At 44.9% G+C, this 72,089-nt stretch overlaps 1 protein-coding gene across 1 annotated transcript; it reads left to right on the forward strand.

The window, feature by feature from the left end:
- Positions 1–2,847: 2,847 nt before the first annotated feature.
- Positions 2,848–60,513, forward strand: LOC136571726 (vomeronasal type-2 receptor 26-like). Its single transcript, XM_066589000.1, has 6 exons — positions 2,848–2,978; positions 5,607–5,898; positions 12,183–13,001; positions 34,216–34,431; positions 59,372–59,495; positions 59,606–60,513. The coding sequence occupies exons 1-6, from the start codon at positions 2,848–2,850 to the stop codon at positions 60,511–60,513; spliced, it is 2,490 nt and encodes an 829-aa protein (XP_066445097.1).
- The last annotated feature ends 11,576 nt before the right edge of the window (positions 60,514–72,089 follow it).

A 72,089-nucleotide genomic window follows, 5' to 3' on the forward strand; every position in this document is an offset into this window, starting at 1 on the left:
TTGCAATGACAGCCATTGCTGATGTAAACAGGCTCCTGTGCGATCATGTGACAAAGGTCATGTGTGGGGGAGGAGCCAAATACGGATGCCTGCCCCACTGTCAGTAGCTTAATGCCGGCTATGATGCATTTGTTATGGCAACGGAGACACTCAGAGATGTCAGACCTGTACTAGACAAACGCCCCAAACAAAGGTATACACAAATTAATAAATGACCAAACGATCCTTAGTAAAAATAGTATGTTGGACCAAAGTATACCCATGTTTTAATTATATGCAAACCAGCAGCCTACACTGATGGAACCAATAGGTGTAAAAAAGGGGTTGTGATGCTGTAAGGCGATAACGACATCGGGAAATTGTCTTGAAAATAAGAGTAGCAGTTGTTTAGCCAATAATCGCTCCTAAATATAATAAACGTAAGTATATAGAACAAAATTATGCCAGCAAATAGCAATATGTGCATTGAGGCCAGAAATAAGGTTTGAGAGGCCCCCAAGTGGCATTTTATGTATACAGGAGGATTAGATGTCAGCATTAATAGTAGATGGCAATAATGCTCAATTGCCCTTAACCCCAGAAAATATGTAGGCTGGAGACTAATGCAGACCTATGTGATAATAGAAGCAGTAACATTGGTAATAGGGGTAGCGGGTAAGACCAAAATATAAGACTATCAGTCACCTAGTAGAAATGAGAGTAGAACAATTATTCATAAGAAACATCCAAACAGAAGAACCTCATTGAGACCATTTGGAGAGACTGAATCCAACCGGAAGTTCCATTGAGATTCTTTTTGTAGGACTCTTCGGTTAGTGTCGCCTCTCCTTCCGAAAGTGCGTATGCACTCGACCCCTTGAAATTTGATGTTAAACATATCCTCAGCGTGTGATTAGCATGTGATTAGCCAATGGGGTGCTTTCCCCCCTTCTAATGTTGCCTACGTGCCCCAAGATGCGTCTGCGAAGTTCCTGAGTCTTGCCGACGTAGTTCTTGGGGCACGGGCAGGTGGCAACGTAGACAAGATGTGACGATCTACAGTTAATAAAGTCCCTTATCACATATGAGGAGCCTGTAGCAGCACAATGGAATCTTTCTCCTTTTTGGATAAAGGGACATGCTTCACAACCATTACATGGGAAGGTACCATTGGGTCGAGCTGACCCCAGCCATGTTCATCTACTCGGGTCTATATCAAGATGACTCTTAATGATATGGTCTCTCAAGTTCCTACCCCTTCGGAAGGTGAAAAGTGGTACATCCGGGATGATATCCTTGATATCTTGGTCCTCTTTCAAAATATGCTAGTATTTTTGCAGCAACTTTTGCATGAATGGCACTCCCTCATCGTAGGTGCCAATCACCCTTAGAGTGTTAATCGACGTTTTGGCTCGCGGTTTAAGTAAAATAGCTCGATCCTGTTTTTTTAGCAAAGTCGAAGGCTTGATCGACTATCTTGAAGGGGTATCCTCTATGGAGAAATCTCTCCTTTAATTTGGTGCCTTCATTCAGAAAAGTGGTTTCCGATGAGCAATTCCTTTGAAGCCTTAAAAATTGCCCTTTTGGGATCCCCCGGCGTAAGGGGAAAGGATGAAAGCTTTGCCAGGATAACAAGCTATTGGTGGCTGTCTTTTTCCTATAAAGAGTGGTGGATAGATATCCTTGAGATGTTTTTGCGACACATATGTCCAAGAAGGCCAGGGACTGTTCCTGTATTTCAGATGTTATCTTAAGGTTGATGTTCTTGATGTTCAAATGTTGAACAAAAGCCTGAAAGTCATCTATCGTTCCAGACCACAGGAGAAAATGTTGTCGATGTAACGGTGCCAAATTAATATTTTTTCCATCCACATGCTATTGCTCTCAGAAAAGACAAGATATTCCTCCCACCAGCCCAGGAACAAATTTGCGTAAGATGGGGCAACTGGACTCCCCATCGCGGTGCCCCTGAGCTGGTGGAAGATCTTGCCGTTGAAAACGAAATAGTTATGGGTGAGTATGAAATCAAGGAGGTCAAGTACAAATTAGTTGTGTCTGATGTACTCACAACCACGTTGTTTGAGAAAATGGTGTACCGCCCCCAGGCCAATGTCATGCAGTATCAAACTGTATAAAGCCTCGATATCAAGAGAGGCTAGATACACACCCTCTTCGACATGTATACCCTCCAAATGTCGTAAGACATCCGGAGTGTCCTGGACATGGGAAGGAAGTGACTGTACGAATGGCCGTAAGATCTTGTCTAAGTAAATGCCGCTATTTTGAGAGAGGTTATCCACCCCGGAGACAACGGGCCTCCCCTTAAGAGGATGGAGGCCCTTATGCACCTTGGGAAGGGAGTAGAAGGTGGCCACTTGTGGATGCACCGGAAGGAGAAAATCGTATTCCGTTTTGTCGATACAGAGATCGTGCAAAGCTTGGTCCGTGGGATCTTGGGATAGGGTCCTATATGTGATTTTGTCGTTAAGTATTCTATTACACATAGATATGTAGTCATCACGTGAGAGGATGACTATATTTCCCCCTTTATCCGCAGCCTTGATCACTATTTCACGGTTGTTCTCTAGACTTTTAAGGGCTCTCAGCTCCATAGGAGACAAATTTTTCTTTTTAGTTCGGAGGTCGGGACAGTTCTTAATTTCATTTTGAATGATCTTCTCAAAAATGTCCACATGCGGGGATTGTCCCTGGGGTGGAAATTTTGTACTATTAAGTTTGAGATCTGTAAAGGGTCTTTCTCCTCTCCCTCTAAAATTGTCTCGTTCAAGTTCTTCTAGTTCCCTTAATGCTGTCATCGCTAGACTCCAAGCCTAATTCCGTTGCCTTTTTGCGATCATTCATGTCAAAATGTTTTCTCCACCTCAATTTCCTCAAGAAGAGGGCCATGTCCTTCGTCCAGACAAACCTATCGAATTGGCATGTCGGGACGAAGGACAGGTCCCTCTCCAAGAGTCTGAGTTCACCTTCAGAAAGGATGTGTGAGGACAAATTGATGACCTGCAGTTTGTCTGAGGTGGCCATGGTTGAGTCAATGGTGTCACATATACCGGGTGTCAATGAAGTAGGAATATCAATGTTTGGATGTGTATGACTAGGATTCATAGGGGTTGCGCCGTTCCCTCATGAAGTAATGTCCGATTGGCTGTGCTAGGAAGCCTGTACCCCGATTTGTTTGGGGGCGGCCTCTTCCTCTGGCCCTGGGAGGGTGTCGTCCTTTGCCCTTCCCTAAAAAAAAACCCTGTTGAGTTCTTTTAGTGGATTCGCCTTCCAATTCTTCGCCCTCAGAGGAGCTGATTTCTGTATCTGATCTTATATATGAAATCTTGTATGCTCTACTCTCTCCATAATCCTGTAGGTTACGGGTGAACTGGGCGTGTTTTCTCTCTTTAATAAAGAGGGTATGTTTCTCTATGTTTTCCTGCAAAGATCTCTCTTTTGCGGGAAATTTAGGATCTGTGGCGAAAACCTTGGCTTTCTCTATTGCCTCTGTCAAGAGTCTAGAGTTTTTTTCATAGGTAAGTTTTTCTTCCTCTAGGAGTAAACCAATCAGACGTAAAGAGCTGTCTGTCACTTCTTTCTCCCACTTGGAGAGAAAGTCAGGGGTTTGACAGCGAGTGGGAGGAAGGAGTGGGGATCGGAGGCCTCTGGGGACAATGCCGTGTTCCAAATATTTTTGGAGGCCTTGGATCTCCCACCAGCTGGTCGTATATTCCCTGTATACTGATGTGAGATGTTTGAAGGTAGATTTAATAGAAGAAAATTTGACTGTGGGTGGAAGGTCTTATCCGAAAAAACGGAGTTGGCCTCCGAAAGCCATGAATTTGTATCAATATTGGTTGATAGAAAACCTGCCATAAGTAGCGTAAAAGTTGGTGTTGCTTTGCTCACCTTTTAGGATAGAGTAGGTAAGGGTGCACAGTCGGAAGGCCACTATATGGTTAATTTCGGACCATGTACCAAGGACTGTTGCACAACCTTTGCCTTTAGATTACGGCAGCCTTATATTAATTCATTGGTACGGGTCATTCTACCCAATTTTTGGTACGGGTCATCTTACCCATCTTGGAATGACAACTATTCCACTAGAAGGTTCCTGATGAGTCAGTTCTTGACAGAAACGCGTTGAACCAAACAACATTTGCGAACCAATCTATCCTGGCTGTCCGACTTTTTGGACAACAAGCATATGAGTCATCTACCTTATTTCTGGCATTGTACCGGAATTATAACCTTCATTGCTAAAAACTATGAGTCATTGACCTCAATTTTTGGTCACCAGCCCCTAATCACGATCGGCTGGCACTAATTCATTCCTACATTATATATAGGTGCCACCGCCCCCTTTGTTCGTGAGATAACACTTAAATTAGGGTGCTCTCATAGTGTTGTTGACCACTGGCTCTATGTTAAGCTTATTTTAGTTTTGTATGTCTATCTGTGTTAGTGACATTGTGTCAGTGAAGCATCTTGTATTTTTTAAGTATTGTGTATTAAAATTTACGTTTTAAGGAATACACACAGTGAATATTTCCAAGGTATATACTGTGAAGCACACACACACAACACATGAAAGCAAAAAGGGAGAAAGTAATAGAAAATACCAGTCTATAAAGCTGTTTCACACAGTCTTGGGGCGCAGAGTGAGTAGAAAGGTGGACAGTTCTTCATTTAGATGCATCTCCTGAGTCTGTGAGTGTGGGAAGATCCCCCTTTTGTTGTAATGTCTATGAGGATCCCACCTCCACCATCCTCTTCATGACTTCACTGAAGGTTAGCTGAATATGTGCACAGATCTTCCAGATGGAATCCCAATGTAACATTTCAGCCATATTTCCCTAGCAGGCCCTCAAAAAGGTAAGATATGGCCACCATGTTTTAACCTACAAGTGGATACCAAACATGATCTGCTACAGATGGTTAGCTTTGCAGGTATGTGATTCTGTGGGTTCTGGGTTTTGCACAATGACAGAAGTGAATGCAATGCACCAGTTGTACACTCATGGGTTTGAAAATATAACCACTATTGAGCTCGGACCTTCAAATAACCCATAAAGCCAGTTATATATTTGTTTTCTCTTTGGCCCATCTCACTTGAGGGAAATCGCAGTCAGCAAGTCTGGAGGATGCGTATCAGTGGGACAGGGAGACAATGGGATCTTCTGCAAATGTCTGATTTTATTACAAAAAAAGGCTTCTTGGCTGGTCCTAAAAAGAACAAATTGGATCAAAGGCTCCTCTGGTGTTGGTAGTAAAGACAGTTGGATGAATATTGATGAGCTCTGCTTGGCAGGAAAGATGCCAAACAATCTACCTAGATCCACTCAGCTTTCCCTAGACCAGAACGGTGGCAGATTGAAACATAATGAGTGACAATCTACCAGGAACATTTTATCACACAGTGTATCTTTACACACCATTATAGCTGCACAACCTTAACCATCTGATTTCCTGCAAATCTAGAATCCATAGTTGTCATGAAGGTTTTTCCACAATAGAACATAAAAATATCAAAATGGTAAAAATATCAGTAGGGTTAATACTTACTGATCAGATGGTCGCCAACACGACCTCCATTCATCTCCTACCACTTTATCTCATCTCCATAGACCCGTGCCTCAGTACTACAGGTATCTTCTGACTTTCCGTTTCGCTATTGAGGAAATTAACCGAGATCAGACAATTCTACCCAACATCTCTCTGGGATATCATGTATACGACTCGTGCTCCGACAGCAAGAAATCTGTGAGAAGTGTCCTACAGATTTTATCAGGACCCGGAAGGACCGTCCCCAATTATTGTTGTAAAGAGCAGAGGAACGTAGCCGGATTTATTGGAGACCTGGGTTCAGTATCTACGGTGTCCATGGCTCAAATACTGGCCATATACCGGTACTCACAGGTAGGTGGCATCCTCATGTCCTTAGCTCTGTCAGAAAAACATGTTTCTGGTTCTCATTGATCATTGAGACTCGGATCTTAGCTGCATAGGTCGGTATCACTGAAAGGATAATGATAAAATATGACTTTTAATAATTAGAATTAAAAATCAGGAACTGCTCATAGCTAATAGTGATGACATTAATATGAAGCAAAGCATAAACTCAAAAACACAAAACCAAAAACAACACAAAAGAAGGGAGGACGGGGGGAACGCACCTCTAATGGGTTTTCAAGCACAAAATGTAATAATTTGTTTAATACACACCGCGATCCTTAATATTGATCCTTGGCATCACAGTGATTGATCATGGAGGTGAGCGCACACTGTTTATTGGTAAACGCCACCGTGCAAATGCGACCTCCTCAGTGATGAACCATCAGATGCCGTATCAATAGTTTGTGTTAAATATCCTAAAGTGTAAGCTTTGGTTGTATTGTTGTTCTTAGGCCAATATCAATAGACCTTACACGCATCCGTTGTGGTACCCATCTAGTGACGTGATGAGCGATAAACTCTTTTTATAACAACCGTTATGTGTTGCAACCACGTTAATGGTATCATCAGGGGTCCTATATGTGGACGTAACATTTATAACCATAAGCACAAAATGCAATGAACTTCTAGGTCTAACCCCCGCATTCCTACACCCGATCTTAGCACCATTTAGTATTTCTCGTATATTTTGAGCTGCTGGGTGATTCCCTGTTACATCATTTACATCAGATTTGAGTTCTACGTATGCATTTTATGCTAGTTTTATAATTGTTACATCCACATTACTGTCACTGAACGGCCACTCCTAGTAGGATATGAGGTACCAAGGATCAATGAACCAAAAAAAAAACTGGTACTTTCTGATATAGGACCGCTGATAGTTTGGTTGAAACATGCGTAGGGTCAAATAATGGTTGTTACAAAAGACGAGTAAATTAATGGATGTTATAAAAAGAGTTTACCGCTCATCACGTCACTAGATGGGTACCACAACGGATGCTTGTAAGGTCTATTGATAGTGGCCTAAGAACAACAATACAACCAAAGCTTAAACTATGACATTTTACACAAACTATTGATAGACATCTGATCGTTTGTCACCTACTAGCTGATTACCCGGCGTTGCCCGTGTATTTCTTTTTATACTCACCGACTTCTCCTGTAATTTTTGTTGCCAATAGTTATTTCTTATACTGCTGAGGTAAAATGAAAGCTGCACTGTGAATGGTGCCTATGGGTAACACAGACTTCCTTTCAGACAGCTTTCATAAGAGTGGGTGCTGGACTCATTTCTGTGTGGTACTTAGTGGCTCAGTGCTAGTGGGAAGCTGTGTGGTAGTTGGAGCAGAGGAGGAGGTTGTCTGTGTAAGATATCGGAGGAGCAGGAGGTCTGTGTAATAGATTAGTATTTCAGGAGGAGGAGGTCGTCCATGTAATAGATTAGTGTATGATGAAGAGGAGGTTGTCTGTGTTAGATAAGACTGTGAAATAAAACCCATCTGCAATTCTGGCATTCCCACACCCCTACCCATATACATACTCACAGACAAGTGGTCGCTAGTAGTTTGATTATCCTTTCAGTGATACCTTGTTATTATAAGGATACCCATGACGTCTATACTGAGTATGCCATTTTCCAAATAAGGAAGTTGGAAAAATACCTTTGCAGCGCCACCTATTGGATGGCAGCATTCCTTCAAATTAATGTGACTTTTTCACAAGTCTTAACAATGATTGGGAATAGAAAACCAAGACAGGAAACCATCCACTGACAGCCATTGCTTTTCTGGTTTGGTTTCCTGTTCCCAATCATTAAGACTTGTTAAAAAGTTACATTGATTTGGGAAAATGAAACAAAAGGGGACCTTTTTGTACAAATGCACAATGTTATATTTGAAGGAAAAGAGAGCACTCAACACCAACACCAAAAGCTAATCCAACTGTGGAGCCTTGTGGAAGGCGCATCATGGTTTGGAGCAAATAGTGGAAGGCGCATCATGGTTTGGGGCTATGATAGAAGCAAAAGGTTTTTTCAGGCAGCACTCACTCAACATCCACAAAGGCAGGACCAAAATCCAATGCAACGCTACAGAATTGGGAACCCAGATCTCAATTCCACATAAACAGTATATAGTAGAAAGTGAAGTCCACGGCAGCATAAGTTGATGCATAAAATCTTTGTATTTTAGTCCCCCATGTAGATTGCGGCGATCTACATGGAGGAATAAAATACGTTTTTATGCATCAACTTAAACTGCTGTGGACCTCACTTTCTACTATAGTTTGGGGCTACAGTGGAGGAAGTATCATGATTTAGGGCTATGATGGAGGGGTTTCATGGTTTAGGTGGCTTTGGCATGTGATCACAGAGGAAACAATGATCAAACTGAAGGGTGATGCAACAGGACAAGGATCCAAAGTACACAAGTGATAACATAAAAAATGGTGGGAAAAAAATGTTTTAGAATGGCAAAATCAATCCTGTCCTTAATGTTATAGAGATGCTGGGACATCAACTGAAGAGGGATGCTCGCACAAGGCATCCCAGAAATAATGATAAGCTGTAAAACATTTTCAAGGATAAATGGCCCAACATTTCTCAATATTGTGTAAATCTTATTTGTAGCTACAGCCCATCGCAGAATAGACATATTTAAAACTGAATTTTATTCAAAATATTAAAAAATTCAGGCTGAAAACACATACAGAAGCTGAGTAGTACCCACACATGAAGCTTGGAAAGTGCAGAGCTGTAAACTTTGAGACATGCACATTACATAAATCTACATAGACAAACCCATGTTGGTATCCAAGATGAAGGAATCCCTATACAGTATACAGAACACAATGACCCATAAAGCAAGGATTGGTAAAAGGAAAGAGATCTGATTTAAGGCATGCCAACCAGTAAGTGGGTTACACTGTAAGGTTAGTACACTGAGAATGACAGGGCCAGGATTGTCTTACTGCCTTCATTCATTCAACACGGATCTAAAATATGATCCTTGGATTAAACAATAAGTTGATTTGTGATTTCGAAATGTAACCTAGAATAATTTTTACTTTACAGAGTGAGTTCATTCATGGTTTAGTACACGTTGGTTCATGGCTTGACACGTTTCACCATAACAACAGCTCATCAGGAACCTACAGAACCTATCCTCTCAATAGAGAAAAAGGCAATGAAAACTTCCCAGATTTTGGGAGGAATCAAATATAGGATCTATATGTAACAGGACCCAACCTAAGGGGTTGTCTGAATACTCAGTCCTAATAGGCAGTTAGATAGTGAGAGTTTTCTCAGGATTCGGGTAATAATATAGTCACACAGAGACTCGGTTAGGAAGTAAAGAGAAAGAAGAAATAACTGGGTTTTCAAATCAATCTCTGAGGGAGAGGTGGGATAATAAACTATCTTTGTTAGACCCCCATTTCTCAATGTCTGCTCTATATCAACCTTCACCTTGTAGTCAGTTTAACCACAAAAACTAGTCCCTTTGAGGAGTACTCGCACCCTAAAATAATTTCTAGGCTAGCTTAGAACAACCAGGTCACGTAGCTAAGGCTATTCCTGAACCTAGAGGGCCAGGACCAGGTTAGCTCAGCTAAATAGTAGATGGAAGCATAACACCTGGCTGTATGAAGCTTAAAGGGGTTGTCCCGCGCCGAAACGGGTTTTTTTCTTTTTTTCAAACCCCCCCCCCCCCCCCCCGTTCGGCGCGAGACAACCCCGATGCAGGGGTTCAAAAAGAACACCGGAGAGCGCTTACCTGAATCCCCGCGCTCCGGTGACTTCTTACTTACCTGATGAAGATGGCCGCGGGGATCTTCTCACTCGCTGGACCGCAGGGCTTCTGTGCGGTCCATTGCCGATTCCAGCCTCCTGATTGGCTGGAATCGGCACGTGACGGGGCGGAGCTACACGGAGCCGGCATCCTGCACGAGAGGCTCCATTGATAAAAGAAGAAGACCCGGACTGCGCAAGCGCGGCTAATTTGGCCATTAGACGCCGAAAATTAGTCGGCTCCATGGGAACGAGGACGCTAGCAACGGAGCAGGTAAGTGAATAACTTCTTATAACTTCTGTATGGCTCATAATTAATGCACAATGTACATTACAAAGTGCATTAATATGGCCATACAGAAGTGTATAGACCCACTTGCTGCCGCGGGACAACCCCTTTAAGTTCTTGTGTAGTGGCACAGCATATGCTTTCCTGGTCCCCTCCATAAATGTCATATTTGTTATGTCTAATGTTGATGCACTGTGCAAAAACTGTCAAGTCATCATGTTATATGTATTGCACAGCTGCAGCACATGATGGGTTAACTGTTTGCATGAGACGGATATGAATGTTCGGTAAAGGTAGCAATTTATGTCCTGTCACATGGTGTGTCTGAGATTATAAATGTGTGTGATTGAGAGCGGGAAAGTTAGTTCCGTTCAGGGTTCATCTTCCTAGTCTAGGAGAGGAAAGCACAGAGCCACATGGGGGTACCTTTAACCCTAATGTGGTGAAGATGGAAGAGGAGAGGTTTCCCATTGTGAAAGGACCATCAATGCTAGAGGAGTGAGCCCCAAAGGAGAGAGCGAGCATGAGCTGAACGTGAGTCTAATTGTCCAAGGCCCAGTGCAGAGGTACTCTGGTTATTTTTGAACTTCCTACGTGAACGTCCTGAAGTCTGGGATCACCACATAAAGCTGCAACTCTTCAATTGTTCACACATGAGCGTCCTGAAGTCTGGGACCGCTGTGTGGAGGTACACATCTTCAATTGTTAACACACAGGTGTCCTGAAGTCTGGGATCGACGTGTGGAGGTACTTCTACTCAAGTCTGTCTTAATGCTTGCACTTGGAATATTTATTTTTTTGCCTTGTACTGGTGGAAGTTCATTTTAAGTACAGTTTCGCCAAGCCCTGACCATTCCCATGGACCTGAGATACGTTATATCTGTCTGCGGCTCATTTATTCTCTGCCAAAGGTCAATCCAGTGTGTAACAGAACAGTAGCGTCACCCGTGACAACACCTCAATCACTGTTCACTATGTTTATTGGGCATCCCTTTCCAAGGAGTGTCCGGAAGAAGCGCAGCGCTGCCCTGGCTGAGGCTACATGCATCCCTCTGGAAGGGAGCATGGTAAGTGCCGTCATGACAAGCCAGCACCTTGTTGCTCAGCTCCTCAACGTATGCCCTCTTGCTGACTAGTTTAGATAGTACAGCGCAATCACCCTACCTATAAGCATCTAGATAAATAGGATTTCAAAATAATAAAAGATGAGATGTGACCTGTAGACCTGATGGTGGACTACAGGCAGGGGCATAACTATAGGGGATGCAGTTGCACCTGGGCCAAGGAGCATTAGGGGGCCATAAGGCCATATAAAAAGCCCAATACTATAAATAAAGCATTATAGTTGGGGGCCCTGTTACAGTTTTGCATTGGGGCCCAGGAGCTTCAAGTTACTCCTCTGACTGCAGGCATATAATTTGTTGAAGCAGGAATCCTATTTAAAGCTACTTACATTTGGTGTAAGTAATTGCTGCTAAAGGGGATCTACAGTTTATTACATTCAGGGGTTTACTTACATTTTCTCCCTGCACTGTGGATGATTACTTAATGTGTTCAGTGTAAGCCATGACTGATACAGCTGTATGTGTGTTAGTAGTCACATTGGGAAGAATTTTCTAAGCTGGCATGTCCTGCACCGGGCTTAGGAAAATGTTCCAGTGCGCACGGTGCGCTGAATACATGAGACACATGCTTCTTTAGGCACTCAGTGCATACTCCCATCCTCTGTGTGCCTTGACAGAAATGTATGCCTGTTCCCAACAGGCCCACATTTCTGGCATAATTTATGCCAGCGTCTGGCATAAGTTTCTTGGTACACCCTCCCAACAAGCCAGACCCTCTTTTCAAAGAAGGTTGTAGGGCTGACACAGAATGCTTAGAAGTCACAACATTTTTGTGCAAACGGCCCTTGCAGAAAATGTTCCCCATTGTGTCTGGCTATAATTGTAACTTAGATACAACCAGACCACATTTTATAATCAGTGCAGAAATGTATGGGCTTCATTTACTGTTTCTTCCATCTGTAGTTAGGGTCCAAGAGCGGAGGTTCTGCCCTATGTGTGGGCTAGGCTGCTATTTCATACCAGCAATCATTTCTATTTCTTTTGGTTTTCCATTAGATTCTAGGCTGTTTATTTGGCATTAATACTTGTTTTATATCATTACTCTTTATAGATCAGTTATGGGGCAACAAGTTCTGTTTTAAATGATCGACATCGCTACCCAACTTTTTACAGAACCAGTCAAAGTGCCCAGATCAGTTGTTTGGTGTTATCCAAGATAATGAAGTTCTTTAGATGGACATGGGTTGGGATTGTATCTTCAGACGATGACAGTGGTAATGAGGAGATTCAGATTTTGACACAATATCTAACCATGAATGAAATCTGTGTGGCCTACACCATAAAAGTAAAGCGTGTGAGCTTAAATGCTATACATGAGATAGAAAGAAAAAACATGGAGATCATCAGCAAGTCATCAGCCCAGGTTATCATACTCTGTGGGACGTATTCTGTATACCTTGCAGATTGGTTACACGCATTACGAATTGTGTTGCGGGATAAGACTCTGGTCTTCGGTCCTCCATTTGCTTTAATGGCAGCTATTATAGAACATCACAAAGAAGCATTAAATGGGAGTTTGGCTCTTGAACCTTTTCGGCTGCCTCTTCCAGATATGAGCAGCTTCTATGAAAGTTTCCAGACTGTAAATCATCCAGAAGACATGCTACTGGCTCATATTTGGCTGGTAAATGTCCACTGTCTATCAAGAGATTCCCGAATGAATGAATTACTTCAGTTTGCATACAAGAAACCTCTTCATAACTGTACTGGCACAGAAAGGGTCACAGACTTTTATAACTTCCAAGACCCTGGACTCTCCGACCGAGTCTATAAAGCAGTTTACATATTGGCTCAGGCTCTACATGATCTACACCTCACCAGGAACTGTCAATCTGCAGAGATAAATTATCTCCATAAGTACAGTCACCTGGTAAGTGCAAAATGCGAGTGCCCATAAACATCTTATGGTATAACTGATATGTATGCCCAACTGTACTGTGAATAGTTGATCGTTGGCACATACGCCGGCGTTGTGTACCTACTGCCATTATATTGCACTGCTAATGATGTTCTCCCACTCCTAACATTCACTTTATTCACAAGCTGTTTGCAGAGATATATGTACGATGTACATACTCCGTGATGGTAGTAATTGTACACAGTAAAGGCTCTCATACACATTAGTGTTTAGTCATCCAATCCACCTATTACAGCTGGGCCAGACAAATCTCTAATTTCTATGTGGGATGCTCAACTTCCTCTGACAGATGAGTTTGGAGAAAAAAAGTATCAGGGACCTTGATATCTGAGCCTCGTGTGGCACAGAGTGTAAGTTCTCACCTACAATTAGAAGGTTTCAAGTTCAATCCTTGTGTGGTTCAGGTGGCTGGCTCAAGGTTGACTCAGCCTTCCATCCTTCTGGGGTCTGTAAAATAAATAAATAATTACCTGAAAGTGCTGCAGAATACGTTGGTGCTATACAAATAGCAAGATTTTTTATTTTAATGCTTGATCCTTTAGTTCTCTTGAAGAAAGTTTGTATGGCTGTGACCAACCCCCCCTAAAGATGTAAACACCCAGCCAAGCCAAACAGAGCTGAGGGACACAATGATCATTCAGCCAACAGCTGTTGAAGGTGTGTGGGCACCTTTAATTTAACCCCTTGGTAACCAAGCCTACTTGTACCTTAATGACCAGGCAAATTTTTGGAAACCTAACATGTGTAACTGTAACATAGAATAACTCCGTAAAGGTTTTGCATCTCCAAGTGATTCTGACATTACTTTTTAGCCACATATTGTGCTTCACTTGGTCGTAAAAATAGACTGATATAACTTGTGTACATTTGTTAAAAGCAACACAATTGGGAAAATTGGGGAAAAATTGTCTTTTTTTTTTAATTGCAATATCTCAAATATGTGCAAACATACTGTCCAGATTTTTGATAAGATATATACTCCATGTGTTTACTTTATTCTGGAAGCGCATTTACAAAACTTTAGTTTATTTTTTTTTAGCATTTAAAGGTGAATATCCACTAGCGTTTTTCCACTCGCGAATTCGCTGCGTTGTTTTTTTTTCCAGATGTCAATGGGACTTTGTAATCTTAAAATCTCAATGCAATTGACGTTTTTGCTGCGTTACGATTTTAACATTAGAAAGTCCCATTGATATTTGAAAAAAAACAAAAACGCAGTGAATTAACACAGGAAAAAAATGCTAGTGGGTAGTCACCCTTAGAGACATACAGATTTAACATTCATTATTAAAAATTTGAGGAACATTTTGTTTTCCTGCACGAAGCCAAGTTTGCAAACGCTCAGAGGTGTCAGAATGATAGATACCCACACAAATGACCCTATTTTGAAAAATACACCCCTTAACGACCGCCAATATGCCTTTTGACGGCCTCCCAAGCTGGCTCTCTCCTAAACCCCCTGCCCCTCCCCTGAACCCCCTGCCACTCCCCTGCACCCCAAAGCAAAAAGTTTTAGTGCACCTGGAAATATAGAAAGCTGCCAAATCCATATTTTGTAAATAGAAACTACCAGGGACCCTTGTGATTGGTCCATGGAGACATGGATGGCTGTGATAGTCATATCACAGCCATAGATGGCATGTGTTTTGAGAATTATGCACAAGATTAGTGCTGTATAAAGATGAGCGAACACCAAAATGTTCGGGTTCGCGTTATTCGAAACGAACTTCCCGCGATGTTCGGGTGTTCGTTTCGAATAACGAACCCCATTGAAGTCAATGGGCGACCGGAACATTTTTGTATTTCGCCGCTGCTCGCTAAGGTTTTCATGTGTGAAAATCTTGGCAATTCAAGAAAATGATGGGAACGACACAGCAAGTTCTCCTCTGCCACAGCTGTAACAGCTGTGGCAGAGAAGAACGATGTTAGCCCATTGAATTCAATGGAGCCGTCAATACAGCCGACTCCACTGAATGCAATGGGCTGCCGGCGATCGCGGGATAAATTGTCGGAAAGGGGTTAAATATATAAGCCCTTTCCTGCAATTCATCCAGAAATGTGTAAAAATAAAAATATATATATACTCACCTGGTGCCGGCAGACGGAGTTCAGCGCGGCAGGCTGCAGTTCTCCTGAACTGCTCTGAACAGCTGTGAGTAGTATTCAGCAGCCGGGGATTTAAAATCCCCGCCTGCTGAATAAGATGCCTCTGAATGGTCACAGCCTGACCAATCAAAGGCCAGCCCTCACTCACACCCATTCATGAACTGCAGCCTGCCGCGCTGAACTCCGTCTGCCGCTACCAGGTGAGTATATATATATATTTTTTTTATTTTTACACATTTCTGGATGAAATGTATTATTTAACCCCTTTCCGACAATTCATCCCGCGATCGCCGGCAGCCCATTGCATTCAGTGGAGTCGGCTGTATTGCCGGTTCCATTGAATTCAATGGGCAAACATCGTTCTTCTCTGTCACAGCTGTTACAGCTGTGGCAGAGAAGAAGGATTTGTCTTCTATATGTTCTCAATGGGGTTGGCGCTGCTGCCGCCGGCCCCATTGAGCGCATATAGAAAAGATTTCTCAGGGAAGAAAGTTAAAGTAACCCGAACATCCGAACATCGTGTGGTGTTCGTTACGAATAACGAACATCCCGAACACCCTAATATTCGCCCGAGCATCAAGCTCGGACGAGTACGTTCGCTCATCTCTAGTGCTGTATGATGCTCTGCCCTCTCAGAGCGTTTTCTGGGAGGAGAGAACACGTTCTTCTTGCGCTGTGACGTGCCGTGCTAAGCTAACCCACGAGAAAAGGTTAGCAGAGGCAGGCGAGGGCCCCCGCCTCTACCTTGCCCAGCTTCTCGGAGGGGGTGCCCAGGCTTGGGGCAGTCACCTCATTCTCACACCACTGCATGGGAGAGGGGATCACAGAGAATCAGACGGTGGAGACGGGCAGGCCCCCGCCTCTACTTTGCCCAGCTTCTCGAAGGGGGTGTCTAGGCTTGGGGCGGCCGCCTCATCCTTGCACCGCAGTGTGGGAGAGGGGCTCGCAGGGGCTCACATGGCAGAGGTGGGCGAGGGCCACCGCCTCTACCTTGCCCGGCTTCTCAGAGGTTGTGTCTGGGCTTGCGGCGGTCACCTCATCCTCGCACCACTGCGTGCGAGAGGGGCTCACATGGGGGTCACACGGCGGAGACGGGCAGGCGCCCACATCCACCTTGCCCTGCTTCTAAGTGGGGATGCCCAGGCTTGGAGCGGTCGCCTCATCTTCGCACCGATTGCGTGGGAGAGGGGCTCACAAGGGGTCACATGGCAGATATGGGCAGGCGCCCACCTCAGCCTTGCCCGACTTCTCGGAGGAGGAGCCCAGGCTTGAAATGGCCACACGTTGGCCCCACGGCCAGACAAGCAGAGTGGGGACTTGGCAGGGAAGAGGGGGACTCAGTGGCTCTGCCCCAAGGGAGGCAGCGGTGGGGGAAGGCTGTGGTACATTGACTGAGTGCGTCCCCACTCCTTCTCAGCACTTTGAGAAAATGTGTCAAAGACCACAGCTCTTTCCCATTGGCCCCGACAAGGTGCTCGTTGTGACGTTTTGCGAGTCCTTACTTTACCGACGTCGGCTCTATCAGGGGAAACTGGCCTGCTCCTTCCGCTTTCTGGGAAACGCTGCTCGGCCCGGAGCGCCCAGGATTTTCCTCATTCCACGTTACCATCATTAGCGTTACCATCCCACTGCTTTGCCTTCTGAGAAGTTTGCTGCTAAGCATAAAGGCCAACGCTTTGCGGTTGGAACAGGAGACGGGGATGACAGTATGTCGCTTAATAGCCAGACCACCCTCATGTCTATATTTCAGTGCGGTTTGGAGGAGGAGGGGGAGGAGGAGAAGGAGGAGGGGTAAGAGCCTGCTGGCCACACTGCAGAGGGTACCCATGCTGCTTGCCTCTCATCTGTTCAGCACGTATGGGCTAGTGAGGACAGCGATGTGTTGCGTACTGGTACCCTGGCACACATGGCTGACTTCATGTTAGGCTGCCTTTCCCGTGACCCTCGCGTTAGACGCATTCTGGCCAAACATGGATTACTGGGTGTACACCCTTCTAGACCCACGTTATAAGGAGAACCTTTCCATTTTCATTCCTGAAGAGGAAAGGGGTACGAGAGTGATGCAATACCACAGGGCCCTGGTGGAAAAAGTGATGCTAAACTTCCCATCTGAAAGCACTAGTGGCAGAAGATGCAGTTCCGAGGGCCAAATAGCAGGGAGTAGCGGGAATCAGGCAACATGTCCAGCGCAGGCAGGGGAACACTCTCCAAGGCCTTTGCCAGTTTTATGTCTCCCCAGCAAGACTGTGTCACCACTCCCCAGTCAAGGCTGAGTCGGAGGGAGCAATGTAAAAAGATGATGAGGGAGTACATAGCCGATCGTACCACCATCCTCCATGATCCCTCTGCTCTATACAACTATTGGGTGTCAAAGCTGGACATGTGGCACAAACTTGCACTGTACTCCTTGGAGGTGCTGGCCTGCCCTGCCGCTAGTGTCTTGTCAGAGAGGGTGTTTAGTGCAGCTGGGGTATCATCAGGGATAAGCATACCCGCCTGTCAACTGCCAGCGCCGACATGCTTACACTCATAAAGATGAACAAAGGCTGGATTTCTCCAGACTTCTCTTCTCCACCGGTGGAAAGCAGTGGAACCTAAAGATTCTTTTAGCTGCAACAGGAGAAATATGCATCCTCTCTCTAACCCCCAAAAAAGGAAGAAGTAACTTGGTCTATCCCTTTCGGAACTTCCTCCTCCTCCTAAAACAGCATGTCGTGCTGAAACGCCAATTTTACGGGGGTTAAAACAAATGTTGTCAGAGGGCTGTCTCCAGGCTCTGTTGCAAATAAAGCGACAGCTACATTTAAAAAAAAATGTTTATGGCTTTTACCTGCTTTCAGGGTTAAGCAATTTTTCAGGGGTACACTTGTACTCTTGGTACACCGATTTTTCAGGCCCTCGCCTATACTCTTACCCAACAAATTTTTCTTACCCTCGCCTATACTCTTGGCAAACAAATTTTTTCAGGTGTTCGCTGATACTCATGGTACACCAATGTTTGAGGGGTTCGCCTATGCTCATGGTACACCAATGTTTGAGGGGTTCGCCTGTACACTTGCAAAAGAAATGTTTCAGGGGTCCGCCTATACACTTGCTACTAAGAGGTTTGGGGGGTCCGCCTATACACTTGCTACTAAGAGGTTTTGGGGGTCTGCCTATGCACTTGCTACTAAAAGGTTTGACGGGTTCGCCTATACTCTTGCAAGAGAAAATTTTCGGGGGTCCACCCATACACTTGCTGCTAAAAGGTTTGGGTGGTCCACCTATACACTTGCTACTAAAAGGTTTGAGGGGTTCTCCTATACTCTTGCAACAGAAAAGTTTCAGGGGTCCGCCTATTCACTTGCTACTAAGAAGTTTGGGGGGTCCACCTATACACTTGCTACAGAAAGGTTTGATGGTTTCGCCTATACACTTGCTACTAAAAGGTTAGAAGGGTCCGCCTATGCACTTGCTACAAAAAGGTTTGAGGGGTCCGGCTATACTCTTGCAACAGAAAAGTTTCAGGGGTCGGCCTATACACTTGCTACTAAGAGGTTTGGGGGGTCTGCCTGTACACTTGCTACAGAAAGGTTTAAGGGGTTCACCTGTACTCTTGCAACAGAAAATTTTCAGGACTTCACCTATACTTTTGCTACAGATATGTTTCTGGGGTTTACCTATACATTTGCAACAGAAAAGTTTCAGGGGTCCGTCTATACATTTGCTACTAAGAGGTTTGAGGGGTTCGCCTAAACACTTGCTACTAAAAGGTTTGGTGGGTTCTCCTATACACTTGCTACTAAAAGGTTGGATGGGTCCGCCTATACTCTTGCAATGGAAAAGTTTCAGTGGTCCGGCTATACACTTGCTACTAAGAGGTTTGGGGGGGTTCACCTATACACTTGCTACTAAAAGGTTTGAGGGGTTCGTCTATACTCTTGCAAAAAAAAAAAAATTCAGGGGTTCGCCTATACACTTGCTACTAAGAGCTTTGAGGGGTTCACCTGTACACTTGCAACAGAAAATTTTCAGGGGTTCACCTATACTCTTGTTACAGAAATGTTTCTGGGATTTGCCTATACATTTGCAACAGAAATGTTTCAGGGGTCTGCCTATGCATTTGCTACGAAGAGGTTTGGGGGGGTCTGCCTATACACTTACTACTAAGAGGTTTGGGGGGTCTGCCTATACACTTGCTACTAAAAGGTTTGATGGGTTTGGCTATACACTTGCAACAGAAAAGTTTCAGGGGTCCGCCTATACACTTGCTACTAAGAGGTTTGGGGGGGTCCGCCTATACACTTGCTACTAAAAGGTTTGAGGGGTTCGGCTATACTCTTGCAACAGAAAGGTTTCAGGGGTCCATCCATACATTTACTACTAAAAGGTTTGGGGGGTCCACCTATACACTTGCTACTAAAAGGTTGGAGGGGTCTGCCTATACACTTGCTACTAAGAGGTTTGGGGGGGTCCGCCTATACACTTGCTACTAAAAGGTTGAAGGGGTTCGCCTATACAATTTCTGCTAAAAGGTTTGAGGGGTTCGGCTATACTCTTGCAACAGAAAAGTTTTTCAGGGGTCTGCATATACACTTGCTACTAAGAGGTTTTGGGGGTCCGCCTGTGCACTTGTTACTAAAAGGTCTGAGCGGTTCGCCTATACCAGTGATGGCAAACTTTTTAGAGATCGAGTGCCCAAACTGCAACCTAAAACCTACTTATTTATTGCAAAGTGGCAACACATCAGGGGGCGGGGCTTATGACGACATATGATTTTTACCTCCATCGTTCTTAAAAGGACAGGACCGTTTGGAAATAGACCAGGTGCAGATTTTGACTTCTTTTGGATGCGGAAATGCTGTGGAATTTGCCACGGTAATTTCCGCTGAGGACATTCTGCAGCATTTTCACCTCGTGTAAACATATCCCATAGTGACCCCCCAGAGCGGCCCCAGTGGTAATAGTGACCCACCCCAGTGCAGCCCCAGTAGTAATAGTGACACCCCACAGCAGCCCCCAGTAGTAATGGTGACACCCCACAGCGGCCCCCAATAGTAATGTGAAACCCCACAGTGGCCCCCAGTAGTAATGGTGACACCCCACAGCGGCCCCCAATAGTAATGGTGACATCCCATAGCGGCCCCAGTAGTAATAGTGAGACCGAGACCTATATACTTACCCCCTCCTACTCTGCTCGGCGCTGCTGCTGGCGCCCATTCCGGGTGCACACTGTGATGACAGTGTGCTTCAGGACGCCTCAACCCCCTGCTCCCGCGGAACCTAAGAGAGACAGCAGGGGAGGGGTATCCCGGCTGCACATTGACGACACTGTGTGCGCCGGGATCAGCGCTGCTGAGTGAACGCTGGCAAGGGAGCTGCGGCCCCTGCCAGTAATCACTAACGTGGTGAGCGGCCGAAGGTGGCACGTGCCATCAGGGAGGGCTCTGCGTGCCGCCTCTGGCACACGTGCCATAGGTTCATCATCACTGGCCTATACTCTTGCAACAGAAAATTTTCAGGGGTCCATCTATACTCTTACAACAGAAAAGTTTCAGGGGTCTGGCTATACACTTGCTACTAAGAGGTTTAGGAGGTCTACCTATACACTTGCTATAGAATGGTTTGGGGGGTTCGTCTGTACACTTGCTGCTAAGAAGTTTGGGGGTCCGTGTATACACTTGCTACTAAAAGGTTTGAGGGATTCTCTTATACTCTTGCAACAGAAAAGTTTTCAGGGGTCCGCTTATACACTTGCTACTAAGAGGTTTGCGGGGGCCACCTATACACTTGCTACTAAAAGGTTTGAGGGGTTCGCCTATACACTTGCTACTAAAAGTTTGGTGGGGTCCGCCTATACACTTGCTACAGAAATGTTTCAGGGGTCCGGCTATACACTTGCTAATAAAAGGTTTGAGGGATTCGCCTATACTCTTGCAACAGAAAAGTTTCAGGGGTCCGCCTATACACTTGCTACTAAGAGGTTTGAGGGGTCCGCCTATACAATTGCTACTAAGAGGTTTGAGGGGGTCTGCCTATACAATTGCTACAGAAAGGTTTGAGGGGTTTGCCCCAACTGTGGGTGCACAAAGGTTTCCCATAGCTGTGTTCAGCTGTCTGGCATGAATACACAGAATGAGTAGGGCAAAGGTGTGGGCCGCGATTCTGGGTGGGATGAAACTCTGCCATGTGTGGTCACTCTGATTTCTTCATGTGTAATACTGTTTTTGAGCTTCATGGGCTCGCCTATGCTGTGGGTGCACAAAGACTTCCCATTGCAGAGTTTTACCTATTTGGCAAAAATACACTGACTGACTAGGGTAGGGTGCAGAGTGCAGATGGCTTTCCCATTGCGGTGTTTAACTATCTAACACCTACACAGAATGAATTGTGTGAGGACACATGGATTTCCCATAGCTATGTAACTCACGGCACCTTGCGTCACACAAGGTGGATGCTGGAACTGAGCCTGACCCAGGGCCCGCTCACGTGCTTCCCACACAAAGTATTGTGGCTCCTACCTCGGTCATGGTTTCTCGGGCTTATTATGCCACCTCCCCCTGCTGCTTGGGGTCTGGGGATCTGCGTTGGTCGGCATGTATTATCTCTCGTGCTACAAATTACCACAGTTATCCGAGATACTGGATTGGAGCATCCACAGGAAGCGTTAGTGATTTCATGAGACTTTCACAGGGTCACTGTATACCTGTGGTGGCTACTTTTGCGACACCTCCTGCTGCAAACCAATCTTTGGTGTTAGTATGTGCTGCTGCATTGTGGAGATGTGTAGAAGTACTGGCACCTGAGTCCCCTTTATGCCCACGTTAGCGGTTCCGGACAATTTTGTGACGGAGGTGGCACGGGATTGGAATGATGATCGTACGCAATTTATCATCAATTCTCAACAGCATTGTGGGCTATCGCCCGCACTTTCGAAGGGGATCGCTGCCTAGCCATGCCAACCCTCTGTAGTGTTAGTCTCCGGTTCCTCCTCATCCAGTACGCACTTATAAATAGACATGAGGGTGGTGTGGCTATGCAGCCAGCGTGTGGCATGAGGGCAGCTGAACGCTGCGCAGGGAAAATTTGTGTGTGCTGTGGAAGCAGGGTTGTGCGGGGGGTTGGGCAGCATGTAACCCAGGAGAAGAGGCAGCGGTGTCACCCGCAGACAGTGATTGTCCTTGGTTGCAGGTAGTGTGGTGCTTAGCTGAGGTGTGCCTTGTTAATGAGGGTTTGTCCGATGTAAATTCTTAGGGGGGTGACCGCCAGACTCTTGCCCCTATTGTGGCTTAGTGTGGGACCTGGGAGACTCAGATGCAGCCATGCATGCTGCCCCTGCCCTTCCCTATCCGTTTCTGTGGTGTTTCCATGACTTTCTGAGGTTTTCTGGTGTTTCACAAATCATCCCCTATGCGGAGCATCGGTCCCATACAAAAATGCTCGAGGCCCCGTTTGACTTCAATAGGGTTCGTTACTCGAAACGAGCTCTCGAGCATTACGGAAAGTTCGACTCGAGTACTGAGCACCCGAGCATTTTAGTGCTCGCTCATCTCTAGTCTTAACTGATTCAAGCTGGCTCTCCGGTATACCACTGGAACATCGGGTTACTGATATATGCGTTCTTGGATGTTGGGTGGCGGTGGGTCCCCTTGGGCAGGGTGTGTCTCATCTGGCACCTGGTAAGTCAATCTACCACCTCCTTTCTTTTTTTCTCTTATTGGATTTCTAAACTATGGAGCAGTATTTCAAGTTTTGTTTTGCCTCAAATTTTGGATTTTATGGCTGCGGTCAAGATCTAAAGAATTGAATGACACAAAAGTCCTAAGGTGAGGCAGACTGGTCAAAGTGCGGTGCAAGAAAAAGCATGTAGGCTTATTTATATTAGATATAGGGTGATTATGATGGCATCTCAGTGGTCCTGGGATAATTTGCTTTGTTCTTAAAGGGGTTGTCCCGAGGCAGCAAGTGGGTCTGTACACTTCTGCATGGCCATAATAATGCACTTTGTAATGTACATTGTGCATTAATTATGAGCCATGCAGAAGTTATAAAAAGTTTTATACTTACCTGTTCCGTTGCTGGCGTCCTCGTCTCCATGGTGCCGACTAATTTTCGCCCTCCGATGGCCAAATTAGCCGCGCTTGCGCAGTCCGGGTCTTCTGCAGTCTTCTATGGGGCTCCGTGTAGCTCCGTGTAGCTCCGCCCCGTCACGTGCCGATTCCAGCCAATCAGGAGGCTGGAATCGGCAATGGACCGCACAGAAGAGCTGCGGTCCACGGAGGAAGAGGCCATCTTCAGCGGTGAGTAGAGAAGTCACCGGAGCGCGGGGATTCAGGTAAGCGCTCCGGTGAGCTTTCTTTACCTCCCTGCATCGGGGTTGTCTCGCGCCGAACGGGGGGGGGGTTGAAAAAAAAAAAAACCCGTTTCGGCGCGGGACAACCCCTTTAAAGGGGTTGTCCCGCGGCGAAATGCAATTTTTTTTTTCAACCTAACCCCGCATTCTGCACCGTTAAAATCAATACCGTTTGTAATTTAAAAAAAAAAAATCGCTTACCTCCTTCCCAGTTCGCGCAGCATCTTCTTTTCTTCTTTTAAAGATGGCCGCCGGTACTTTCCCAATGATGCACCGCGGTTTTCTCCCATGGTGCACCGCGGGTCTTCTCCCATGGTGCACCATGGATTGTCTTCTCCTTCCTTGCGTTCCACTGCCAATACAGCCACCTAATTGGCTGATCGGCACCACGTGATGGAGGCGGAGCTACGATGACGACGTGCAGACCAGCTCTATGGCGCGAGCGTGCCGGAGCGGCCCCATTCACCAGGCAGAAGACCGCACAGCGCAAGCACGTCTAAAGAAGCCAGAAGACACAGAAATTAAACTGAGCCATGGAGACGGGAACGCCAGCACCGGAGGGGGTAAGTGTATAACTTCTGTATGGCCAATATTTAATGCACGATGTATATTACAAAGTGCATTAATATGGCCATACAGAAGTACTTAACCCCACTTGCTTTCGCAGGACAACCCCTTTAACAGGAGACAAACAGCAGATGGACTTTAGTGTGTAACACTGAACCACCATGTACCCAAACCTCATGTGGAATTTCAGCAGTTCTTGCTGCCTTGCCACTTTTCAGCTGTTTGCTAGCCTTGATGTCTCCTCCAAGGTGGGGATCTCATTAAGTTCTGTTTCCTCTGACTGTTTTGGGATGCAATGTATTGCTGAGTCCTGTACCATGTGTTGGTGCTGACCACTGATTTAGGATAGATGTCTTGTCTTCTAGAAGTGTTAGACCATGTACACCGTGCAAGGGACTTTGAATTCTGTGTAAAAAAACCTATATATCATCTTCAGAGCCTCATAAAACACTATGCATTCATCAATCTCTGTGAGGAGCTGATTTTTCTCTGCAAGATTGGTCCACAATTCTTTTTGGATAACTCACAGTCTATACTGAAGGTTACTACAAGTAATGGGAAGTGTTTGTGCACCCACAGCATATCCAAGCCCCTGGATCCCAAGAAAAGTATTACACATGAAGAAATCAGAGTGCCCAAACATGGCAGAGTTTCACCCCCGCCAAGGGCCTCGGCCCACATTTCTATCCTAGTCAGTCAGTGTATTTGTGTCAGACAGGAAAAACACCGCAATGGGAAGTCTTTGTGCACTCACAGCATAGGCAAGCCCAAGGAACTCAAGCATGGTATTACACTTGAGGAAATCAGCGTGCCCAAACATGGCAGAGTTTCACCCTGTTAAGAGCCTCTGCCTACATTTCTACCCTAGTCAGTCAGTGTGTTTGTGCCAGACAGGTAATACAACGCAATGGGAAGTCTTTGTGCACCCACAGCATAGGTGAGCCCAAGGAAATTAAAGATGATATTACGCCTAAAGAAATCACAGCACCCAAATATGGCAGAGTTTCCCCCTGCTAAGGGCCTCGGCCCATATTTCTACCCTAGTCAGTCAGTGTATTTGTGCCAGACAGGTAAAACACAGCAATGGGAAGTCTTTGTGCACTCACAGCATAGGCAAGCTCAAGGAACTCAAGCATAGTATTACACATGAGGAAATCAGAGTGCCCAAACATGGCAGAGTTTCACCCTGCTAAGAGCCTTGGCCTCGGCCCACATTTCTGCCATAGTCAGTCAGTGTGTTTCGGCCAGACAGGTAATACAACTCAATGGGAAGTCTATGTGCACCCACAGCATAGACGAGCCCCTGGAAACCAAGGAAAGTATTACATTATGAGAAATCAGAGCACCCAAACAAGGAAGTTTCACCCTGCCAAGGACCTCCACCTCGGCTCACACCCTCAGTAATCGTGGTCATAAAGCGGACTCGGATGCTAGTGTAGCTGTGACCGTCTCATTAATGCAGTAACGTTCCTTTTGTTTGGCCCAAACCAGTTCCTCAGATAACTGTGGTAACACAAGGGAAAATGCATGTTGCCCAGTGCTGATCCCCTGACCCCAAGTAAGAGGAGGAGGTGGCCTTTCAAGGCCAAGACACCATGACCAAGCTAGGACCCGCAATAGTCTGTGTGGAAAGTACGTGAGTAGACCCTGGGGCAGGCTTGGTCCTAGCTTCCACCTTGTGTGACCCAAGGTGCCACGAGTTACATAGCAATAGGAAATCCATGTGTCCACACACTATTCATTCTGTGTAGGTGTCAGATAGCTCAACACCGCAAGGGGAAGTCTTTGAGTTACTTGGGCTCGCCTATGCTGTCAGTCCACAATGATAGTATTATATAGGATGAAATCAGAGTGCCCAAACATGGCAGAGTTTCACCCCGCCAAGGACCTTGGACTCAGCCCACATTTCTGCCCTAGTCAGTCAGTGTATTTGTACCAAATAGGTAAAACACTGCAATGGGTAATCTTTGGGCATCCACAGTATAGGCAGACCCCTGTAACATTTCTGTAGTAAAAGTGTAGGCGGACACCAGTAACATTACAGTAGCAGAAGTATAGTCAGACCCCTGTAACATTCCTGTAGCAGAAGTATAGGCAGACCCCAGTAACATTCCTGTAGCAGAAGTATAGGCAGACCCCTGTAACATTCCTGTAGCAGAAGTATAGGCAGACCCCAGTAACATTCCTGTAGCAGAAGTATAGGCAGACCCCTGTAACATTTCTGTAATAAAAGTATAGGCAGACCCCAGTAACATACCTGTAGCAAAATTATAGGCAAACCCCTGTAACATTTCTGTAGCAAGAGTATGGGTGGACCCCAGTAACATTCCTGTAGCAGAAGTGTAGGTGGATCCGAGTAACATTCCTGCAGCAGAAGTGTAGGTCGACCCGAGTAACATTTCTGTAGTAAAAGTATAGGCGGACCCCAGTAACATTCCTGTAGCAGAAGTATAGGTAGACCCCTGTAACATTCCTGTGGCAGAAGTATAGGCAGACCCCTGTAACATTTCTGTAGCAAAAGTGTAGGAGGACCCCTGAAACATTGTTGTAGCAGAAGTATAGGCAGACCCCAGTAACATTCCTCTAGCAAAAGTATAGGCAGACCCCTGTAACATTTCTGTAATAAAAGTATAGGCAGACCCCAGTAACATACCTGTAGCAAAATTATAGGCAAACCCCTGTAACATTTCTGTAGCAAGAGTATGGGTGGACCCCAGTAACATTCCTGTAGCAGAAGTGTAGGTGGATCCGAGTAACATTCCTGCAGCAGAAGTGTAGGTCGACCCGAGTAACATTTCTGTAGTAAAAGTATAGGCGGACCCCAGTAACATTCCTGTAGCAGAAGTATAGGTAGACCCCTGTAACATTCCTGTGGCAGAAGTATAGGCAGACCCCTGTAACATTTCTGTAGCAAAAGTGTAGGAGGACCCCTGAAACATTGGTGTACCAAAACTATAGGCAGACCCCAGTAACATTTCGGTAGCAAAAGTATAGGCAGACCCCTGTAACATTTCTGTAGCAAGATTATAGTTGGACCCCAGTAACATTTCTGTAGTAAGAGTATAGGCAGACCCCATTAACATTTCTGTAGCAAGAGTATAAGCGAAACATTGGTGTACCAAGAGTGTAGGCGAACACCTGAAAAAATTTTGTTACCAAGAGTGTAGGCGAAGGCCGGAAAAATTAGTTAGATAACAGTATAGGCAAGGGCCAGAAAAATTGGTGTACTAAGAGTACAAGTGCACCCCTGAAAAATCGCTCAACCGCGAGGGCAGGTGAAACCCATAACTCGCTGTTGCGTAATTTGTAACAGAGCCTGGAGGTAGCCCTGTGAAAAAAAATAGGTTTCTGTTAAAGTATCAATACTTTTGAAACTTTTAAAAATTGTAAAAAAAATTATAAACAGAGCCTTTTGGGCCTCAGAAAAATTGGCAGTTCAGCGTAATGACATGCTGTTTTAGGAGGAGGAGTAGGAGGAGTAATAATATCCGAGAGTGATTGACAAAGCTTATACCCCCTTTTTTCTGGTGATAGAGAATGGTTTTTTCTCCTGTTGCAGTGAAAAGAATCATTAGGTTCCGCTGCTTTCCGCCAGTGAGAAGAGAAGTCTGGGGAAATCCAGCCTTTGTTCATCGTTTTGAGTGTAAGCATGTCGGCACTGGCAGTTGACAGGCGGGTACGCTTATCCGTGATGATTCCCCCAGCTGCAATAAACACGCTCTTTGACAAGACACTAGCGGCAGGGCAGGCAAGCACCTCCAGGGCGTACAGCGCAATTTCATGCCACATGTCCAGCTTTGACACCCAATAGTTGTATGGAGCTGAGGCATCACGGAGGACGGTGGTACGATTGTCTACGTAGTCCCTCACCATCTTTTTACAGTGCTCCCTCCAACTCAGCCTTGACTAGGGAGTTGTGACACAGTCTTGCTGGGGAGCCATAAAGCTGGCAAAGGCCTTGGAGAGTGTTCTCCAGCCTGCGCTCGACATGATGCCTGATCTCCGCGCCCCCGCTGCTACTTGGCACTCGGAACTGCATCTTCTGCAACTAGTACTGTTAGATGGGAAGTTTAGCATCACTTTTTCCACCAGGGCCCTGTGGTATTGCATCATTCACGTAGCCCTTTTCTCTTCGGGAATGAAAGTGGAAAGGTTCTCCTTAAACTGTGGGTCGAGAAGGGTGTACACCCAGTAATCCGTGTTGGCCAGAATGGTGAGGGTCATGGGAAAGGCAGCCTAACATGAAGTCAGCCATGTGTGCCAGAGTATCAGTACGCAACACATCGTTGTCCTCACTAGGAAGATGACTTTCGGGATCCTCCTCCTCCTGTTCTACTCTACGGCCCATACACGCTGAACAGATATGAGGCAAGCACTATGGGTACCCTCTGCAGTGTGCCCAGCTGTCTCTTCCTCCTCCTCCTCCTGCTCCTCCCTCTCCTCCAGAACATGCTGAGATATAGACATGAGGGTGGTCTGGCTATGAAGTGACATACTGTCACCCCCTGTGTCCTGTTCCAACTGCAAAGCGTCGACGTTTATGTTTTGGAGCAAACTTCTCAGCAGGCAAAGCAGCGGGATGGTAACACTAATGATTACCGCACTGCCGGTCACATCTGGGTAGACTCCTCAAAGTTTCCAAGGACCAGGCAGATATCTGCCATCCATGCCCACTCCTCAGTAAAGAATTGCAGAGGATGACTACCACTCCACCACCCATGTTACGGCTGGTTTTCCCCTATTGCTCTACGCTGCTTGTACATTTTGGCCAACATGTGCAGCATAGAATTCCAGCAAGTGGGCACGTCACACAGCAGTCGGGGCTCTGACAGATGAAACCGATGTTGCAGGGTCCTCAGGGTTGCAGCGTCCCTGGTAGACTTGCGGAAATGTGCGCAGACGCGGCACACCTTGCTGAGCAGTTCAGACAAGTGGGGGTAGTTTTTCAGAAACCGCTGAACCACCAGATTGAAGACGTGGGCCAGGCATGGCACGTGTGTGAGGCTGCCGACCTGCAGAGCCGCCACCAGGTTTCGGCCGTTGTCTCACACGACCATGCCCGGTTGGAGGCTCAGCAGCGAAGGCCAAAGGTCGGCCTGCTCTGTCTGAATCTGCAACTGCTTGGGGGCCGTGTGCCTCTTGTCACCTAAGTTGATTAGTTTCAGCATGGCTTGATGGCGCTTGCCCACCGCTGTGCTGCCGCGCGCTACCGACTGTTGGCGACGTGCTCACACTTCTTAATTGAGAGGTAGAGGTGGCAGAGGAGGAAAAGGGGGAGGGTTTGGAGGAAGTGGCAAAAAACGCAGCAGACACCAGCACCGAGGTAGGACCCGCTATTCTGGGTGTGGGTAGGAGGTGAGCAGTCCCAGGCTCTGATTCAGTTCCAGCCTCCACCAAATCCACCCAATGTGCCGTCAGGGAGATATAGTGGCCCTGCCCGCCAGTCCTTGTCCACGTGTCCATGGTTAAGTGGACCTTCCCAGTAACCATGTTGGTGAGGGCACAATTTATGTTGTGGGAGACGTGCTGGTGTAGGGCTGGGACGGCACACCAGGAAAAATAGTGGCGACTGGGGACCGAGTAGCGGGGGACCACTGCCGCCATCATGTTTTTGAAAGCCTCCGTTTCCACAAGCCTGTACGACAGCATCTCCAGGCTAATTAATTTGGCTATATGCACGTTTAAAGCTTGTGCGTGAGGGTGGGTGGCACCGTGTTTGCGCTTTCGCTGCAATGCTTCTGTTAGCGACAGCTAAGCGCTGCACTGAGAGACATTGCTGGATGGAGTGGAGGACAGTGGAGATAAGGGTATGGGTGCAGGCCCGGAGGCGCTCGTGCCTGTGTCCTGGGAGGGGGATTGGATCAGTGTGGCAAGCTGGGGCACAGGGGAAGAGGCAGTGATGTGACCCGTAGATGGTTAATGGCCTTCGTACAAGTCCCAGGGGTGCTGGGGGGTGGTGAGGCTGGTACTGGTGGCTTCCTGGCTGATCTTCGTGCGACACAGGTTGCACACCCCTGTTCGTCAGTCGTCCGCGCTCTCACTAAAAAACATCCACACCTTTGAACACCTAGCCCTCTGCATGGAGGCTTGGCGCGAGGGGGTGCTTTGGGAAACAGTTGGGGGATTCTTCATTCTGGCCGTGCCTCTACCCCTGGCCACTCCACTGCGTCTTCCAACCTGTCCTGATGCTGCACTTGCCTCCCCCTCTGAAGCCCTGTCCTTGGTATGCTTAACAAACCAGGTGGGGTCAGTCACCTCATCGTCCAGCTGCTCTTCCTCTGAATCCTATGTGTGCTCCTCCCTTGGACTTACTGCCCTTACTACTACCTCACTGATAGACAACTGTGTCGTCATCCACAAAAAGCTCTTGAGACAGTTGCTGGAGATCCCCAGCCTCATCACCCGGACTCCGGGAACTTTTCAAAGGTTGGGCATCCGTCACGACAAACTCCTCAGGTGTGAGAGGAAACATTTTTTCCCACTCATGGCAGGGACCCAAGAACAGTTCCTGGGAGTCTGCCTGCTCATCAGAATATGTCATTTTCATGGAGTGAGGAGGCTGGAAGGAAGGAGGAGCAGCAGCCAGAGGATTCAGAGTTGCAGTCCCTAGGCCAGGAGTAGTAGACTGCGTAGAAGACTGGGTGGTCGATACATTGCTGGAAGCATTTCCTGCATTCCACGACAGGACCTGCTCACACTGCTCTGTTTGCAATAAAGGTCTGCCACGCGGACCCGCAAATTGTGATATGAAGCTGGACAGCCCAGAATCTTGCCTCTCTCCTAATCCCGCAGCAGCCGGCAGTGAATCACCACGACCATAAACTCGGCCTGTACCCACACCTTTACTTGGACGTCCACATCCGCATCCACGTCCACATCTTCGACCCTTACCCCTATTCCTCATCATGGCGGATTAAGAATATAGCAGGGGCCAAATAAATTACCCCACTGTAAAGCACTGACAACTGTGGCTTAATTCACCGCACACAGAGACTTGTAGATAGCAGGGGCTCTATGCTGTGACTAGGAAAAAGTAACCCGCTGTCTTGCGCTGATACCTTGGGGTAATTTACTGCTCGCAGGGACTTGTAGATTATAGAGGCTGTGTGGAGTGGGAGAAGACTCTAAAGCCAGTGGATAGTGCTGGTAACTGCGGCTATTTCAACCCCACCAAGGAAAAGGTATTGTGGAACACTCTGCACAGCGGCAGAGCTGAAATATTTTGTAGTGGCCCAGGAAATATTACAGTACTGTTTAGCGGTGAGACCTCTGTCTAATGCACTGCAGACACAGAACGGTATAAATGAAGTCACTTGCAGTAGGCTAGGAGATGTTAGAGTGCTGTTTCACGGTGAGAGCTGGTTGTATGGCACTGCAGCCTGAGAGCGCTATTACTGAAAGGCTGGGAACTGGCCTAGATGCGTAATACACTCCCTACTACTCCCAGCAAGCCACAAGTATAATGCACACGGTCAGATGTAGCTCTAAGAAGGAGCTTTGGGGTATTTGGCATGGAGGATCAGGACTGTATAGTGTATAACTTTCCCTATAAAAGTGGCTGTGCCCCAACACTCTGTGTTGCTCTGTGTGCTCCCAGCCAGCCACAACAGTAATGCACACTATGAAGCATGAGTAGCCCAAAGAAGGACTGTTGGGGTTCTTGAAGACTGGATCCTACTTTAACACTTTCCCTATGTCAGCAGCAGCACTTTCTCTAACCTCTGCCAGCATGCGTCTGAGGCGAGTCGCGGGCGGGACCGCTTTAAGTACTCGCGGTCACTTGATCTCGCCAGCCACTCACTACTGTGGGGTGGGATAGGGCGGGCAAATCACAACAGGAAGTGGTAATGGCTACCTCACATGTCTATTAGCTAGAAAATGGTGCTAAACATGCGGGGAAGGAAATGCAATTGGCTCAAGTACCGCGTGGTGCTCGTCTCGAATAACGAGCATCTCGAGCACCCTAATGCTCGAACGAGCATCAAGCTCGGACCAGTGTGTTCACTCATCTTTAATTATAAACTCTAATAATAAACTTGTCATCTGCATGGAATCTTTATATATGATATAGAGACACAAATTAGGAAGAGCGCCTTGCACTTGGGTAAAATAATAGATAGTGAATCCACTCCACTTACCCGGTGTTGGGCGGAACAGCAAAAAAAAATTTTTTGTGTCCCGCCTACACCTGGAATCCAAGTAAGCCTTCAATAGGTATCTTTAGTCAGGATCCTCCGTATCATCCAAAAAATATATGTGTGTCTGATATCCTACACAATATAAACTTTTTTGGAGAGCAGCAGCTCTAAAGAAAACCCCAATTCTCTGACAGAAAAAATGGGGATAGTACAGTATAGAAAAAAAGGAAAAAACCTTTATCCAGCTGCGCTCTGTCGCAGGACCTCAAGAACATATAGGGAATAAGCTTCCACAATAGTAAGGCAAGTTAAATCCCATAAAAATAGAACAGAATAATAACAGGTTTATAGTACCTCTACTATCGGGTAAGCAACGCGTTTCTGCGTCATCTGACGCCTTTGTCAAGCATATAATCCTTATACCCAATCATATATATATATATATATATATATATACAAAACATACCCTAATCAAAGATCCATATGGGGGACATCTGATTCCATCCCTTAACCACGCTAAACGCCATCAAAGCGTGTATGGGTGAAGGGCGGAAGCTAAAGTGGTTCCGCTTTCATCATCCAACGGATGCTGAAGCGCACCTGCATTCCACATAGATAGCCTTCCATGCAATGTAAAAAAGATCCACGTAATGCGTCATCACGCTGTAGGGGAGGACGCATCGTGGATGAAGTAATCACGCTCCTGAAAGGAGCGCGCGGGGCTTGTCAATGCTCTGTGTAAATAACAACGTGCCGCGTCATCACGCTCTGCTCGGAGGTCCGCAGTGACTTAATTTCACTATATATATTTTTTTATTAGAATAATCTATTGATCACCCTTTGCATGGGAACCAGGAGTTGCCATTTGGGAGATAGGGTTTGTAGGTATGGTATTAAGTTAATGTATCACCAGCTGTTGAAAGAGATAATTGACATATAATGTGGGCAATTCCCAAACATCTGTAACGTATGGGAATAGATCCAGGGTGTTTTACAGACTGACATGCATCGTGTGCTCCATCTATGATCAATTAACTAAACTGTCAGTCTATAGCGTGCATTGACACGCTCCGTGCGTTCCATCTGAAGCGTGACTAATTAAGTCACTGCGGACCTCCGAGCAGAGCGTGATGACGCGGCACGTTGTTATTTACACAGAGCATTGACAAGCCCCGCGCGCTCCTTTCAGGAGCGTGATTACCTCATCCGCAATGCGTCTCCCCTACAGCGTGATGATGCATTACGTGGATCTTTTTTACATTGCATGGAAGGCTATCTATGTGGAACGCAGGTGCGCTTCAGCATCCATTGGATGATGAAAGCGGAACCACTTTAGCTTCCGCCCTTCACCCATACACGCTTTGATGGCGTTTAGCGTGGTTAAGGGATGGAATCAGATGTCCCCCATATGGATCTTTGATTAGGGTATGTTTTGTATATATATATATGAGATTGGGTATAAGGATTATATGCTTGATAAAGGCGTCAGATGACGCAGAAACGCGTTGCTTACCCGATAGTAGAGGTACTATAAACCTGTTACTATTCTGTTTTATTTTTATGGGAGTAAACTTGGCTCATTATTACCGGCCGTTGTGGAAGCTTATTCCCTATATGCTCTTGAGGTCCTGCGACAGAGCACAGCTGGATAAAGGTTTTTCCCTTTTTTTCTATACTATATATGATATAGACAGTTCACAGCTTCTTCACTGCTTGTCATATCACACTATGTCATAGGGTACTCTCACACATGAACGTAACATCGACTCTTTGCGCTTCTTCAGAAGAAACAATATCCCCTCAGACCCACATCCAAGGCCACTCACACAAGGAACCAATATCCAGCTCTGCACTGACAAGGCACAAACACTCCAAAACAGCCTGTCTGCAGAAAGGCATCTTTCCTATCTGGAGAAGTGTCTTCTTTGGCTTGTATCCTTATATTCAACACAAATAGACATTACACATATGTGAAGGGATTCCTGGAAATAACCAGATACATTTCCCTCCTTCATTCTTCCAGCTTCACCGATACCTGGGAAGTCAGAAAGATAATACTGGAAATCTGCTATTCCACGACAATGGAGATTTCATCTCCCAATATTCCATCGTGAATTGGCTGAGTTCACAGAATGGATCGAAGCTCGTAAAATATATTGGTTCTACAACAACAAAACAAAATGATGCTGCATTTAATATCAAAGCGGATCAGATCTTGTGGAAGAACAGGGTCAGCGAGGTGAGACTATGGTAATCTGGGCAAGAAATGTAGGATCGCTAGTGAAAAGAGAGAGGAGGGAAGTTGGACTGGAAGACTGAGCTAATAAATCCTGAAAAATCCTCTGGTCCTGGACTTGTGGTCGCAGTTATAGGTCACTTACTAGAATGATATAATCAGCCATCTTCCGGGTCAACCACAAAACATTTCTCTTGACTCACCATATGGTGCTATATGATGGAGGCTAAAATGAACCCATTGTGTCAGACAGCAGTATATATTATATTAGAGTAGAGGTGCAAAGTATCTCTGACTAGTTAGTGAGGAGATCCAACACACCAGAACTGAGTATACGGTTCCTGAGATCTAGTATATAGGAGAGCTACTGTGCTAAAGAGTAAAATTTGGAAATTGAAGTAAGAATGATCCTTACAGCTTATCTCCCCTTATCTACCCCTTTTCATTTCTCTTTGAGGGGTAGAAATGTTTGGAGTCACATCAGAATCACCAAGAAATATTGTGGAATATCATTCACAAGTCTTTAGGAAGTAGTTTATTCACGATGGTCCCATAGCAATAACAATTTAAGCACATGTACAAATATATGTGTGTTTTTAGTTTCGTCAGATTTTGTCCATAATTGTGACTTAATTAACTATGAGATGACATTTTATTAGTAATCAATGTGGAGATCTAGGGGTATGCAAAGGGCTCACTTACTTTTTTCTTGCATCCATAAATGTATGCAGCTGTGAGGGGTCAGCGTTAATGTTAGAATCAGATGGAGGCACAAGGACATCAACATAAAGTACAAGTGGCTGGTTAAAACCTGTGAATAATGCAAAAGTGGAGTATGTTGTGGTAGGAAATAGTCTCTCTTACACGCATAGTGGCATAGAATGTTTAGGCAGGAATCATCAGCCAGGTTTGGCATACTTAATTGAGAGACTGTAAATTTAGTTTATGGTGCCCTTCTAGAGACTGTAATTATTACATTTGTAAAGAGAAAAAAGTCTGGAATTGTGTTAGCAAAATATGACTGTTCTCAGCAAGAGAAACCAAGTAATCTTGTAGATGTGAGACCTTTTAATGGCTAACAAAAATACATGATGTTATAGCAAGCTTTAAAATTTACATAGGGTTCCTTCTCAGGCTTAATGGAACAGATCCGAAGAGGCATAAATATTTATACACATACACATGAAAGTGCACAGACATGGTGTGATTAATTTGCACTTAAGTCAATACCAGAACAGGATGAGTAGATGAGTGAATACTTAATTAGTCCACTAATAAGGATGTGAAAGTTTTATGCTATCTGTCACATAGCAGACCAGAGGAGCCTCTGTCCTCGATCATTCTAACAGTATTGAAAGCTTGAAGTCATTAGAATACTGTCTAATTTACACTCAGCTTTCCCAGGCTTATGCACACATGCAAAGCGAAAGCTCAAATCATCCACCTATTCCATTCTAACGCACTCCACATCTCTACAATGCTCATACAAATACACGCTGCCACCACCAGTTTTGATATCTGTAAACTGAAACACGATCTATGAATTATGAACATAATCTATGAAGTTATGATTCATTTTTAAAATGCACAAGGCTAACTTCTAAATAGCAGATTTAATCTAGAAAAGGTCTATCAGTGCAACATTACTGATATGTACAAGGATATACAAAAAAGGTTGTAACATGGGAGCATAAGGAAATGCAGTATGAATACACAACAAGACAGATTTTTAAAATAAGAATGGACAAAATAAAAGAAAGATACCAAATTTGAATATTGGTCCAATGTTCCAATATGTGTGGAGTCACTGAAGCAAATGGGACAGCCTTAGCCAAAGAGTATCTCTGTACGATCTGACAATTTGGAGCCTGTGGGATCCCACATTATAAAGAATCTCTCAGAAAACTCATTTCCCCGCCCCCTCTGATGTCATTCAGAAGGGTTGGGGTAGAGTCCTGTATCCCTGGTGGAAAAATTATAATTCCCCATTTTCAGTAATACAGTATCTGCAGGCAGATCTCCGATCATGAATTTGGTCCTGGCATATTTTTAGTCATGATCTTACAAATGTTTTGAGGCCACAAGTAGTTGGGTTCACTTCCATATTTTTCCAGATACGCGGTTCTGGGTGTTCTGGGCCTCGGACCTCTATGTGTGTAGATGCTTTTTGTTTGGCTGGCCAGCCCAATTCTGAAAATATAATTCATATCCTGTCGGACCTTCATACAGCCAAATATCCTTTATTAAAAGATTTCCTTCTGATGTGAAGTTGTCACCACTTTGGCTGTGGGAATGGAGGAAGGTGTCACTCCACACCAGCATGGGGTCAATTTAGCATCTCCTTGTCATTAGCCAGTTTATGGCCACCAGGACAAGGGGTTTCCTGTCCTCTGGTACATCAAAGGCTTGACAAATGCAAGAGAGGAAGGGAAGATTAGAACATTGAATTCATTCAGCTTTCCTATGTGAGGATATATATATATATATATATATATATATATATATATATATATATATATATATATATTGCCAAATGTTTTTTTATGCTTTATACCTATATGCAAGTTTTATTCAATTCCAAATGAGAAAAAACTTATATGTCGCCTTAAATCAGATATTCCAAGAGGCCTTGCCAGGCGAAGACAAAAACGTATCTTGAACAAAATGTATTTTAAACACAGCAAAGAAGAATCGGACAAAGGCCGCGTGTACTTGGCCGTTTTCCCAGAAGCCCATATCAAGATTTTCTGGATTTTCACGGTCCCAGGCCGGAAATCCGGACTTCCCATATATGGAGAATGCATGCTTAAGCCGCTTTCTTAGAATTGAGTGGGTGATTCTTTGCACTGGAGTTAATTAAATACGTGATTTTCTGTACATAAGCCAGAGGCGCCAGTATCAAGATAATGACTGTTATATGATTTTCACTGTCTCAGGCCGGAAATCCGGACTTCCCGTATATGGTTATTAGCCCATGACCCCTTGCTGGGGATGGGACAAAGGGTATAAGATCTCATGTAATCTGTAATAAAGCACGACGTCGGCACAGCTGAGAGCCATGTCCCGTGTGAGAAACTATACCAGACCTCTGTGTGGTGTCTATTCTTACCGCCTGCAGCGGGGCAAGTGGGGTGGGCCCGATTGGTGCTGTACTTAGAATAAAATATTACCCTGATAAATGGCGCCCGAACGTGCGGCGACAAAACCGGAGCTTACAGCGCAATTCACCCGGATCCACGCCACTGAGAAGCCGTCCTGCTGCAAACCGAGCCTGATCAACTCACTTAGAACTCCAGGTAAGGCCAGCATATATTTATGTTGTGTTTTACTGCGAGTCTTGCAGCAGGAGGGACTATCTGTGGTTTGTGACCGGACGGGTTGGGTTAAGAGTTCTACACGGTAACTCGTGTGGGCTCCGGGTTTGCCGTCATGGACCACTGACCGTGATATGCGCACCAATGGCTCACCCAGAAACTAGTCTGTAGTCTATTTGTACTTTGAAGTTTTAACGTTTTAATAATAGTGGAGATTGTTGTATCTGCAGAAGTTTTTTTTCTCTCTTTATTTTCATTTAATCTCACAAGAGAAGGGACCCTCAGTTTAGTTTAGTTAGTTGTTAATGGTTTAGCAGAGAGGGATGCATTTTGTGAGACAGGCTTCATAAGAGAAGGGACTCTCGGTCGGTTTGCCTTATATATGGGGCTAGCGATTTGATTTCAGAGAGATGCATTTTATGGGGCTGGTTCCATAAGGAGAAGGGACCCTCGGTTGTCTTGCCAGTATATAAGGGCCTGACAATTTGAAAATTAAGAGGGATGCATTCTATGGAGCGTGTTATTATTATTATTGTTGTTGTTGTTCTAATATGCGTAAGATCTTATTAAAGAAGATAGAGCCCCTCAAGGGCTGCCGCCGTGTGGATAAATTTGTAAAATGTAAGAAAACTCTAATGAAAATGTGTGACACCGACCCGCACGGCAGATTACAAAATGGTGTCTGGGAGGGAGGTCTTTAGGACCGAGAGGTGCCTTGGAAGATCAAGGTTTGCTAGAAAATACTGGAGGGGGAGGAAGAGAGAGAGACAGTCAGAGAAAGTTACGTATATACACATTATTTGTTTAAGAAAGTATCCGTAAGTGAAATGTTGAAAAGTACAGTAAGTGATCAAGAGGGCGTCAGGAGAGTGTCTATTGAAGGTTATATTGGCAGTTAGGTAGGGGAGAGAAATAAGGGGAGCAGGCAAAGTCGATAAGAAAGTTACAATGCATGTGATTTGTTGGCAAAGAAAGAAAGAAAATGTGTATAATACAAGATAGATAATAGATATGGATATATATGTGTGTATATGTATATACTGTATGTGCAAATAGTGCAAATAGTTAACTGAGCTTGCTTTTAGGGGAGAAGGCTTGTTGACATGTAGCTGCGAGTCTGTGTAAGCTTTTCAAGGTCAAAAGATAACGAAGCGAGAGAAAGAATGCAATAATAACCCTGGATAATATCTCTGCTTGCGTAAATGGAATGGAGGCTTGAAATGAATTTAATTAGTTATACTGTCTTAGTAGGCAGGAAATATAGCAATTTCTAATGTATATTCTTACTTATACAGGGGTTGAAAATGAATGTTGCAAGGTCCCAGCATATGTGTTAATTATGAGTTCAAAATGCAGGCAATAGTTTAAGCTAAAACTTATTCAGTCTGTGTTTCATATTCGCGGAGAGATAACAGGGTCACAGAAACTAAAATACTTTAGCGTTTAATACAGCATATAATAGCTTCAGTAGATAAGAAATATAGAATATTTCAGTCACTCAGCAAAACTTTTTTCACATAATTTGTCATAAATAGCGTTCATTCACAATCTCATCTCAATAGAATCATGTACTTTATAACATTATAGCACTCACCTCGGTGTTTTTCAGCTGATGTATGTATGTTTGTCAAACTTTTTTTGTCTGTGCATCTGTATGTACTGGGACACCTTCATAGGGGGTGACGGAGCAGACTTGAGAGCATGGATGGATGAGAGTTAGTGACCCGTGTTGAAGCTGCGGTGAGTGTGGAATGTGTGATGCAGGTAATGACTGGGGATAAAAGTCCTCCCCATGCATGGGACTTTGCTTGGTTGAGATGTGGACGTGTAGACTGTTAAGCTGAAATTAAGCTGAGAAGACGGACGCAATGTGCCAATATCGAAGGGGTTGATAGGGATTTTTCCATGTTACGTTAATATGCTGTGGGGTTCCAAATCAGAGGTGGTTATGGCGGCCACCGTGAGAAAGCAATAGACACAGGCATCACGGTCGTGTCTTAGAGCAATCTGAGTTTATTTCGTACATTGACTTATTCTTATACAAAAAATAGTAGGCGTATCAGAGGTTGAACTGCTTTACAGAGGTCGACCTGTTTTTCTGGTAAGTGATTTTGTCTTCTCTATAAACAATGCTTTATTTGTTTGTTTGTAGACATCGTGTCTGGTACCCTGATTATCATCACACTCTACATTCTAATTGCATGCCCTACCTAGACAGCAGTACAAAGCATTCCATACAACCTTTTGATCAGTGTAACGAGATAATCAAGATCTTTGGAGACATGATGGACACTTAAGATTACACCTCTACATAATGTAATTAAGTACTAGGCTAAATGTACAAGCATTTAGCAGACCTTTTCATAGGACACAGAATAGAGTGTACAATTTTAGGCCTACAGCCTCCGGAAACGTATATTACAGATGGATGAAATGTATACATATATAAGTTTTCATGTTCATAACCCTCACAGTCCCCCATTTTGAAACAGTCCATCTTGAAAAGAGCCTTTGTAGTGGTACTATCAAGGGTGCTAAGCCACCCCCGCCGGTCTTTCTATCCTCTTCGCCGGATCCCCACTGTTGTTGCTCTTTTACGTATGACTGTTTTAACGATATCGTAGAGGGAGCGATTCCAGATAATTTGCTTGTCTCCGTATCCCACAGAATGTCCATAAATTGCAAACACTCAAAAGAATGAACAAAAGAAACAGTATTAGTAAAGGGTGAAACATAAAATCCATCATCTTTCCTGCAATAGGTGACCATTCAGTAAAAATATCATACCAGTTATACTCTGTGTCCCTGGATCTTAGTACCTAGGCTGACTAGCTTATCTCCTACCCATACATTTTTCTAATTCCATAAGGGAGAGGTTAGTAACATCCAAATGCTTTTAAAGGTATTCAGTATCTATCATTAGTCTTACAATTCTACCCAAGGATACTGTCAGAGTTGACATAGGGATAGCATCTGGGTACCACTAGTACCTTAATGTTGCTTCAGCATCTGGCAAAAAGGTGTAAGTTTCTGTAAATCTATGTATCACCGATATGTTCTGTATACATCCAGACAATGGAGTGGTGAGATTATACATATTGGGGGCCAACTTCTGTCAGCATATAGATGAAGCAGGTAACACCGTCCAATCACATATGCTGATTGAAGGCTGCTGGAAACATGGCTCATATGCGGCTGTACTCCGTCCGCATGCTAGGCCATCCAGTGTTTCTTCACAGTTCTCTATACCATGGGTTTTATTTTCACTATCAATCATCGTACCTGTGAACTTGGGCAACCAATATTGTAAAGCATATAGAGGCGGTCCGAACACCACAGGTAGTACTACAGACTTACACATCAGGCTTGTGTCCTTTACATCATAAAATCATTTCCCCAGTGCTATACTCATCAGAGCATTCTACACCATCAGCCCCGGGCCGTATCCAGGATGCTACTGGAATTACATTATTGAGAATATTTCTCCACAATTTTTCATTATTTGTCATCACATCTGACCGCTTTATCCCTCTCGTGAATCATATATACATATTGCAGGCTACATTGTGTATAGTTCATGAATTTACTCATATTTACAAACAAATCCTTTTAAACCGCAAAACCAGATTAAAAAGCGTTAATACATCCTTATCATATCCTAATGCAAGACATCGGGGGAGGAACAAGGAAGGCATGCATTGTGCCTGAACATTTATCAATTTAGAAACATCCTGTCCTACCCCAGCCATTTTATTCTTCATCACCTCTAAATCTATAGAGTTCAGAACCCCTACACCTGTACCAATTCCCCCTAATAGGGTATCATACCATTTTCGTTTTCCTCTGGTGCAGGGTTTCATTGCCTGAAGAGAAATATTATAATGCAATATGGTTTTCTGGCTCTTTGTGGATGATAAGGGGTGTCAAATGCCTGGGAGTTACCCAGGGCAGACATGAAGTGTTGCATTATTTCACCTGTGAAATGTGTACCTCTATCTGACTCGATTACCTCTGGTACCCCGTATCTGCAGATTACCTTATTCATGAGCTTCTTTTCGGTTACCTGCTCATTTACTTTTGTAACAGGGTACGCCTCCAACCTGAAAAACATCAACAACAAGCACATATTCATACTTCCCAACACGTGGGAGCTGAATGTCGTCAATTTGCAATCCCTGAAATGGGTAGAGTGGTCCTGGCAAGTGCCTTTGTGGTCAATTTACTTCTACCCTGTTGCTTACGGCATAGCTCATGCAAAACTGGACAAATGATGTAGCAGCTACTGAGAACCCAGGGGGCAACCCTTTCTCTCTCAAGCGTAGGTAACATAGCTGCCTTCGATAGGTGAGTCTTTCCATGGATCAGCTGGGCCATCATGGGGTACAGGGATCGTGGTAGGCAAGTTACTGACTGTTTGCCATACGCCACCCTGTTCTACTGCTCCCATATTAGTCCATTTATCTTTTTCTTCTTTGCTGGCTTGTGACTGTAATGTCTTTAGTACATCAATGTTCAAATTTTTATCAAAGTCCAAATCATAGTCTCTGACTTGTGCGGTCAGTATCTTCTTTTCTTCTTTCTTCCACGGCTTGAGGGCCGCTGTCTGCGCTGAAGTCTGCTAGGGCGTTGCCTTTTGCTTCTGCACTGTTGGCTTTAGTATGAGCTTTCACCTTCAGGATTGCTACTTTGTCTGGTAGGAGTAGGGCTTTCATAAGGTTCTGTACTGCTACACCATTCTCAATGGGTTGTCCTACAGAAGTTTAAAAATGTCTGGCCTTCCATATTGGGCCGTAACCATGATCTATGCCGAATACATACCAGGAGTCAGTGTAAATGGTTACCTTCTGTCACTCTACACGCCTCAGTGAGGGCCTTCAGTTCCGCTTCTTGTATCGAGACATGCGGAGGCATTCTGCTTTTAGAGATCTTGTTGTGTGAACATCTGGTGTGGAGTCGTCAATCACCCTGGTACCATCTATAAAATACAACTCAAAATATGTATTAACAAGGGGTGTCAATAACTCTTTAAAACTTAAACTTTTCTTGTTGCATCAATGCTAGACAATCATGCTGATATTCTATTCTAAATAGATCACGTTCTTATTTGCAAAAATTTTTAAAAATAGCTGATCTGTAATACATAGATCACCTATGCATCCCCCTCCCCCATTTGATCACCTATGCCTCCCCCTCCCCCATTTGAAACAGGATACTCGATTGGAAGAAGAGTAGCCGGGTTCACCATTGAAAAGAAATATTAAAGGGGGGGCATGAGCAAAGCACATTGCAACCTTATTTGACGAGCTAGAGACAGGTGTTTAGGTTGTACTTGAGTGAGTATACTCTGGATGTCATGAGGGGTGAGAACCACTAGGGGGTAGTCCAGGACCAACTCAGAAGATTTGTCAACCATTGCTTGTACTGCTGCCACCGCACAGACACAGGAGGGGGCTCCTCGGGCTACCGGAGTAATACCCAAGTGACCGTGGACGTCCTCCATGTTTTTGCGTCAATACTGCTGTCGCATGAAAGGCCAGGGACGGCAGTATGAGACAAGTCCCAAAAAGGTGCGAAGCTTTGGCAGCAGAAGAAGATACAGAAATGGCTTGAACTGCAGCCCTGCGTCGTTCTGTGAGATGTCTGCCTTCTTGAGCTAGACAACAACCTTTTGTTTACAAAGCTGTAATTTTTCCTTTTTAAGCCTTGCAGCCATTTTCTGCTAAAAAAAAAAATTTTAGAAGAGAAATAGATGCAGATTGACATGTTTCAGATCCTCAACACAAAGCTGGAAAGTCATTAACATTTTGCAACAGCACAGTCCCCTCAGGCGGAGTCCAAGCCTGCAGGACAGTTACATAAATGCCCTTTTGTCTGAAAAAGGGCCGGAGATTCAGACTGTCTCCACTCTGGTTTATTATCTATGACCTTAGGGATTCCAATAGACCTTCTACAAAGGCCATACTAAGTACATGTTTACCCATCTCTTCTATGCCCCTATATCCCAGATCTGACAAACGTTGTTGAAGGGGGGGCATAGAATTGTTTTACACTTTCTTCCTTCTCTTTGTGTGATATTAGAAAGAGACAAGGAGGATTCTCTCAATTTTTTTTTCTTTTCCCCCAATGTTTCAGACAAATTAAAAATATTTTACCACTTCTCAATTCTCTATGTTTAATTTTATCCCAATCTGTGCCACAATAGTCTTTTACATAATTTTAGATTATCGTTCCCACTGCCTTCCCTGTTTTACATCTGCTCCTATTCCACCCTCCGCTCCCTGCATCTCTTTCTTGTCCTCATGCTTCCACTCACTAGCCTAGGATCTAGTGAGCATAGGCATAACCGGTTTGCACCGAGGAGCTCCGCAAGCAGGGCAGCTCTCTCTCCAATCCGGGTTCTGTTGTCCACAATGCCAGCAGGTCCATCCCTCCAGTCCAATGTTTGACCTTGGAGTGGATGACTTGGCATAGGGTGGGGAGGAGACGGTTGGAATTGAGATGAAGGAGGGGGTGAAGATGGAAGAGGGAACTAACCCGACAATGAGAGAACATCTTTGAATTCTTTTCTCATTTCATTTTCAGCTACTGAACAGTATATATATATATAATACAACATACTTCCTGTATAGCCAAATATAACCAATTCTTAATTCAGATTTCTTTGCAAAGACAAGTAGGTCTTCTAAAGCCCAGTACTCCCCACCCTTTGAAATTTATCTTATCTTCTATAGAACACAGAAACTTGTCCAGACAGATAGCTGTATAACTGGTTCCACTGCCTGTGACTATCTTCCTGGGCTGTCTATTTAAGATTAACCCAGAATGTAATACACTTGCCCCCACCTTACAAAAACTGCAAATTCACACTCACTAAGGGGGGTTTTATTCATTCCTATACGGACTGATAATATGTGAAGTAGAAATTGGGATTGTATTTACTGTACACCAGACTTCCAATAATGAGCGAATTATGTATAGATAAGAAAAACTCTTAGTACCGCGGTTTTTACACAATTTGCTCAGAATAGGCTACCCAATGACAAACACAATACAACTTATGCCCATTTCTACCCACATACTGATATTCACCACACTGCGACCATTCAGCGGCCAATATATTATAGGGGGCTTTATTCCACCCTGGCATAATTAACAATTCATCGGATACTTCTTTGTTCTTAGCTACCGACATTTTCATACTATTGCAAATTTTCTTAAACAGCGACATTTTCACACTATGCCAGATTATCACAAGAAATTCTTCAACTATCAGTTTATCAAAATTTTCCTTTAAAACAAACTAGTGTATTACTCTCTGCGTAATCCGGTTCACAGCGCCATTTATGTATTACTGGAAGGAGTAAGACTTAGTTCAAATTACGCTTTATAGAGAGTTAGACACTATAAAAGGTTCATACTGTAGTTGATTGGGACCCTAATAAGTGGGATGGGGACCAATATTCACACCTTATCCTCTTTACCAGCAGTATGGACAATGGCTGGCGGTTTATGTACACCAAGAGGCTTATTGTTTTTATTCTTTCACACACATAAAACAATTGTTTGTTTCACTATTTTCTTATGCAGTTTTCCATACCTTATCCTCTTTACCAGCACTATGGCCAATGGCTGGCGGTTTATGTACACCAAGAGGCTTATTATTATTATTATTATTATTTTCTTTATGCACTCTTCAAATAAAATACTGTTGTTCATTGAAGATGAATTACACTTTAAATAGAACTTTTGTTATTAATTTGACTAAAGTACTTATCAGGTGTTTCAAGTACACAATTATCTCATATTAATATCTTAATTCAATAATATTCAAATTAACACAACCCAATATTTTTGAATTCCACATATTCCACGAATCTGTATATACATATATACACTGTGGTAATCCTGGGCTATTATCTCACACAACTAGTCTCAGGAATAAAATTAGATAATTAGATGCCCCTCCTTTGGTCACTCCATTTGTTCAAGTGGGAGACTTAACATGGAGTCTAAGAGTGACCTTCACTCTATACATTACCACAATATACATATATATACACCAACATCCACTTAAAATGGAGACACACTTCTCACCTAGGCTGGACTGTGTGTAGGGTGGAGCAAGACCTGTTCCTATTGTTCTTCCCTCCCATCTCCTTACATCACCTAGCTCCACCCCCTGTGGTCTGGCTCAGCATTTGGTCATTTTTGCTTCATTTCGTTTCTGGTTACCGGACAGTATACACCATATAACACAGTCTAACTCTCATACAGGTCCTTCCATTTATACACACACATAAAGACAAAAACATTTGCATGTCAGTTACTAAAGTGTCAGTACTTTTTTAAGTGTCAGTACTTCCTCACTTGTCTAAAAGTGTCGGTACTTCCCAACCCTGCTTATTTCCCCCCGTCTCAACTACTTCTCTTATACCTATAAGAGGATCCCATCAGGGATTTTATCCCCTGAAAATTTTAGGCTTCCCTGGTACAATTTATACCATGCCTTTCAGAGATCGGCAAGCGGGTTTCATATTCTGTACTTCCTCACCCTGCATATTCTGTACACTGACCATGCAAAGTAACAAATAAAGACAATAACAGTTAAACACCCGCACAGCATATTCAGCCCACCATATGAATTCTTAAAAAGCTTGAAGATTTATAAGAGGCATGCACTTCTTACCCCTCGGACAGGAAAGGAGCAGCCAGGAAGCACGGATAGATTGTGGCAAGATAAAACCTTACCTTACTGCGCAGTTTTTGTCAATCCGTGGTTCCGAGTGGCTCCTTATCCCATCTGGGTCCGGGGGGGGTTCGAGGTGTAGGTGGTCCTCTTGTTCCATCAAGCCCCGCGTTCGGGCGCCAATTACTGATAGGGATTTTTCCATGTTACGTTAATATGCTGTGGGGTTCCAAATCAGAGGTGGTTATGGCGGCCACCGTGAGAAAGCAATAGACACAGGCATCACGGTCGTGTCTTAGAGCAATCTGAGTTTATTTCGTACATTGACTTATTCTTATACAAAAAATAGTAGGCGTATCAGAGGTTGAACTGCTTTACAGAGGTCGACCTGTTTTTCTGGTAAGTGATTTTGTCTTCTCTATAAACAATGCTTTATTTGTTTGTTTGTAGACATCGTGTCTGGTACCCTGATTATCATCACACTCTACATTCTAATTGCATGCCCTACCTAGACAGCAGTACAAAGCATTCCATACAACCTTTTGATCAGTGTAACGAGATAATCAAGATCTTTGGAGACATGATGGACACTTAAGATTACACCTCTACATAATGTAATTAAGTACTAGGCTAAATGTACAAGCATTTAGCAGACCTTTTCATAGGACACAGAATAGAGTGTACAATTTTAGGCCTACAGCCTCCGGAAACGTATATTACAGATGGATGAAATGTATACATATATAAGTTTTCATGTTCATAACCCTCACAGGGTGGAGCTAGATGATGTAATAGTACGTAGTAATGTTTCATCCCTCTTCTCGACAAGGGAGGGGGTGAGGATTTTGAGCAGCTAGTAAAAGTTTTTTGTTTTGTTTTTTTTCTCCTGTCCTCAAATTTTGATAAGACTGCAGGCAGGAACAGACTAATAATGAATTCACTTAAAGGGATCTCACATTTCAAATATTAGTAGGTGTTTGTAGATTATTCTGCCCCGATGTAACTCATGTTTCTGTTATTGGTGCTGACATTTTACAGGCCTTATCTGCATCCATCAAATCTTTTTACAATGTTGTAATAACTTAAACCCGGCTACTATTCTTCCAATTGAGTACCCTGGTTTAAAGGGGGGGAGGAGAAGGCATAGGTGATCTAGGTATTGCAAGTCAGCCATTTTAGGTATTGCAAGTCAGCCATTTTAGGTATGGCAAGTCAGCCATTTTAGGTATTGCAAATCAGCCATTTTTAAATTTTTTTTGCAAGTCATTTTTACATTTTTTAAATTTTTTGCAACAAGATTCTGATCTTTTTCAAATAGAATACCAGCCTGATTGTCTAGCAGTGATGCAACAAGAAAATTTAAGTTTTAAAAAAGTTACTGAAAGCCCTTGTTAATAATGCATATTTTGAGTTGTTTTTTATAGATGGTACCAGGGTGATTGACAACTCCACACTGGATATGCAGTGGTCACACAACAAGATGTCCTAAAAGCAGAATGTCTCCGCATGTCGCAGTACAAGAAGCGGATCTAAAGGCCCTCACTGAGGCGTGTAGAGTGGCAAAAGGTAAGACGGCAAACATTTACACTGACTCCCGGTATGCATTTGGCATAGCTCATGATTAAGGCCCAACATGGAAGGCCAGACAGTTTTTTACCACAGCAGGACAGCCAATTAAGAATGTTGCAGCGGTGCAGAGTCTCATGGAGGTCCTACTTCTACCTGACAAAGTGGAAAGCTCACACCAATTCCTACACCGGAGAAACAAGAGGCAATGCCATCACAGACCAAACAGCAAAAGCAGCGGCTCTCAAGCCGTGGAAGAAAGAAGAAAAGAAGAATTTGACAAAAACTTGGACTTTGATATGAATTTACAGTTACAAGCCAGCAAAGAAGAAAAGGAAAAATGGACTAAAAAGGGACGGCATATGGTGAACAGTCAACAGAACTTGCTTACCATAGTCCCTGTGCCCCATGATGGCCCAGCTGACGCACGGAAAGACGCACCTCTCAAAGCAGCAATGATGTCGATGCTTGAACGACGACGGGTGGCTCCTTGGTTTTCTGTAGCTGCTGCATCATTTGTCCAATTTTGCATGATCTTTGCCGTAAGCAACAGGGCAGAAGTAAAATTTGCCACATAACACTTGCCTAGACCACTCTACCCATTTCAGGGATTGCAAATTGGCTACACTCAGCTCCCACTTGTTGGGAAGCATGAATATGTGCTTGTTGTTGTTGATGTCTTTTCAGGTTGGAGACCTACTCTGTTACCAAAGTAAATAAGCAGGTAACCGCACGGAAGCTCATGAATGAGGTAATCCGCAGATACGGGGTACCAGAAGTGATTGAGTCAAACAAAGGTACATACTTCACAGGTGAAATAATGCAACACATCATGTCTGTTTTGGGTATATTCCAGGCTTTTCACACACCCTACCGTCCGCAGAGTAGTGGGAAAGTAGATACAAAAGACAATGAAGAAAATGGGCAAATCTTGAATTGAGTGTCTCCCATTAGTTTTTCTTTTTCTCAGGAGGGTACATGCCTCAGTATCAGAGTTTGGTGAATGATTTTCTTGTTAATGTTGTCATAGGCCTCTCCAAGGAATTGTCAATAATGTATTCTGTAGTCTCTGCTTTTCTCCAAGGTCCTACAGATGAGTGTCACAATCTAAAACCAGGTGACAGGGTCTATGTGAAAAAGTTTGAGCGAGAAACCCGGTTTAAAAGTCCTTACCAGATGTTGTTCACCACCCCAACTGCAGTCAAGCTCGAAGGAAAGCCCACTTGGATCCACACTTCGCACTGAAAGAACTCATGATCCCGCATATCCTTTACATGCTATAATGTGGTACAATTCCTCTAACACACACCTTTGACTACTGTACACTAGCCCCCTGTTTCAGAACAAATTAATATAATCAAATGTGCAATATGAAGCCTACACTGAGGGTGAGAATCCAACACCGCATCGTGCTAAGAGAGACGCTCCAGGTGACAGGTTTGATCCACGTGTATACATAGATGCAATAGGAGTGCCAAGGGGGGTGCCAGATGAATTTAATTCTAGAGATCAGGTTAAAGCAGGTTTTGATTCCTTATTTGCTTTTGTCACTGTTAATAATAATGTAGATTGGATGAATTATATCTATTACAATCAGCAGAGGTTTGTAAACTACACCAGAGATGCTTCACAAGGGTTAGCTGACCAGTTAGGGCCCACTGCATCCATGGCCATAGAGTGGCCGTGGATATGATTTTAGCAGGAAGAGGTGGGGTATGTAATTTCTTGTTTGTGTATTATCCCTTTAATGTGACCAAAATTTCCCTTGTTTGAAAAAAATGAAGAGCCAGTTCCGATAATGCCAACCACGTACGTTACCAGAAGAATGGAGAAATGTATCAGTACTGCGCCTGCCCAGGTCTCATAAGATGGACTGTCAGTGGAATTCCCATTTGCCTAGGGAAAGTGCAGAAGACCTTAGGTTCCGGCGAGGGCACACCCTGCGGGGTGTTAACTCGTACAGATAGAGGGTATGGATGCCCGGAAATAAGCCCAGGGAATCCATGGCCTCCTTCTGAGGTGAGGTAGGGATCCCTCCCTCTTAGGAGTAGCGACTTACGGGCAGTGGAGAAACCCTGACGCAAAGGAGAGACGACCGAGGAAGAGTGCAAAGTCTGATGCTTGATCACCATATTAAGTTTTTTAGGGGGGTTTGTGAGGATATATATATATATATATATATATATATATATATATATATATATATATATATATATTGCCAAATGTTTTTTTATGCTTTATACCTATATGCAAGTGTTATTCAATTCCAAATGAGAAAAAACTTATATGTCGCCTTACATCAGATATTCCAAGAGGCCTTGCCAGGCGAAGACAAAAACGTATCTTGAACAAAATGTATTTTAAACACAGCAAAGAAGAATCGGACGAAGGCCGCGTGTACTTGGCCGTTTTCCCAGAAGCCCATATCAAGATTTTCTGAACTTTCACGGTCCCAGGCCGGAAATCCGGACTTCCCATATATGGAGAATGCATGCTTAAGCCGCTTTCTTAGAATTGAGTGGGTGATTCTTTGCACTGGAGTTAATTAAATACGTGATTTTCTGTACATAAGCCAGAGGCGCCAGTATCAAGATAATGACTGTTATATGATTTTCACTGTCTCAGGCCGGAAATCCGGACTTCCCGTATATGGTTATTAGCCCATCACCCCTTGCTGGGGATGGGACAAAGGGTATAAGATCTCATGTAATCTGTAATAAAGCACGACGTCGGCACAGCTGAGAGCCATGTCCCGTGTGAGAAACTATACCAGACCTCTGTGTGGTGTCTATTCTTACCGCCGGCAGCGGGGCAAGTGGGGTGGGCCCGATTGGTGCTGTACTTAGAATAAAATATTACCCTGATACCTACAGCCTGACAAACTACAAACAAAAAATGGAATCCGAGATAGGCCCAAGGCAAAATGTGTGACATCCTAAAGTCTCCACACCACAGTCTCTAAATTAGTGTTATGGGGTCACCAGGCCGGCATGTTATCTCTACTATAGATTTCTCATATTCTACTATCATGCATGTAGACACTTGTAATGTTTATTCCTGTCTGGAGAGGGTCAAAGATGGTTAGAAATAGAGAGCGAGCACCAAAATGCTCGGGTGCTCGTTGCTCGAGTCGAGCTTTCTGTGATGCTCGAGTGTTCGTTTCAAGTAACGAACCCCATTGAAGTCAATGGGTAACTCGAGCATTTTTCGTATATCGCCAATGCTCGCTAAGGTTTTCATTTATGCAAACCTTCAAAACCTACGAAAGTGATGGAAACGACACAGATACGGATAAGGCAGGCGAGGGGCAACATGCAGGGCTGCATCTCAGGTTCCCAGGTCTCACTATTAAGCCACAATAGCGGCAAGAGTGCCCCCCGCCCAACAATTTTTACTTCGGACAAACCCTCATTAGCAAGGCACACCTTAGCTAAGCACCACACTACCTCCAACCAAGCAAAATCACTGCCTGTGGGACACACCGCTGCCTATTCTCCTGGGTTACATGCTGACCACCCAGCCCTAGACATTTTTTTTTTTTTTTAAGTGCCAGGCAGGTACAACTCTGCTATGGCAAGTCTCTGTGCACCCGCAGCATGGGTGACAAGCAGGAACACACAGATGGTACAGAAAGAAATCCCATTGCAGTGCCCCGGATAGCTGTGGTTACGTGAGAGGAAATACATATTGGCTGCTCCCCACACGCTATGCCCTAGTCAGTCTGGGTTGTTTTTCGGGCCAGATAGGTAGAACAATGCGATGGGAAGACTCAGTGCACCCATAGTATACACAGACCCCTGTAATATTCCTGTAGCAAAGGCATAAGCTGAACCCAGTAACAGTTATGTGGCAGAAGTCTAGGGAGACCCCAGTAACATTTCTGTAGTAACAGTATAGACAGACCCCAGTAACATTTCATTAGTAGAAGTATAGGCAGACCCCTGTAACATTTCTGTAGCAGCAGTATTGGCAGACCCCTGTAACATTTGTGTAGCAGCAGTATATGCAGACCCCTGTAACATTTTTGTAGCAGCAGTATAGGCAGACCCCAGTACCATTTCTGTAGAAGTAAAGGCAGACCCCAGTAACATGTCTGTCGCCGCTGTATAAGCAGACCCCTGTAACATTTATGTAGCAGAAGCATAGGCAGACCCCAGTACCATTTTTGTAGCAGAAGTATACGCAGACCCCAGTAACATTTCTGTAGTAACAGTATAGGCAGATCCCAGTAACATTTCTGTAGCAGAAATATAGGCAGACCCCTGTAACATTAACGTGGCAGCAGTATTGGCAGACCCCAGTAACATCCTTGTGGCAGCAGTATAGGCAAACCCCTGTAAAATTAACGTGGCAGCAGTATAGGCAGTCCCTAGTAACATCCTTGTGGCAGCAGTATAGGAAGACCCCTGTAACTTTCTTGTAGCACAAGTATAGGCAGGCAGACCCCAGCAAAATTTCTGTAGTAATAGCATTGGCCAACCTCTGAAACATTGGGATACCATGAGCGTAGGCGAAGGCCGGAAAAATTAGTTGGATAAGAGTGTAGGCTTGGGCCCCAAAAATTAGTGAACCAAGAGTACAAGTGTACCTATGAAAAATTTATCAACCGAGAGGGCAGGTGAAACCCATAAACATTTTTTTAAATATACAGCTCACTGTTGCTTAATTTGTAACAGAGCCTGTAGGCAGCCCTGTTGAAAAAAATGGTTCATGTTACAGTCTCAATACTTTTGAAACTTAGAAAAATTGTAAAAACACTGGTAGATGTAGATGAGCCTTTTGGGCCGCAGAAAAATTGGCCGTTCAGTCATGTTGTTTCTGGAGGAGGAGTAGCAGGAGGAGGACTAATGTCAGAGACACATTGACAAAGCTAAATGCCCCGTTTTACCGGTAACAGAGAATAGTGCTTTTATCTGCAGTTGCAGTGAAAAGAATCTTTAGCTTCCGCTGCTCTCCGCCGGTGGAGAAGAGAAGTCTGGGGAAATCCAGGCTTTGTTCATCTTTATGAGTGTAAGCATGTGAGCACTGGCAGTTGACAGGCGGGTACGCTTGTCCGTGATGATTCCCCCAGCTACACTAAACACCCTCTTTGACAAGACGCTAGCGGCAGGGCAAATCAGCACCTCCAAGGCATACAGCGCGAGTTCGTGCCAAGTGTCCAGCTTTGACACTCAATAGTTGTATGGAGCTGAGGCATCACGGAGGACGGTGGTACGATCGACTATGTACTCCCTCACCATCTTCATACAGTGCTCCCTCCGACTCAGCCTTGACTGGGGAGTGGTGACGCAGTCTTGCTGGGGATCCATAAAGCTGGCAAAGGCCTTAGAGAGTGTTCCCCTGAACATGCTGCCTGATCTCTGCGCCTCCCCTGCTACTTGGCCCTTGGAACTGCGCCTTCTGCCGCTAGCGTTGTCAGATGGGAGGTTTACCATCAGTTTGTCCACCAGGGCCCTGTGGTATTGCATCACTCTCGGGAATGAGAGTGGAAAGGTTCTCCTTATACCGGGGGTCGAGAAGGGTGTACACCCAGTAATCCGTAGTGGCCAGAATGCGTCTAACGCGAGGGTCACGAGAAAGGCAGCCTGACATGACGTCAGCCATGTGTGCCAGGGTACCAGTACGCAAGACATGGCTGTCCTCACTAGGAAGATCACTTTCAGGATCCTCCTTCTCCTCCTCGTCCACAGGCCATACACGCTGAACAGATGGGAGGCAAGCAGCATGGGTACCCTCAGCAGTGGGCCTAGCTGTCTCTTCCTTCTCCTCCTCCTCCTCCAAAACGTGCTGAGATAAAGACATGAGGGTGCTCTGACTATCAAGTGACATACTCTCTTCCCCCGTCTTCTGTTCCGATCGCAAAGCGTCAGCCTTTATGCTTTGCAGCGAACTTCTCTGCAGGCATAGCAGAGGAATGGTGATGCTAATGATTGCAGCATCGCCACTCACCATCTGGGTAGACTCCTCAAAGTTTCCATGGACCTGGAAGATGTCTGCCATCCAGGCCCACTCCTCAGTAAAGAATTGGGGAGGCTGACTCCCACTACGCCGCCCATGTTGGAGTTGGTATTCCACTATTGCTCTATGCTACTCATAGAGCCTGGCCAACATGTGGAGCGCAAAATTCCACTGTGTGGGCACGTCGCACAGCAGCCGGTGCTCTGGCAGATTAAACCAACGTTGCAGGGTCCGCAGGGTGGTAGCATCCGTGGTGGACTTGCGGAAATGTGCACAGACGCGGCGCACCTTGCCGAGCAGGTCTGACAAGTAGGGGTAGTTTTTTAGAAACTGCTGAACCACCAGATTGAAGACGTGGGCCAGGCATGGCATGTGTGTGAGGCTGCTGAGCTGCAGAGCCGCCACCAGGTTACGGCTGTTGTCACACACGACCATGCCCGGTTGGAGGCTCAGCGGCGAAAGCCAGATGTCGGTCTGCTCAGTCAGACCCTGCAGCAGCTCGGGGGCCGTGTGCCTCTTGTCACCTAGGTTAAGTCATTTCAGCACGGCCTGCTGACGCTTGCCCACCACTGAGCTGCCGCGCGCTACCGACTGCTGGTGACGTGCTGCTCACATTTCCTAATTGATAGGTAGAGGTTGCGTAGGAGGAGGGGGAGGGTTTAGAGGAGGTGGCATAGACCACCGCAGATACCAGAACTGAGGAAGGACCCGCAATTCTGGGTGTGGGTAGTACGTGTGCGGTCCCTGGCTCTGACTCATCCCAGCCTCCACCAAATTCACCCATTGTGCCGTCAGGGAGATATAGTGGCCCTGCCCGCCAGTACTTGTCCACATGTCCATGGTTAAGTGGACCTTCCCAGTAACCGCGTTGGTGAGGGCACGATTGATGATGCGGGAGACGTGCTGGTGTAGGGCTGGGACAGCACACAGGAAAAAATAGTGGCCACTGGGGATCGAGTAGCGTGGGACCGTCGCCGCCATCATGTTTTTGAAAGCCTCTGTTTCCACAAGCCTGTATGGCAGCATCTCCAGGCTGATCAATTTTGCAACGTGCACGTTTAAAGCTTGAGCATGCGGGTGCATGGCGGTGTATTTGCGCTTCCGCTCCAAGGCTTGCGCTAGCGAAAGCTGGATGCTGCGCTGAGAGACATTGTTGGATGGGGCCGAGAACAGTGGAGGTGAGGGTTTGGGTGCAGGCCGGGAGGCGCTCGTGCCTGTGTCCTGAGAGGGAGGTTGGATCAGAGTGGCGGGTTGGAACCAGGGGAAGAGGCAGTGGTGCGACCCGGAGGTGGTGAACGGCCTTTGTCGCACCTCGTGGGGTGCTTGGCCATCATATATCTGCGCATGCTGGTGGTGGTGAGGCTGGTACTGGTGGCTCCCCGGCTGATCTTGGCGCGACACAGGTTGCACACCACTGTTCGTCGGTCATCCGTGCTCTCACTGAAAAACATCCACACCTTTGAAGACCTGGGCCTCTGCAGGGTAGCTTGGTGCGAGGGGGTGCTTTGGGAAACAGTTGGGGGAGTCTTCACTCTGGCCCTGCCTCTACCCCTGGCCACCCCACTGCCTCTTCCCACGTGCCCTGCTGCTGCACTTGCCTCCCCCTCTGAAGACCTCTTCTCAGTTGGCTTAGCGAACCAGGTGGGGTCAGTCACCTCATCGTCCAGCGGCTCTTCCTCCGAATCCTCTGTGAGCTCCTCCCTCAGACTTACTGCCCTTACTACTACCTCACAGATAGACAACTGTGTCTCATCATCATCGACCTCCTCGCCCACAGAAAGCTCTTGAGACAGTTGCCGGAAGTCCCCAGCCTCATCACCCGGACCCCGGTTGGGCATAGGTCACAACAAACTCCTCAGGTGGGAGAGGAACCATTTTTTCCCAATCAAGGCGGGGCCCGAGAACAGTTCCTGGGAGTCTGTCTGCTCATCAGAATGTGTCATTTTCATGGAGTGAGGAGGCTGGGAGGAAGGCGGAGCAGCAGCCAGAGGATTCAGAGTTGCAGCAGTGGACGGCGTAGAAGACTGGGTGGTCGATACATTGCTGGATGCATTTTCTGCTATCCACGACAGGACCTGCTCACACTGCTGATTTTGTAATAAAGGTCTACCACGTGGACCCATAAATTGTGATATGAAGCTGGGGACCCCAGAAACTTGCCTCTCTCCTAATCCCGCAGCAGCCGGCTGCGATTCACCTCGACCAGGAACTCAGCCTGTGCCCACACCCTCACTTGGACCTCCGCGTCCTCGCCTGCATCCACGGCCACGTCCTCTGGGCCTACCCAGAATACAGCAGACACAGAGCGGTGTAAAAAATTAGGCAATTATTTGCCTGCACTTGGAGGCTGACAGCGGTTATGTTACGCACACTGTAGGCCAAAAAAATTATACGCTAGGCTGCAGAAAGGCCTAGCTGGCTAATAGTGAGCAACTATAACTCCTAGCAGCCACGCAGTAAACTGCACAAGCGCACAGGTAACCCTAAGCAGGAATGTTTTGTTCAGTTTTTTTTTAAAAAACTAGCCGCCTAGATAGCGTGTATATGTCTTTCCCTCTATCAGCAGCTGTGGCCGTACGCTGTGCATGAAGTTGACAGGATGCACAGAGCAGTGTAAAAAATTAGGCAATTATTGGCCTGCACTTGGAGGGCCACAGCGGTTATGTTACACACACGGTAGGCCAAAAAAATTATACGCTAGGCTGCAGAAAGGCCTAGCTGGCCAATAGGGAACAACTACAACTCCTAGTAGCCACGCAGTAAACTGCACACGTGTACAGGTAGCCCTAAGGAGGAGCGTTTTGTTCCGTTTTTTTTTTTAAAAAAACAGCCGCCTAGATAGCGTGTATATGTCTTTCCCTCTATCAGCGGCTGTGGCCGTACGCTGTGCGTGAAGTTGACGGGACGCACAGAGTGATGTAAAAAATTAGGCAATTATTGGCCTGCACTTGGAGGGTTACAGCGGTTATGTAACGCACACTGTGCGCTGAAAAAATTACATGCTGGGCTGCAGAAAGGCCTAGCTGGCTAATAGTGAGCAACTACAACAGTAATGCACACGCTCACAGGTAGCGCTAAGGAGGAGTGGTTTTGGGGTACTTGTTGACAGGATTCTACACTAGCACTGTCCCTGCCTGACCACTACTGCCCCTATACTCTGTATAATTGGCTGCAGACTGACAACGCAATAGTCTGCACAGCCCGAGATGAAAAAAAAAAAAAAAAGCAAAACTGCTCCCAGCTGCCACAACAGTAATGCACACGGTCAGAGGTAGCCCTAAGAAGGACCGTTGGGGTACTTGTTGACAGGATTCTACACTACCACTGTCCCTGCCTCACCAGCACTTTCCCTATACTCTGTATAATAGACTGCAGACTGAGAACGCTATAGCTGTAATGACCTGCACAGCCCGAGATGAAAAAAAAATTGTGCAAAACTGCTCCCAGCCAGCCACAACAGTAATGCACACGGTCAGATGTGGCCCTAAGAAGGACCATTGGGGTTCTTGAAGACGCTAACACTCTCCCTATAGCACCAGTAGCACTCTCCCTAATCTCTGCCAGCGTGTGTCTGAGGCGAGCAGCGGGTGGGACCGCTTTATATACTAGGCGGTCACTTGATCTCACCAGCCACTCACTTCAGGGGGGTGGGATAGGGCTGGAACCTCACAGGAGGAAGTTATAATGCCTTCCCTGCATGTCTATTGGCCAGAAAATGGCGCAAAACATGCAGGGAAAGAAATTGAATTGACTCGAGTACCGTGTGGTGCTCGTCTCGAGTAACGAGCCTCTCGAGTACCCTAATACTCGAGCGAGCATCAAGCTCGGACGAGTACGTTCACTCATCTCTAGTTATAAACCTGTACTACAAAATTCTTCTATGACATTGAGATTTGAAGTTACCTTTTAATATAATAACTTTCATGGTATATCTATTTGCCAAAAGAGGAAATAATTGTGTGTGAGGATGAACAACACACAACCTTTTCTCCTTTGAAATGGAGATATTCCTGCAACTCACTGGAACCGTCATGGGCAGTAAAATGGCACCGCAATATGTCAACTTTTTCATGTCAAAACTGCTAAGTGACCTTCTGGCTTCCTGCTCCATCAAATCATTTGTCTACTTCTGCTACATTAATGATATCATAATCATCTGGACCAGCTCTGACCAAGAACTAATAAAATTCCATGAGATGTAAGGTATTCCACCCCATGACAAACCTGACATTAAGCTACTCACCATAAAACACCACCATAAAAATTTTAAACAACTCAATACAAACATCCCTGTGCCGAAAAACTATTGATTGGCACACATACCTCAGATGGGACAGTTTCCATCCTAAACACATCAAAAAGTCCATTGTCTACAGCCAGGCTATCAGATACAACTGGATCTACTCCAATCCAACAGAGAGGTACATCTATACCATCTTAAAAAAAACATTTTTAAATCGGGGCTATCATCCCACATCAATTGATGACCAAATTACAAGAGCCACCAGGATACCCAGGAATCAATTGCTCTAATACAGAGAGAAGGAATGAAATGACTGTGTACCTCTAGTTGTGGCCTACAATCCGTATCCGGAGGTGATAAGGAAAACCCCAAAGAATCTCCACCATACCTACACAAGAATGACCATCTGAACACCATATTCTTGGACCCTACCCTCTGTGTTTCAGGCAACCTGCAAATTTGAGTAACTTTATAATCAGGAGTCCATTGTCCTCCGACACACAAAATGGAACTTATCCCTGCAATGTAAGGAGCTGTAAGATCTGCTGACATGATACTCTGAAGACAGAAATCCACATTGTAAGTAGCTTCATGCATCATTGGAGAATATGAGAAATCATAGCAGAGATAACACTCTGGCCTGGTGACACCCTAACACCAATTAAGAGATCATAAAATGTTCACCCCTACTCAGCAGACAAGTTAAATATTTACTCCGCTACTCATCCTGTTCTAGTATTAATTTAGTTAATTGTTTTTATTAATCATACCATGTCTGTGCCTTTTCATACGTATGTATATATATATATATATATATATATATATTCTTATATATATACACATACATATGTGCATATATCTTCCTCAGGCTTCTTTGGATCTATTACATTAAGCCTGAGGAAAAACCCTAAGTTGGTTTCAAAGCTTGCCATTAACAGATATATCTACAAGACTATGTGGTTTCTGTTACATTTGTGTACTTCCACATGCAAATAATAAAAATTTCTGTTTACATCAACGAGTATTTGAGACATTCCAGCATGGTGTACAATCCCTTACACGCCCATCATAGAAAAGTATTGGATATGGTTATATGGACTGTGAGAAATTACTGCACAGGGAACATAGATCATTCTAGAAGTTTACTCATGCAAAGTGAATTGTCTTTCTCCCAAGATCCCTGCATCTCAATGTTCAGAGAACTGTTTACCAGGAACTCGTAAAGTCTCCCACTCCAAAATCCATACCTGCTGCTATAATTGTGTCCAGTGCTCCTCAGGAGAAATCTCCAACATTACAGGTATGAAAACATCACGCATAGGTGTGCTCCACTGATGTCTATGGACTAACGGTATATTGACGATGCTTAAGATACTGAATATTTATGGTTTTTATTTTTTGATTTTCCAGACAGTGAAACCTGCATGAAATGTACAGACCTTGATTGGCCCAACAGGAAGAAGGACCGTTGTGTGCCAAAGCAGCTGGAATTTCTCTCATACTCCGATGACACAATGGTCCTGGTTATTTCCCTGGTCTCTACTATATTTTCTTTCCTTACATTCATGATTCTTATTACTTTTATTTTGCACCAAGACACGGCCATCGTGAAGGCTAATAACAAAAACCTGAGCTTCCTCCTTCTGGTTTCCATCATGCTGAGCTTCCTTTGTGTCTTCTTGTTCCTTGGACATCCGGAGGACCTCACTTGCATACTACGTCAGGTCTCATTTGGAATCCTCTTCACAGTAGCCGTTTCTTGTGTCTTGGCCAAGACCATCATGGTTTCCATTGCTTTCAGAGCCACCAAGCCTGACAGTTTCTGGAAATGCTGGATTGGAAGCAAGTGGACTAATTCTTTGGTGGTGTTTTGCACATCCATCCAAGTAATAATCTGTATGGGTTGGTTGGCTCTAGCGCCCCCCTTCCTGGAACTGGACACACATTCCTATCAGAGAAAGATCATTGTGCAGTGCAATGAAGGTTGTGTTATTGGGTTCTACTCTGTCCTGGGTTATATGGGGGTCTTGGCGACTGTTAGCTTTATTATGGCTTTTTTAGCTCGGATATTACCGGACAGTTTTAATGAGGCCAAGTACATCACCTTCAGCATGCTGGTGTTCTGTAGTGTCTGGATTGCCATGATACCGGCTTATCTGAGCACCAGAGGGAAATACATGGTGGCTGTGGAGATATTTGCTATATTGACCTCATGTGCTGGACTTTTAGGGTGTATATTCTTCCCAAAGTGCTACATTATCCTATGGAGACCGGACCTCAACTCAAGAACACGTTTACTGGAGGGAAGAAGCAGATGAGAGATTTACATAGTAGCAAAGAATGTTAGGCTGAATGAAGACAATGTCTATCTAGTTCAGCCTGTTTCAACCCCCCTTGTTGGTCCAGAGGAAGGCAAAAAAAAACAGCAAGTCAATTAGTTCCTATGGAGGGAAAAAAAATCCTTCCTGACTCCATAATGGCAGCCAGAGTAATCCCTGGATCAACATTTGTGATCAAAAACCTTGCTGGTTATTGAACCCCTTAACGACGGCCCCATCGGGAAACTACATCCTCAGTAAGTGGGCTTTAATCCTAGAGGACGTAGATTTATGCATCCTCTTTGGATTAATGCCCACTTGCCTGAGGACGTGACAGCTCCATGCTGTCGGTGCCCGCAGGTAGCCGACAGCATGGAGCTGTCATCCCAGGATGCGGGCAGTCACCCCCGGCATTGCGATCGGCGCTATCCAATGGATAGCGCCGATCGCAAAAAAGTAAAGAAAAATGCGTAAAAAGTTAGATATTCAGCTGCCCTGATGGATCAGATCCATCAGGGCAGCTGAAAATACTCACCCGGCTTGTCCGCGGTGTCCCCCGGAGATTGGGTCGCCGCCGGCCTTCTGCACATGCGCTCCAGACGATGACATCAGGCACATGCGCAGAAGCCTGGGAGCCCCCGGCAAATTTAAAATCTCCTGGCTCCCGGCTCCTGAAGGTAGCCGAAAACAGGAGGTGTTACCGGGGACCACGGTGAGCGGTCCCCGAGCCCGCGATTGCCGCTATCCATTGGATAGCGTCGATCGCGAAAAAGTTAAAAAAAGTTTTAAAAAAGTGTCAGCTTCACCTCCCTTCATGGATCGGATCCAACCCGAAGTCCCCGTCTGCGCATGCGCACCCGATGTCAATCATCGGGCGCATGCACAGAGGGGCTTGAGCCCCGGGAAATTTAAAATCCCTCTGCTCCTGGCTGCCATGTGTAGCCTGGAGCAAAGGGATGTCACCAGGGACATGATCACTGTTATCCAATAAATAACAGTGATCATGTAATGTAAGAAAAGTGTAAAAAAGTAAATTAAAAAAGTGTAAAAATTAAAAAAAAAAAAGTTTAAAAAAAAGTTAAAAAATCTTACGTCTCATCACCCCCCATGGATCATATCCGTGAGGGAGGATGAAATGACGTACCTAAGGCCCGCGGATTTATCCACGGACCTTACCCCAGCTTCTGTGCACGCGCCCGTCGCCAAGGTAGCAGACGCATGCGCAAAATCTGTGGATTGCCAGCGTAATTTTAAATCTCCCTGCTCCTGGCTACGAAACTTAGCCGAGAGCCTGGAGATTTCATAGAGAGCCACGTTGAGCGGTTTCTGGTCACTTGTTCGCCGTTATCCAATGGATAATGGCGATCATGTAAAAGTAAAAATAAAGGTGAAGGTTCATCTCCCCTCACCGATGCGTTCGATGTAATCCACTCGCAGAAAAGAGAACGCAGCAGGTTCTATTTTACCGCGGATATCCGCAACACAGAGCCCATTGTGCTCCATGGTCGTGGATATACCTGCTGCCTGTACGCAACTACATTGTATACGGGCTGCGGCTACCCCGTGTCATTGCTAAGCGACGGTGCGGGAAATCCAAACAAAAAAAGAAATGTACTGCGCATGACCGCCTGTGTGAGTAGGCAGTTATGCGCAGTACATTACATGGCCGTACGCAGGGTCACAGCCGGCTCACAGCTGGGATCCACTGCGAGCCTCCGCAAGCGGATTCCACCTACGGCTGCATGAGCCCGGAGTTATTCAGACCGCTACCTGTAATACGTAATTTACAAGAAGCCCCGGGAACGTTCGTCTTCCTGCAATTCCAGGAGCAGCTTGTTGAGCGTCTTCTGTGTGAGACCGCCGCACCTCCGCAAGCTTACGAAGACTCACGGAGCGCCACTTTTTACACCCCATACCCGCTACTGAGGTCACAAAATACCCCCAAAAAGCATGAGAGGAGGGGGGATACCCGGTTTTATTGCCCCATGTACCCATTCCAACCAACCTCCGTAATTACCCCTGTCTTCGGAAATCCTACACAGTTCACATTATTACTTTTATCTAAGATTTGGGGAACGCCAAAAAAGGCGCAGAGTGTGTGGGGGCGGGGGGGGGGGGGACTTTTTTTAAGGTGTCAATTTTTATTCCGTACAAGTGGGCAATGGGGCCTGGAATTTATTCAGTTGTGCCCTGCAATCCAACGGGTGTTCCCTCCATTATAGGCCTTGCCATGTGTCCTATAATTAGATTATAGCCACAATCGGAATGTTTCTGAACACAGGACAAATGGGGGGGGGGGGGGGGATCCATTTTGGGGTGAATGTCTTTATTCCTATGTGTACTGTACAAAAAACAAAACTGTTTTTAAATTGACAAAATTGCCAAAAAAATGAAAATTGTAATTTTTTCCTTCTGCTTTGCTTAGATTCATTCAAATACTGTGGGGTCAAAATACACAGTACACCCCTAGATGAATTCGTTAAGGGGTCTAGTTTTTAAAATGGGGTTATTTGAGGGGGTTCTTTATCGATTTAGACGCTCAATGGCTCTATAAGTGGGCGATGGGGCCTGGAATTTATTCCGCTGTACCCTGAAATCCAACGGGTGCTCCTTCCATTATAGGCCTAGCCATGTGTCCTTTAAGTAGATTAGGGCCACAATGGGTATGTTTCTGAACACGGGACAAACAGGTGTATCCATTTTGGGGTGAAAGTCTTCATTACTATGTGTGCTGTACAAAAAAACCTGTTTTTAAATTGATACAACTGCCAAAAAAATTAAAATTGTATTTTTTTCCTACTGCTTTGCTTAGATTTATTCAAAAATTGTAGGGTAAAAATACACACTACACGACTAGATAAATTCGTTAAGGGGTCTAGTTTTCAAAATGGGATCATTTGTTGGTGTTCTCTGTCGTTTTGGCCGCTCAAGGGCTCTACAAGTGGGCAATGGGGCCTAAATCACCTTCATGCTAAATTTCAGTTCTGAAAGCCACCGACTACCCCTTACATTTTGGGCCCCGTTGTGCATCCAGAAAAAAGATTAGGGCCACAATGGGTATGTCTCTGAACACAGGAGAAACAGGGGTATCCATTTTGGGGTGAAAGTCTTCATTCATGTGTGTGCTGTACAAAAAAAGCAGTTTTTAAAATGATTGAATTGCCAAAAAACCCGAAAATCACATTTTTTCCCCTTTGCTTTGCTCGAATTCATTCAAAAACTGTGGGGTCAAAATGGGCAGTACACCCCTAGATAAATTCGTTAAGGGGTCTAGTTTTCAAAATGGGGTCACTTGTGGGGGTTCTCTATGGTTTTGGCCGCTCAAGAGCTCTACAAAAGTGCTATGGGGCCTAAAACGCCTTCAAGCAAAATTTATGTTCTGAAAGACACCGACTACGCTTTTCATTTTAGGCCCCATTGTGCATCCAGACATAAGATTAGGGCCACAATGGGTATGTTTCTGAACACGGGAGAAATGGGGGTATCCATTTTGGGGTGTAAATCCTCATTTTCATGGGCACTATAGGAAAAAAATATGTCTTTAAAATGCCATATTTGCAAAAATATGAAATTTTATTGTTTCTCCTCTTAATTTAATTAATTCCTGAAAAAAAAACGGTGGGGTCAAAATACTCATGACACCCCTCAGTGGATACATTAAGGGGTGTAGTTTTTAAAATAGGGTCATTTGGGGGGGGGGGTATCTGTTATTCTGACACTCATGAACATTTGCAAACTTGGCTTGGTGCAGGAAAACAAAGTGTTCCTCAAATTGCTGAAAAGTAATGTTAAATTTGTACGTCATCTAAATGGTTAAAAAAACACAAAAGTTTTTCAAATGTGCATTCAGAATAAAGTAAACAGATGGAAATATATATCTTATCAAAAATTTGTACAGTATGTTTGGACATATTTGAGATATTACAGTTGAAAATGCGAAAAAATGATAATTTTTTCAAAATTTTCCCAATTTTGGCGCTTTTAATAAATATACACAAATTATATTGGTCTCTTTTTACAACCAAAATTAAGTACAACATGTGGCGAAAAAACAATGTCAGACTCACTTGGATATGTAAAGCCTTTACGGAGTTGTGCTACGTTGAACAACGCATGTCAGATTTCCAAAATTTGGCTCCGTCACTAAGGCGCAAACAGGCTTCGTCACTAAGGGGTTAATGTCTATATCCTGTGATATCATTGTGTTCTAGAAAGACATCTAATCCCTCTTAAACTCCTCTATGGATTTTTACATCACCACGTCCTCAGGCAGAAAGCTCCACAGTCTCACTGCACTTACAGTAAAGAACCCCCTCCTGTGTTGGTGATGAAACCTGCTTTCTTCTAGACGTAGCGGATACCCTCTCTTTACCGTCGCAGTCCTGGGTATAAACAGATCATGGGAGAGATCCTCGTATTGTCCCCTCATGTATTTATACATAGAATAGGTCAGAGACGCGCCAGGTGATAAAAAGGCAATAAAATGTAATGAGCCAATATTAACTCACCTGGTGCCTGACGGGGAAATTAGCCTGATAAACCCCGTCGGCACCGATGTCCAGGAAGACTTTGCACAGGTTCTTTTATTCCCACATCCGCAGCACGACGGAGAGCAGCAAAAGGATATACAGCACACAAGCACCTGTCCGGCGCTTGATTTTTCCTTTATGTATTTATACATAGTTATTTGGTCGCCCCTTAGCCGTTTTTTTTCCAGGGTGAATAATCCCAATTTTGATGCCTCTCTGGGTATTCCAGTCCTCTCAGTTATTAGTTTAGTTGCCCTTCTTTGAACTCCCTCAAGCACTGCAACATCTTTCCTGAGCACCGCTGTCCAGAGCTGTACACAGTATTCCATGTGGGGCCTGACAAAAGCCTTATGTAGTGGAAAAATAATGTTCTCGTCCCTCGCCTCTATACCTCTTTTAATGCTCCCCATAGCTTTATTTGCTTTTGCAGCAGCTGACTGGCATTGAGTGCTCCAGTTAAGTCTACAATCCACTAGTAGCCCCCGATCTTTTTCCATATCACTTTTCCCTAGCAGTACCCCATTTAGTGTATATTGGTGACATCCGTTTCTCCTGCCCATGTGCAGAACCTTACATTTATTCACATTGAACTTCATTTGCCATTTTTCTCCCCGAGCCCCCAGCTTATCTAGGTCCTTTTGTAGCCGCACATTGTCCTCTGTTGTATTAATTGTCTTATATAATTTTCTATCATCTGCAAATATTGATATTTTACTGTGCAGCCCCTCTATCAGGTCGTTGATAAATATATTGAACAGAATGGGGCCTAATACTGAACCCTGTGGCCCCCCACTGACGATGGTGGCCCAATCAGAGTATGACCCATTTATTACTCCCCTCTGTTTTCTATCTCTGAGCCAGTTATTTACCCATTTTCACCCAGTCCGAGCTGTCTCATTTTATATATCAGCCTATTATGCGGCACAGTGTCAAATGCTTTAGAGAAGTCCAGATATACGAGATCAATAGACTCTCCCAGGTCCAGCCTAGAGCTTACTTCATCGTAGATGCTGATCAGATTGGTCTGACATGATCAACCCCTCATGAACCCATGCTGATGAGGAGTTATTCCGTTGTTCTCCTTGAGGTATTCTAGGATGGTGTCTCTCAGAAACCCCTTAAATATTTTTCTAATTATTGAATTAAGACTTACCAGCCTGCAGTTACCAGTGTCCCTTTTTGACCCCTTTTGCTATATTGATAGATTTGATTACATATATATATATATATATATATATATATATATATATATATATATATATAACTGTAAAAAGTTCCCTAAACATGTATAATGTATAGCTAATGTACTACATACCAAATATAACTAACAGCGAGGACATGGCTCCCTAGTGTTAACCCTATCATGTTGCGATCAATGTACAGTAAAACATTTGCAGAGCGCTCCCTTTGTGACACCATTGACCCTTTGCTATGTAATCCCAGAGGTCCAATGGGTTACTACAGGAACTGTATGGCCAGTCAATGGCGTCCAGGAAGCATATAACTATATTACACTGAAGGTCATCACTAACAACTAGAGATGAGCGAGCACCAAAATGCTCGGGTGCATGTTGCTTAAGTCGAACTTTTCGCAATGCCCAAGAGCTCGTTTTGAGTAATGAACCCCTTTGAAGTCAATGGGCGATTCGAGCATTTTTGTATGAGACCGATGCTCCGCATAGGTCATGACTTGTGAAACACCAGAAAACATCAGAAAGCCATAGAAACACCACAGAAACGGATAGGGAAGGGCAGGGGCAGCATGCATGGCTGCATCTGAGGCTCCTAGGTCCTACTATTAAGCCAAAATGGGGGCAAGAGTCTGGCGTCACCCTCCTAACAATTTACTTTGGACAAACCCTCATTAGCAAGGCACATGTGCTGACACATCTTACTTAAGCAACACACTAACTTCAACCAAGGATAATCACTGCCTGTGGGTGACACCGCTACCCCTTCTGGGTTACATGCTGCCATTGCTGTTCACGCATGACCCTGCATCCACAGCGCACACAAAAGTTTCCCTGCTCAGCGTTCAGCTGCCCTCATGCCACACGCTGGCTTCATAGCCACACCACCCTCATGTCTATTTATAAGTGTGTACTGGATGAGGAGGAACCGGAAGCACACACTGCAGAGGGCTGGCAGGGCTAGGCAGCAACCCTCTTTGAAAGTGTGGGCGATAGCCCACAATGCTGTTGAGAATTGATGATAAATTGGCGTATGATCATCATTCCAATCCTGTGCCACCTCCGTCCCAAAATTGTCAGGAGCCGCAAACGTGGGCATAAAGAGGACTCAGGTGCCAGAACTTCTACACATATCCACAATGCAGCAATACTGTGTGTTGGAAGCACGTGAGCTGTCCCAGGGTCAGGCTTGGTCCCAGCCTCCACCTTGTGTGACCCAAGTTGCCAAGAGTTACATAGCAATGGGAAATCCATGTGTCCCCACACAATTCATTCTGTGTTGGTGTCAGATAGATCAACATTGCAATGGGAAGTCTTTGAGTTCCTTGGGCTCGCCTATGCTGTCGGTGCACAAAGATGGTATTACACAAGAAGAAATCAGAGCGCCCAAACAAGGCAGAGTTTCACCCCACCAAGGACCTCGGCCCACATTTCTACACTAGTCAGTCAGTGTATTTGTGCCAGACAGGTAAAACACTGCTATGAGAATTCTTTGTGCACCCACAGTATAGGCAGATCCCTGTAACATTTCTGTATCAAGAGTATAGGCATAACCTAGTAACATTTCTTTAGCAAAAGTATAGGAAGACCACAGTAAGATTTCTGTAGCAAAAGTATAGGCGGACCCCTGTAACATGTCTGTAGCAAAAGTAGAGGTGAACCCCTCAAACCATTCAGTAGAAACTGCATAGGCGGTCCCCAGTAACATTTCAGTAGCAAAAGTATAGGCGAACCCCTGAAACATTGGTGTACCAAGAGTATAGGCCGACCCCAGTAACATTGGTGTACCAAGAGTATAGGCTGACCCCAGTAACATTTCTGTAGCAAAAGTATAGGCAGACACCAGTAACATTTCTGTAGCAAAAGAATAGGCAGACCCCAGTAACATTTCTGTAGCAAAAGTATAGGCAGACCCCAGTAACATTTATGTAGCAAAAGTAGAGGCAGACCCCAGTAACATTCCTGTCGCAGAAGTATAGGCAGAACCCTGTAACATTTCTGTAGCAAGAGTGTAGGCGAACCCCTAAAACATTGGTGTACCAAGAGTATAGTCAGAGCCCATTAACATTTCTGTAGCAAAAGTATACACGGATCCCTGTAACATTTCAGTAGCAAAAGTAAAGGCAGACCCAAGTAACATTTCTGTAGCAAGAGTGTAGGCGAACCCCTGAAACATTGGTGTACCCAGAGTATAGGCCGACCCCAGTAACATTTCTGTACGAAGAGTATAGGTCGACCCCAGTAACATTTCTGAAGCAAAAGTATAGGCAGACCCCAGTAACATTTCTGTAGCAAAAGTATAGGCAGACCCCAGTAACATTTCTGTAGCAAAAGTAGAGGCAGACCCCAGTAACATTCCTGTCGCAGACGTATAGGCAGACCCCTGTAACATTTCTGTAGCAAGAGTGTAGGCGAACCCCTAAAACATTGGTGTACCAAGAGTATAGTCAGAGCCCATTAACATTTATGTAGCAAAAGTATACACGGATCCCTGTAACATTTCAGTAGCAAAAGTAATGGCAGACCCGAGTAACATTTCTGTAGCAAGAGTGTAGGCGAACCCCTGAAACATTGGTGTACCAAGAGTATAGGCTGACCCCAGTAACATTTCTGTAGCAAAAGAATAGGCAGACCCCTGTAACATTTCTGTAGCAAAAGTATAGGCAGACCCCAGTAACATTTCTGTGGCAAAAGTAGAGGCAGACCCCTGTAACATTTCTGTAGCAAGAGTGTAGGCGAACCCCGAAAACATTGGTGTACCAAGAGTATAGTCAGAGCCCATTAACATTTCTGTAGCAAAAGTATACACGGATCCCTGTAACATTTCAGTAGCAAAAGTAAAGGCAGACCCGAGTAACATTTCTGTAGCAAGAGTGTAGGCGAGCCCCTGAAACATTGGTGTACCAAGAGCATAGGCAGACCCCAGTAACATTTCTATAGCAAAAGTATAAGCGGCCCCTGTAAAATTTCAGTAGCAAAAGTATAGGCAGACCCCTGAAACATTGGTGTACCAAGAGTATAGGCCGACCCCAGTAACATTTCTGTAGCAAAAGTATAGGCAGACCCCAGTAACATTTTTGTAGCAAAAGTATAGGCAGACCCCTGTAACATGTCTGTAGGAAAAGTATAGGTGAAGCACTCAAACCATTCAGTAGAAACTGCATAGGCGGACCCCAGTAACATTTCAGTAGCAAAAGTATAGGCGAACCCCTGAAACATTGGTGTACCCAGAGTATAGGCCGACCCCAGTAACATTTCTGTACGAAGAGTATAGGTCGACCCCAGTAACATTTCTGTAGCAAAAGTATAGGCAGACCCCAGTAACATTTCTGTAGCAAAAGTAGAGGCAGACCCCAGTAGCATTCCTGTCGCAGAAGTATAGGCAGACCCCTGTAACATTTCTGTAGCAAGAGTGTAGGCGAACCCCTAAACATTGGTGTACCAAGAGTATAGTCAGAGCCCATTAACATTTCTGTAGCAAAAGTATAGACGGATCCCTGTAACATTTCTGTAGCAAAAGTATAGGCAGACCCCAGTAACATTTCTGTAGCAAGAGTGTAGGCGAACCCCTGAAACATTGGTGTACCAAGAGCATAGGCAGACCCCAGTAACATTTCTATAGCAAAAGTATAAGCGGCCCCTGTAACATTTCAGTAGCAAAAGTATAGGCGAACCCCTGAAATATTGGTGTACCAAGAGTATAGGCAGACCCCAGTAACATTTCTGTAGCAAAAGTACAGGCAGACCCCAGTTACATTCCTGTTGCAGACGTATAGGCAGACCCCTGTAACATTTCTGTAGCAAGAGTGTAGGCGAACCCCTAAAACATTGGTGTACCAAGAGTATAGTCAGAGCCCATTAACATTTCTGTAGCAAAAGTATAGGCGGTCGCCAGTAACATTTCTGTAGCAAAAGTATAGGTGAACCCCTTGAACCATTCAGTAGAAACTGCATAGGCGGACCCCTGTAATATTTCTGTAACAAGAGTATAGGCGAACCCCTGAAACACTGGTGTACCAAGAGTATAGGCGGACCCCTGTAACATTTCTGTAGCAAAAGTATAGGCGAACCCCGGAAACACTGGTGTACCAAGAGTATAGGCAGGCAGACCCCAGTAACATTTCTGTAGCAAAAGTATAGGCAGACCCCAGTAACATTTCTGTAGCAAGAGTGTAGGCGAACCCCTGAACCATTGGTGTACCAAGAGCATAGGCAGACCCCAGTAACATTTCAGTAGCAAAAGTATAGGCGAGACCCCAGTAACATTTGTGTAGCAAAAGTATAGTATGATAGAGGATGCATTTTTCTCTTGTTGCAGCAAAAAGAATCATTAAGTCCAGCTGCTTTACGCCGGTGAAAAAGAGAAGTCTGGGGAAATCCAGCCTTTGTTCATCTTTATGAGTGTAAGCATGTCGGCACTGGCAGTTAACAGGTGGGTACGCTTATCCGCGAGGATTCCCCCAGCTGCACTAACCGCCCTCTCTGACAAGATGCTAGTGACAGAGCAGGCCAGCACGTCCAGGGCGTACAGCGCAAGTTCGTGCCACGTGTCCAGCTTTAACACCCAATAGTTTTATGGAATAGAGGCATCACAGGGGACGGTGGTACGATCGGCTACGTACTCCCTCACCATCTTTTTACAGTGCTGTCTCTGACTCAGCTTTGACTGGTGTGGGGGAAATTACCCAGGGCCCCAGCTTTTGTGATATTATTCTAGATTCTACTATTATAGAGAAATCATTTTTAGTATAATATGTTAGGTCTTGGTAGAAGGTCAGCTTGAACTTAACCAGCAATAAACACTAGCTGGTGATTAGTCAGGCGATGGTCTAAGGTACAGACCCTAGATGATAAGAAACCAATTAACACCAGGCTATAGCTGATATAACCAATAAATTTACCTTAAAATAAAGTCATAAAGACAAACCTGTATTGATAAATGAATATGCTAAATCATTATGATATTTAGACGCGTACTGAGGAAAATTACAGAATTATTAAAGTATGGAAAGTTTTAGGTAATATGAATGAACTTTGATCAATCATGTGGCAGAAAATTGAATGATGTAAACAAACTATGTCATGTTTGGCTCAGAATCAACGTCATTTTAAATATGTATCGTGTCTATAAAGAAGAGGCGCGTATGAGTAATAAATCAGAGTAGATTTGGTACACCTAGGCTAAGCGTGTCCTTATTTCTGCTCTCTATATCAATTGATATACCCGTATATACTGACGGTTTTTCAAGTCTGCAGACTTACTCATTTTATTTTTAATTTGGACCACCAACTGACATACTGACGGGAGTTTTTCCCTGACAACTGGGGAGTGGTGACACAGTCTTGCTGGGGAGCCATAAAGCTGGCAAAGGCCTTGGAGAGTGTTCCCCTGCCTGCGCTTGACATGCTGCTTGATCCCCACTCCTCCCCTGCTAGTTGGCCCTCGGAACTGCGTCTTCTGCCACTAGTGCTGTCAGATGGGAACTTTAGCATCACTTTTTCCACCAGGGCCCTGTAGTATTGCATCACTTTCGTACCCCTTACCTCTTTGGGAATGAGAGTGGAAAGGTTCTCCTTATACCGGGAGTCAAGAAGGGTGTACACCCAGTAATCCGTGTTGGCCAGAATGCGTCTAAAGCGAGGGTCACAGGAAAGGCAGCCTAACATGAAGTCAGCCATGTGTGCCAGGGTCCCAGTACGCAACACATCGCTGTCCTCACTAGCAAGATGATTCTCCTCCTCCTCCTGATCTACAGCCCATACACGCTGAACACGTAAGTAGCTTGGGTAACCTTTGCAGTGTCCCCAGCTGTCTCTTCTCCCTCCTCCTCCTCTCCTCCCCCTCCCTCTCTCCCTC

The sequence above is a fragment of the Eleutherodactylus coqui genome, chromosome 1 (assembly GCF_035609145.1).
Source record: "Eleutherodactylus coqui strain aEleCoq1 chromosome 1, aEleCoq1.hap1, whole genome shotgun sequence".
Taxonomy (NCBI): domain Eukaryota; kingdom Metazoa; phylum Chordata; class Amphibia; order Anura; family Eleutherodactylidae; genus Eleutherodactylus; species Eleutherodactylus coqui.

Bases quoted from the DNA above. Each gene is read 5' to 3' on its own strand.
- LOC136571726 (XM_066589000.1), top strand. From the start codon at position 2,848: ATGTTTTCTCCACCTCAATTTCCTCAAGAAGAGGGCCATGTCCTTCGT. The intron at 5,899-12,182 runs GTAGGTGGCATC...TACTCTTTATAG, and splicing joins CCATATACCGGTACTCACAG to ATCAGTTATGGGGCAACAAG. The intron at 34,432-59,371 runs GTGAGACTATGG...CTTTCTCCCAAG, and splicing joins GGAAGAACAGGGTCAGCGAG to ATCCCTGCATCTCAATGTTC.